The sequence below is a fragment of the Capricornis sumatraensis genome, chromosome 4 (assembly GCF_032405125.1).
Source record: "Capricornis sumatraensis isolate serow.1 chromosome 4, serow.2, whole genome shotgun sequence".
NCBI classification, from domain to species: domain Eukaryota; kingdom Metazoa; phylum Chordata; class Mammalia; order Artiodactyla; family Bovidae; genus Capricornis; species Capricornis sumatraensis.
In genome coordinates this window covers 101,635,545-101,688,530 of record NC_091072.1, presented here as the reverse complement: position 1 = coordinate 101,688,530, position 52,986 = coordinate 101,635,545, and the positions used below count along the sequence as shown (strand labels likewise).

The 52,986-nt window shown below is 47.2% G+C and overlaps 4 protein-coding genes across 7 annotated transcripts; all 4 read left to right on the top strand.

The window, feature by feature from the left end:
• The first annotated feature begins 5,457 nt into the window (after nucleotides 1-5,457).
• On the top strand, nucleotides 5,458-10,827 carry RAB5B (RAB5B, member RAS oncogene family). 3 transcript variants are annotated; one of them, XM_068970165.1, is made up of 5 exons: nucleotides 5,458-5,644; nucleotides 6,736-6,887; nucleotides 7,158-7,280; nucleotides 7,832-7,925; nucleotides 8,241-10,827. In XM_068970165.1, the coding sequence occupies exons 1-5, from the start codon at nucleotides 5,482-5,484 to the stop codon at nucleotides 8,354-8,356; spliced, it is 648 nt and encodes a 215-aa protein (XP_068826266.1). In that variant the 5' UTR covers nucleotides 5,458-5,481; the 3' UTR covers nucleotides 8,357-10,827. The 3 variants fall into 3 exon arrangements, with proteins under 3 accessions (XP_068826266.1, XP_068826264.1, XP_068826265.1); XM_068970163.1 differs by having other exon boundaries at nucleotides 5,481-5,644; nucleotides 6,778-6,887; XM_068970164.1 differs by lacking the exon at nucleotides 7,158-7,280 and having other exon boundaries at nucleotides 5,481-5,644.
• A 2,494-nt stretch (nucleotides 10,828-13,321) lies between these two features.
• On the top strand, nucleotides 13,322-17,552 carry SUOX (sulfite oxidase). Of its 2 annotated transcripts, none has more exons than XM_068971017.1 (4): nucleotides 13,322-13,364; nucleotides 14,752-14,811; nucleotides 15,064-15,241; nucleotides 15,673-17,552. In XM_068971017.1, exons 2-4 carry the CDS (start codon nucleotides 14,762-14,764, stop codon nucleotides 17,080-17,082), a joined length of 1,638 nt encoding a protein of 545 aa, XP_068827118.1. In that variant the 5' UTR covers nucleotides 13,322-13,364; nucleotides 14,752-14,761; the 3' UTR covers nucleotides 17,083-17,552. The 2 variants fall into 2 exon arrangements, with proteins under 2 accessions (XP_068827118.1, XP_068827119.1); XM_068971018.1 differs by lacking the exon at nucleotides 13,322-13,364 and adding an exon at nucleotides 13,893-14,026.
• A 9,613-nt stretch (nucleotides 17,553-27,165) lies between these two features.
• Nucleotides 27,166-40,830, top strand: IKZF4 (IKAROS family zinc finger 4). The gene is made up of 7 exons (XM_068971457.1): nucleotides 27,166-27,205; nucleotides 33,746-33,850; nucleotides 34,837-35,097; nucleotides 36,070-36,237; nucleotides 38,690-38,839; nucleotides 39,290-39,421; nucleotides 40,067-40,830. The coding sequence occupies exons 1-7, from the start codon at nucleotides 27,166-27,168 to the stop codon at nucleotides 40,828-40,830; spliced, it is 1,620 nt and encodes a 539-aa protein (XP_068827558.1).
• Nucleotides 40,831-49,253: 8,423 nt separating this feature from the next.
• Nucleotides 49,254-52,624, top strand: RPS26 (ribosomal protein S26). Its single transcript, XM_068971456.1, has 4 exons — nucleotides 49,254-49,284; nucleotides 49,821-50,096; nucleotides 50,881-51,011; nucleotides 51,723-52,624. The coding sequence occupies exons 1-4, from the start codon at nucleotides 49,254-49,256 to the stop codon at nucleotides 51,756-51,758; spliced, it is 474 nt and encodes a 157-aa protein (XP_068827557.1). The 3' UTR covers nucleotides 51,759-52,624.
• The last annotated feature ends 362 nt before the right edge of the window (nucleotides 52,625-52,986 follow it).

Genomic DNA, 52,986 nt, shown 5'->3' with positions numbered 1-52,986 from the left:
CTCAGTTTCCTCACTGTAAAGTACAGATTGGACTAGATGACTTCTAAACTGCCTCTCAGCTGCAAAACTGAATTTATAAGGCTAACATAAGGGAGGGAGCTAGACTCCAGTGGCTCTTTACCTGAAACTCAGTCTCTATTGATAGATGACAGACTTCTGGAGGCATCCATTATATGTAGTTGGGCTTCCCAGGTGGCTCAAACGGTAAAAAATCCGCCTGCAATACAGGAGACTCAGGTTCAATCACTGGGTTGGGAAGATCCCCTGGAAAAGGAAATGGCAACCTACTGCAGTATTCTTGCCTAGAGGATTCCATGGACATGGACAAAGGATCCTGGCAGGCTACAGTCCATGGGGTCACAAAGAGACACTACTGAGTGACTAACACACACATCATATGTAGTGACATAGGAACTCAAAGTTACCAAGTGGGAAGGGATCTGAGGAATGGAGTCCTGCCCTAGTAGGCATCAACAAGCTAAGCAACCTTTCCCTTTGTTTTGTTTTGTTTTTTTTTGCCACACTGCTTGTGGGATCTTGGTTCCCCAACCAGGGATCAAACTCTTGCCCCCGCCTTGCAGTGAAAGCTCAGAGTGTTAACCACTGGACCTCCAGGGAAGTCCCTTAGAAAGCTTTCCTATTCATATTTTCCTCTGCTGGGAGAGCTACCTACACTAAAGAACTTGCCCCTCATTCTCCACCTCCCCCTTCCCCAGTGGACTGATGACAGTTCAGTTCAGTTCAGTCGCTCAGTAGTGTCCAACTCTTTGCGACCCCATGAATCGCAGCATGCCCGGCCTCCCTGTCCATCACCAACTCCCAGAGTTCACTCAGACTCACCGTCCATTGAGTCAGTGATGCCATCGAGCCATCTCATCCTCTGTCGTCCCCTTCTCCTTCTGCACCCAATCCCTCCCAGCATCAGAGTCTTTTCCAATGAGTCCTCTTCATATGAGGTGGCCAAAGTACTGGAGTTTCAGCTTTAGCATCATTCCTTCCAAAGAAATCCCAGGGCTGATCTCCTTCAGAATGGATTGGTTGGATCTCCTTGCAGACTGATGACAGAGTCAAGCCTTAATCCTCCTTAGTCATTTGATAAGCCATTCTTGTGGAGCTGGAATTCTGAGGGAAGTCATTCTCATCTGAACTGAAAGGGCTGAAGGGAAGAAAAATCTCCTCCTCGCTTTCTTGCCTCAGGTTTGAAGGTAATAATCATCACACCACCTGACTGGCTGTGTTTTGTTTTTTGCCTTCGGATGGGTCGTTTGCCCACTGTCCATTGTCAGCGAAAAAAATCATCACCGGAATAGGGGAGAAATCAATTGAATCTTATGTGTATTATTCCATTTCTGTACCCCTGATCTTTCGAGAGTCTAGCTGTTTCATAGGAAACATGATACTCTTATTAACAAGCTGGGATTAAAGATGAAGGCACAGAGATGGGCAGCCAGTCAGTTACTGTGAACAGAGAAGATAGGACACAGTCTTGAGCTGAAACGCTGGAGTGGGAGATAGTCTTTCCTAACCCAGTAGTTACTAATCTCTGACAGTTCAAGAAAGTTTGCTCATTGACTGTGGCTTGACTTACCATCTGTTGGGGTTAGTGACGAAGGGCTTTTCAACCCAAGTGTCTGTGACTGTTTCCTACCTTTTTTTTTTTTCCTGCCCACGCCATGCAACTTGTAGGTCACTGACCAGGGATTGAACCCAGGCCACGGCAGTGAAAGCATGGAGTCCTAACCACTGGACCGCCAGGGAATTCCCAACTGTTTCCTATCTTCACACTTCCAACTCCTACTGTTTTCCCAGGCCTAGAAAGATGTGTCTGCCAATGAGAATTCAGTTCACTCTAACTTAGTGTTCTGCCCCTTGGATCACTTGCTTTGAAATGTGAGGAAGTAAGTCAAAGAATCTAGTCACTTTTCCTGTTGTTTCTTAAGAGTATAGTATATGTGTATCAACCTAAAGGAAACTTGATCAGTTTATCATCTGTAGGTTTTTTTCTCCCTATCATTTCATCTGTTTTCAAGTGTAGAGTTATAATGGCCTATCTTCTTTACCTATGAAACAATGTATATAAAGTATTACATAAATATATTTTTAAAAATAATCCTCACAGATGCTGAGAAACTGTATAAAGAAACATGTTTCTTAAATGTACCCAGAACTTTGAATTCAAATTCTGCCTTTTACTATTTTCCCCTATTATCCTTCCTACTCCACCCCCAGATCCTCATAGATAAGGAAGCTGAAGCTCAGAAAGGTAAAAGGAGTGAGTGGCCTAGGATCACAGTGGGTTAACTGACAAAGCAGAGACTAAAACTAAGGCTTGCCTGATTCCAGAGCCCTTAGCACTGCAGGACTGCCTGTGTCGACTTTAGCATTCTATTTTCATAATTGCTCCATAACTTCAGTAGGAGGATTAGAAAACCTCTGACCCCTAGAGAGCTATATTCAGCCCTCATCGTAATTTCACCTGGAAGTGCTTTTGTAGACCAGCCAGAGATTAGACTTCCTACTAACCCATCTTTCAGTGGCAGGCCTCTCGAAAGCAGTGTTTGATCATGGCTCAAAAAAAAAAAAAGTTGTTTTACATCAAAATTCAGTGTGTGTACATACAACCACAAGTGAAGCATTTTCACAAAATGATTCTCGTGCTTATTATTTGCATGCCACATGGTAATATTTTTCTTTTCTTTTTTTTAATATACTGATCATGATCCACCAAGCGATTTCAAGATTACTACTTGGCTTACAGCATAGAAACACTGCTCTAAAGGTTTGAGGATGAAAAGAGCTAAAGAACTGTGACTAGTAGTTAAGAAGCTAATTACTACTAATTCTTGCAGTTGCAGTATGGTTCCCAGAATTTTGGATTTAACAGACAAATTAAATTTAAGGGTTTTGGTTTTTCCACATAAGTATATTTAGAAAGCTTACTACTGACTAGCAACACCATTATTTATTTCAAAAAAAAGTTATGTAGGAAGCTTTAAATATATATGTGTATATTTCCTGTTAATAAAAAAAAGATTTATGTAGAATAAAAATATCTGAGTTCTTTACATACCATTTTCCTTAGTCTCATTCTCCCTAGAAGGAAGTAACCACTGTTAACAGATGAGCATGTATCTTTCCATACCATTTTATTTGTAGAATTTTGCTTTGTTTTTAGAAATAGAATCAGCCGAGTGTTTTGCTTTTTTTTAAATTGAACTGTAGGTCTTAGAGGCTTATCCATGCAATAAATACATATTTACCTTTGAGAGAAAATTGATACTAAGAAGTTAGAAATCGTGTTATAAAGGATACTCTTAAATTGAATAAATTTAGCTTTGTGAAAAACTTGCTGTATCATTTTTATTTTAATCATTTCATCATAAACCAGTGAAAAGTTCATCACAAAGTGGCACATGTATATCTGAATTCTTAGGACTCATTGACCTGGGGGACTACAGAATACCCAGTAGGATCAGTAATTTTATACAGTCCTCTGTCTTAATCTAGTCTAGCTGAGACTTTTCTGGGCTTTCTCATTTCTATCTCATTTCTCTGTTAATTTCTTCTACTTTGTTTTTTCTTTTTTTGCTCTACCTCCTTCATAAGATGGCTGCTCTTTAGGATTATATTGATAACAACTAATATTGAGATGTCCTTTAATATATTAAACTGATTATTTCTGTGAATCAGGGCCACTAAATAATACCTGTCTTACTATTTATTAGCTCTATATTAAACACATGTTTCACTTAATCCTTAGGGCTATTCTATGGGATAGGTATTTTTTCCATTTTATAAAGGTAGAAGGTAAGGCTCAGGAAGAGAAATTTTCTTGATGTCATATTAATAATGATGAGTCACTTAATATTTGTGGATATAGTACCTTCTGTTAAATATTTATGTTCTTTATATGTATTATTGCATTTAGTCCTCACAGCACCTTTTGAAGTAGGTGCTCATAGACTGTTATCCCATTTTATAGATGAGGAAACAAATGCACAGGTAAATTTAGGAGTTTGTCCAAAAGTTCATAGCTAGTAAGCAGAACTAAAATGAATCCAGTGAACTGGACTCCACAGCTTTTGTTCCTCTGTGCTTCTTCCTGTATGGCTTTTCTATCCTTTCCATGTTTACTAATATTGCAGATATTTTTAACCCTGATTTGATCCCGAAGTAATTATTTTTTCACTATATATGTCACAGAATATGATGTTTATGGAGTCACTAGAATCAGTCTTGGAGAAGGGAAACATCAATTTGAACCACCAAAGTACAATCCAAGCAGTGCTTAGTTTTGGGATGAGGTGGTTTTGCATGTTCTGATCATGCTAACGCTTCTTGGAATCTCATAGTTCTTTTCCCCTCAGAATCAGGATGATGAAATATAGTCAGGTTTGGATAATTGGACACTGAAAGTCCCAACTTCTCTCTGTGTCCTCTGCACCACCAGCTTTCCTAGCCACTTAGAAGGTAGAGAAGGTGGTTCAGTTATATTCTTTCATCAAGTATTTATTGCTTGAAGACTTATTCCTGTGCCATCTTCTGGAGATTCCTGCATGTGTTTAGAAGGTACACCTTCTTTCTCTGCTTTGGAGGGCTACAGCTGTTAGGCCTTTTCAGTGTGGAGAGTAGTCTTATCCCTAGGCATGAAGAAGAGAGCTGCAAGTTGAGAGTAAATCAAGCCTACTGACTCAGACTTAATAGATTTTCAGACTCAGAGGGGTGGCCAGAAGCAAAGGGAAAGAGTTAACAGTGAATGTAGTCTGTTTCTCTGTTACCTTTGAGCAAAAATGAGAAAGGATAGATTTTTCTGGTAGTTGGATCCTGGTTTGATTATCAGAAATGTCAGTTTTCAGAAATGGTCATGTATGAAGGATGTAGAACCAGAAGCTATCCCTTTGCTCTTTAGAGGGATGACTGTTACCTACACCCCTAGAGTGAATTTCTCATTTTGAAGGCTAGAAAAAAGGGGAGGGTAAAAAAGGGACAGCACCAGGACACCAAAGAGATAGTAGTGATCTGGGGTACTTTCTGGTGGACCTGGTGTTCTTTAGGCCAACTAAATGTTGATCGATTTGCTATTCCTTGAAGACCTGGTGGGGATGAGTGGGAGATTAGGGACTACTCTCACACGGTTTTCAGTCTCTCTGTTGCAGCACACTCTACTCTAAATGCTATTCTTATTTTCTTGATCCCCACTCTTAACCACCGAGTGCCAGGTGCATGGGACCCTCTCAGTGGTGTAAGCTTTTAATGGTGGATGATTATAAGACTTAAGTCCTGATTGGAGCAAAGAAATTAAGAGATTCTGTCCTTTCTTTTAAAACATGAATGCCGTTGTCATGGCCCTGTGTTTAATTTTACCCGCTTTTTTTCTTGCAGAATTGTTGAAGCCTGGACGTCCCCTCCCCTCCCCCTCCCCCCTCTGCCGCTTTGTGGCATCCCCCTCCCTCCACCCTTTCCCACTCTGATAATCTAGCCATGACTAGCAGAAGCACAGCCAGGCCCAATGGGCAGCCCCAGGCCAGCAAAATATGCCAGTTCAAACTGGTCCTGCTGGGTGAATCTGCAGTGGGGAAATCTAGCCTGGTATTACGTTTTGTCAAAGGGCAGTTCCATGAGTACCAGGAGAGCACCATTGGAGGTAAGTACTTCAGGGAGAGAAGAGATTAGTGTTTAGAAGGGCTACTGAAGGGAGATCTAGGGATCTGATTATGCCACTGGCCCTCTTAGCTCCCTGTAATGGAAATCTTTTATGAAACAAAAAAATTGCCAAAATGCCCCAAAACAGGTCTCTGTTCATCCTCTTCCTGGAAGAAAGTTAGAAAGGTTGGCCTTTGAGCACCAAAAAACCACTTTTTAAAAAAATCTCAGACTATTTTCCTCTTCCTGCTCTCATCTTAATGCCAGTGAAGTTCAGTTGAGGTTCATCTTGAGCAGGGTTGATTTGGGGCAGTGGCTCATAATCAGAGGTGTACATCTGAAACTGCTGGGGAGTATGCTGGGCCCTGCCTCAGACTGGCTGATTAGTTTCGGAAGGAGGGTGAGATTGGTGGCAGTATAGACGTGTATGTTTGGAAAAGCTCCTTAGATCTTTGATGCACACATCTGGTAAAGCAGAGGTTAGAACTAAATACAAAAGATAAATATGCCTTTCCTACCTTGGCTACCTTCTGTCTGCCACTATCCCGAAATAGGGTGCTAATTCAACATGAGAACTCCCCACATTTCTCCTTCTCCACTTTTATTACTTACCTTGGAAATACATTCTTAGACCAGAAGTGATATAAAAAAGTAACAGCCAAATAATGTAACGGTGGGGCCTCACATCAGGCTTTAAAATCTTCTAATCAGTTCTTGATGTGACTTTTATCTGAAGCTTATTGTCTCTCATTATTTCTTAATCTATTTTGGTTAGAAAAGTGTTGACTCTGGTATTAAAGCTGGTTCTTTCTAGCCCTCAGAGTTTACCATGGCGCCCCCATTCCTTAGCTGGAAAGACTTCTTGCAGGAAGGATTTAGCCAAGAGCAGGCTTAATTCTGGTGCCAGGACCCGAAGGAAAATGCTAAACCTTTCCAGGGTATAAGGAGGAGAACGCTAAACCTTTTCCTGTAGCTGAACGGCCTGGGTAGTGACTGGTCTTAGACTGACAGTGGAGATATTTTGAAGGAAGGTGGGATGTTCCAGTGCATTCTCCCACTTACACCAACTTTCCTCTGTTCTCTCATTCATAGCGGCCTTCCTTACCCAGTCTGTTTGTCTAGATGACACGACAGTCAAGTTTGAGATCTGGGACACAGCTGGGCAGGAGCGATACCATAGCTTGGCCCCCATGTACTACAGAGGTGCCCAAGCTGCCATTGTGGTTTATGACATTACTAATCAGGTAAGTGGGCTGAGAAGATTGTCCTTGCTTTTATTTATAGGAATTAAATTAGGTGGGGGAGAGAAAACCGGTTCTTGAAATAGCAAAATAAGAATACAAATTACGCTTCCAAGTGTTGAGAAGACAGAGGTAATGAATTACCAGAAACAGATGGTTTCAGTGAGTAATGGCTGCTTAGAAGAGGTGAGTTTTGAGATTGGACTTCGAAGGTGATAGCCCTAGATTGGCAGTCTTTCCAGCCTACCCATTCTCATCCTTTTGTTTTCCTAGGAAACCTTCGCCCGAGCGAAGACATGGGTAAAAGAACTACAGCGACAGGCCAGTCCTAGCATCGTTATTGCCCTGGCAGGGAACAAAGCCGACCTGGCCAACAAGCGCATGGTGGAGTATGAAGTAAGCTGGCCACCAAGTCCTTCCTGACACACTCCCTCTATGCTTGGGACCTCTTTTTTCCAAACCTGCCCTCTCTGAAAACCTCATCTGAGGACATTCATCATCTCATTCCCCAGTTCTTCACCAAGTTAAATACAGCAGCACTGTGACCCTAATGCCAGCCAGGAGATTTTAGAGGAGTCAGAAGAAAATTCCAGAGCAGAGGGGTAGGGGAGTACCAGTACCAGCTGTGGGGGTACCAGTGTGAAAAGAGGAAGGAGGGAGCAATTGAATTTGAGGTAAGGGACTCAAGTGTCAGAACCCAAAAGCCCCTAACCAACTTACCTTCTTCCCTGTAATTAAGTTTCCTGACATCTGTTTGTTGGATTAAGTGGTGGAGACCATGGGATATTCCTTGAGGGAGTCATCACCAAATTATGGGTCCAGGGGCAGCTGGCTCAGAGGGGAGGGAACCTAGGATGTTGCCTAGCTCCAGTGCTACATGGAAGTGGAAAGGCTGTACTTTGTCCCTGCCCTACAGTCTGAGTACCAGTATACCCCACCCCTTGCAGGAGGCCCAGGCGTATGCAGATGACAACAGCTTATTGTTTATGGAGACTTCAGCCAAGACAGCTATGAACGTGAACGATCTCTTCCTGGCAATAGGTAAGGTCAGAGCAGCCTGAGGTCTTCCTGTTGTTTTTCCCTTGCCTCTAGGCAAGATCACTAACCCAGGTCATAAGGATAAATGGGAGTGTCTCCCTTTATGAAAACTTTAGGTGTTAAAATACTGTAACTTTCCATCGTGACCTCCATCTCGTTGCAGCTTGAGCCCCCTCATCTTCAATGTTGTTTGCAATGAACCCTCCCCTCTTGAGAACATTCTTTTAGTCTCTCACATTTCCCCTTTCCCCCAATAGTCTTTTTTGGGGAGATGAGTAAAATCTACCATACTTTGTTCCCTTCTGTTTTTGTCTCTAGCTAAGAAGTTGCCAAAGAGTGAACCCCAGAATCTAGGGGGTGCAGCAGGCCGAAGCCGGGGTGTGGATCTTCACGAGCAGTCCCAGCAGAACAAGAGCCAGTGTTGTAGCAACTGAGGGGTTGGCTAGCAGCAAACAAGTATGGAGCTAGCACGAGAGCTAAGAAATAACCTCCATCCCCACCCCTCAGCACACAGCCCCTACGGTAACAGCACACTGAGCCCTGGCTCCCAAGGGCTGCCTCTTGACAGCTCCGTCATGGCACTTTTTAACGCTTCAGCAACAACACCAGGCAGCTGTTGCCACTGGCCTCCTACCCCTACTCTGGGGCTTGGGGGTCTGATCCCCCAGGACTTACCTTCCAAAACAAACTTTCTTCACTTCGTATTATAGGTGCAAGACAGTGACGTACTCATCTTTCCTCCTCCTCCTCCTGCCCATTTTTTCAGAAAATTTTTTTTTGGTCTCCTGCCCCTTCCCCTTCTGCTTTTGGTCAGTTTCTGTTCTTGATCTCCTTTTCCTCCTCTCCCCAGGATGGAGAAGGTGGTGAACCCAGGAACTGAGGAAGGTTTCCAGTTCAGTCACATTAAGGGCCTTGGGGGAAAGTAAGGCTCAGAGCAGGGGAGAGTAAGGAAACATTGCCTTTTTGTTTTTGTTTGGTTGGAGTTTCTCATATTTGAAAGCACTGCAGCATCCATGAGTTGGCCTTGTGCAGGGTTTCTCTAGGTAGAGGTGGGAATGGGACGGCCAGCTCCCGGGCACCAGGTTGGAGTCTTGCTATTGGCTGACTGGGCAGAAGTGGAAGGGGTGGAGAGGCAGTGTCATCTGTGGCTCACAGAACTCTTCCAAGGCCTATTTTCCCCTCACCCAGCTTCTTAGTAGCTTCTCCCCCATAATGGGGGAGATTCTGGACCCCAGAGTCCTCCAAAGAATCTCTACTGGTTGCCTGCCTCTTTGGCTCTGCTGTGATCTAAATGGAGGAGGGACCAGTTTCTGAGACCCATCCTCTGACTTAGGCATTTTTTTCTCTCTGGCCTTCAGATGGCCTCAGCCCCAGCCACCATATCCCCCTGCAGTTTGCACTTTAATTGATGGTAGTTCAGTTGTGATACTTGTTTAATGGGTGGTTTGGTTGATTTACTTGCCCTCTTGTTAATTAAGTGGAATCCAATGTGTATATGAGACTTGAGGAGGGGCTGCAGAGAACCATACCGGTGGCAGCTAGTCAAGCCCAGTCTCAACTGCTAGCTTCCTCTAATTCTTACTTCACCTATATTCTTGCCAACCTAACTCTTGGGTATAGGTTTACCTTTCCTGGGAAATTAACTGAGCAACTGGAGAGCAGTCTCAGGATAGCATAGGCCACTCACTGTAGGGGAGTGAAGAAGAGTCCAGCCAGAGGGAGGAGTTTTCTGTGCTTTTCCAGGGTTCCCAATGAATTTGATCCACCCATTACCGTGTCTTTTCTACTTCCCTGTAAATAGGTATGATCTTTATTCCCACTGTACAGTCTGTTCTGACCCCCTACCTCCCATCAGGCCCGATTTCTTTTCTCCTTTGTTAATATCTTCAGTTTGCCATGCTTACTGCCCCAAACTCATCCCCCATGCAGCCAGTGGTTTAATCCACATACCACTAGGGGATTGTACCACAGAGGTCTACCTGTGGCCCCCTCATAACACCTGTTCCTGTGGACAGGGAATGACTGGCACTCAAGGTCCCTCACGACTGTCTCACATCAACCGAGGACATTGGTCCTTTCTAAATCTCTAGCCTCTCTCCACGTCCCTCATCAAGTATTTTAGGATGTCTTTGGGAAGCCATTAAGGCAAGAGAGAACTCTAAATTCCTTCTTGTTCTACCTTAGAATTTTGGGGAAATTGGGGGAAACAAGATAGGAGAGGCCATAGTGAACTAGGATTGGAGCCGTTCTATCCTTTGGGCTTGTAGACTGCTTTCTGTCCCAGAGCAGCTGAGAAATCCATGACGCTGAGATTCTGAAGGACTGAGCTTAGGTTCTTCCACTTATGCCTCAATTCCCTTCCTTTCCCCGGGGCAGCCTTAGTTCCCACGGCCCTGAAACGCATATTCTCCCCCTCTTTTCCCAGCACCCATTAGCCCCCTAAAGCACCCAGTGTGTCCTTAGAAGTGGAAGAACTAGGATGGCTCTCATACGTTCCTTAGAAATGAAGTTCTTTGTGCAGTTTTCCCCATGGAGCAGGAGTGAAGACGTTTCATTGCCTTGGGGCTAGGAAACCATTTCTCCAGGCTTCTTCTCCCCTCCACTGCTCCCCTTAGGAACAGGATTGGCCTTAACTTAAGGGCCTGTCTGCTGCCTTCCGTCTACTTTCTAGCAGCTCTTCTGCTTTTCTTTGAGCTCTGGTGGGCTTGGGGAATCTGAGTTTTTATTTCCCAACTCTTCATTTTTTCTTCTGATCAGTTTGTTTGTTTTTTTAAGGGGGGGTTATCTTTTGTTTCTTTTTTTTTTTTTGCCTCTAAGAAAGCATTTGCCTTTTTCCCCTTTTCTTCCTCTCCCAACATAACAATCGTGGTAACAGAATGCGACTGCTGATTTACCGATGTATTTAATGTAAGTAAAAAAGGAGAAAAAAAGGTGTCTTGGAGTGTTGCTTCTTCTCTCTTTTTTTTTTTTTTTGCTATTTCTCTAATACTAGAAATTTGCAAGGGCAACCCAATAATGTTTTACTGAACCAGAAACACACCTTCCTTTGCATCTTGGTGCATGCGTGTGTATGTACATGCTAAGTTGTTTCAGTCGTGTCCAACTTTGTGACCCAGTGGACTGTAGCCTGCCAGGCTCCTCTGTCCATGGGATTCTGCAGGCAAGAATACTGGAGTGGGTTGCTATGCCCTCCTCCAGGGGATCTTTACCACCAGGGATTGAACCCATCTCTGTTATGTCTCTTGCATTGCAGGCAATTCTTTACTGCTAAGCCACCAAGGAAGCCCTGCATCTTGGTAACTCCTCATTACTCATCTTTCCTTGAATAGTGAGATAATCCAGTTTGTAAAATAGCCCCTTTACTGCTGTTTAATCACTGTTCCCAAGCCATTAGAGAGCTCATCAAATCTGTCCCTAGCTTAGTTTTTTAGGCTATCCTTACAGAATGTATATATGGAAGGGGGTGGTCATCTATGTTTGGACCTACGGGCAGACATTGATGAGACTGGAGGGAGAGGTGGTGTTTGTGAATACTTTTAAGTATTATGCAAAAATTTATGTGCACCTCTCTAGGGAGAGGGCCCACTGCCTTAATTAGTATCTCAAAGGGGTCCATGACCTAAAGAAATTTTTTTAAAAATCACTGAATTAACATTGTTGATTGATCATGTGACTTCTACCCCAACAGGAAAATTTCAGCAGGAAATTCTACTCCTTTTCTACTGTATTCTTGAAGCTCTGACCCTCACAGTGTAAGTGGAAGTGGTCGGGGAGACTGATACAGAGAAAAAATTAGGTGTGGTTGCAGGAGGAGTTTTACATTCCAAAGAATCTGAAGGACAGAAAAGACAGCCTGGAATTCAGTCCCACCTCTGACAGTTTATTAACTATGGCCTTAGTCAAGTTACTTAGCTGTTCTCTGCCTCAGTTTCCTCTGTAAAATGAAAATTTTTGAGATGTAAAAGGTCAATTCTATAAAGCCTGTGTGTAGCTTTATGTAGGGTGACAGTTACAAGGCAGAAATCTCATCCCATGCCTTCAGATAATCCTTAACTGATTCCTCTGTATCCTTGGACTGAGGCTGTTTTTTAAGACTGGAAGGATAGGTTGGGTATCAGGCCTGTCTGATGATTAAATTGTACAGTTAAATTGGGAATCTCTTTTTTTTCCAAAAACCTTAGAGCCAAATTACCTTTTCACTGTCAGTTCCCCTTTCTTTATATTTCTTAGTATTGCACACCACCCCCACACGACTTATTCATTTTTAGTAAAAGCTCTTCTAGTTCAGTTTTGGAAAGAAGAAAGGGAAGGAGGGGAAATGATCTTCCAAAGTTAAAGTTGGGGAAAAAAAGTGAAAGTGTTGGTCGCTCAGTCGACGTTTAAAGTAAGGTTGTAACTCAGCCTTCTCACCTCTAGAGGGCAGTGTTGGGTACGTTTGCCCCAGGTCCATAGCTCGCCAATGACAAGTTTTCCCTGTTGCTGCTGCTGCTAAGTCGCTTCAGTCGTGTCCGACTCTGTGTGACCCCATAGACGGCAGCCCGCCAGGCTCCCCCGTCCCTGGGATTCTCCAGGCAAGAACACTGGAGTGGGTTGCCATTTCCTTCTCCAATGCATGAAAGTGAAAAGTGAAAGTGAAGTCGCTCAGTCGTGCCCCACTCTTAGCGACCCCATGGACTGCAGCCCACCAGGAAGGGTAATAGCAAACAATTTATGTTAGTGTCCTTTACTCTGATATTATGAGCAACTATAATCTTCCTACTTTGGGATGTTAAAATGTCATTAAATAACGACCTTTTAAAATAAATTGACAACAAAGCAAAATATAAAATGTGGTTATTCAGTGTTGTTATTTCTATAATTTGAGGAGAAATTGTTAGACCAAGGAATCTCGAAGCCTTTGAACCAGTGTTTAGACTCCATTTCTGCCCTCATTCCTGAAAATAAAAGACTTGAGCTTTTGATCTTGTTTTCTCTAAAAGACAAACAGGGCTGTGGTTACAACAGACACGCTTGACAAGAGGCGGAGCTCACGACCGGGAGCCGACTGGATGCCGAGGCCTCTAGCGAAAGCACCTTGTGTCTCAGCGGGCGGGGAGGAGCAGGGCGGGAGCACCTCTCAGCCCAACCCTTGGGAGTCCTCATCATCTTACACTGCTCGGGTCCCGAACATCCTGAGGGTCCCACTCCTCGTCTGGCGCGGGTAGAAGGAAAGACAGCCCGTCCTATCTCCAAGCCGGGGTGGCGCCCGGCCTTCCTTGGCCTCCAGGAGGCGGGCACAGCAGCTGGGAGGCGGCCCGCCGCCCGCCAATGGCTGGGGGACGAGCCGAGGGGTGAGAGTGGTCCTTTACTCCGCAACAACGTCACGGCGCAGGCCCCGCCCCTTCGCCGATAGCCGCTGGGTGCGGAGCGGGTAAAACAGCCACCCAGCGTACGTTGAGCCGGGTAAGGAGCCTGGGGCCAGGAAAGGGAATAGGAGCGGGCAAGGCCAATAACCTAAGCGGTGGCCGGGCGGGGGCTTGGCACCCAGGGGTGCTCCGGATCCCAGGCACAGCAAAACTGCCGGTATCCGCCTCCACCCCCGCTAGCCGGGTGCTCCTGGGGCCGTGGGCCATTGCTACAAAATACTCTCGGGCCAGCTGTTAGGCAGTGACATGGAGCCAGCTGCTTGCTACCCGGTAAAATATCCATGTTCTGCCCAAAGTGACCCTGGGGAGTGACTGGTCACCACCCGCACACGGGGGTGTCATCTGTTCTGTAGCAGAAGACTGCTTCTCCCAAGACTGGGACCTTGGGCTGAGTCAGCTCTACCTCACCGCTCCAGCATAGAGTGGGCTGCTGGCACTGATGGGAAGTGGGAGGGAGAGTGAGGGTCCCAAGGCCCGGGGGTACAGTGCAGCCTCTGCTCCTACTCCTAGCTTTCTTGCATCACATCAGCAATTCTGACGCTTCTCATCCCACCCCACCCCCCACATTGGCCCTCCTGAGATCAGTAACCTGCTCAGTGCTATAAAGAAAAAACTGCTGCGAGCCAGAGCAGAAAAATTACCTTCTTCCTGGCCATTAACTACTGGATTTGCTGAGCTCACTGAAATGGCATAGACAAGGTAGGGGTGTGGACCCACGTTGGGATCCAGTTCCCAGCTGGGTTCAATTTTCATTTTTTTAGGGGTGGGCGGAGGGAGAGGAGGGAAAGTCCTTCAATGACAATATTATTACTTGTTTGCACATCACAGCAACTCTGCTAGGTAGATCTCATTTCACAGATGAGGACACAGATTCAGAGAGGCCTGGTATCTTGCCCAGGAACAGAACTGGTTAATGGCAGGACTGGTTTTTATAAACGCAAAGCAGTTTTTGACTCCAGAATCTGAGCTTCCTTTACCTCATTAGGCTGCCACTATCTATATTTTTACTTTTTTGTCTCCTTTTATGTGAGCATACCCCTCAGTTGTCCTCTGCTAGCTTCAGAAAGAATAAACTGGCAAACGGGACAACAGACTTTTGGCTCCCATTGTTCTCTGTAGTGGACAAAGTAGAGAGTAGAGGATGTAGAACAGGTGATTCTCAGAGGACTCTCTCCCACCCCCTTTTTCCTTTCCATCCTGTCAGCATATTCTGTCTCTGAACTCCTCCAGGTTTTCTCTAAGGGCCCATTTGGACCCCTACTCCCATTCTTTGGCCTCGTTACCACAGAAAAAGTTTCCCCATTTGTCCAGAGAGCTCCTAGCTGGTCTCTGTGTCATCCTCCTACCCATTGCCTCAAGCTGCCCTAATCTCATCACCTCCCAGAACTCCCTATCTTGATCCTGGAATCTTCCTCCTATCCTAGGTCTGCCATAATGCTGCTGCTGCACAGAGCTGTGGCCCCAGGGCTCCAACAGGCCTACAGGTAGGCCATCCAGTTCCTAGTCCATATCTCCTTTTAAGTAGTTTATGACACTTATCTTAACTGCCAGATAAGATGGTTGAGATAGTGGCCTGGGAGGAAAGGGAAAGCCACATCTCACTTGTCCCACCCATCCCTGAGAAACTAAGTCCCAACTGAAGGAACCAATGGCTAACCTGAGAAGGTACACCCCAGGCCTTCCCCAGCCCTTTCTTATGATCAGAAGTGTGCTACTAAGACTGCTCTCTCTTCCAGACTCAAGTCAACCCCGGCAAGGCTCTGCATTCGGGCCTGCTGTACAAATGATTCTTTTCAGCCCCAGCGCTCCAGCTTCACCTTCTCTGGTGGTAACTCCAGCACCAGGAGATGGAGAGTCATGGGCACGCTGCTAGGCCTCGGGGCAGTGTTGGCCTGTCATGACCAGCAGTGCAGGGTAAGTAGGGAAGGAAGGGACTTCACTATCAGAACTAAGGGGCCTGAGTGAGTTCCCCAGGCAACCCAGGCTTTACCACAGACCCCATGATTACACAGCCTTCATGGTCTTCATGCACAGCACACATGGAATCTTCTACCTTCCCAGTGGCCATAACTTTGTGGGTTGGGTCAGGGTGTTAGTCACTCAGTTGTGTCTGACTCTTTGCAACCCCAAGGACCTCATCCGGCTCCTCTGTCCATGAAATTCTCCAGGACAGATACTGGAGTGGGTTGCCATGCCTTTTTCCAGGGGATCTTCCTGAACCATGGATCAAACCCAGGTCTCTTGCATTGTGGGCAGATTCTTAACCATCTGAGCCATCAGGGAAGCACAGGGTCAGAGTGAGGTAGAGTGATTTCTTCTTAACATTCTGTTCCCTTTTGCCTCAGGCTTCTCAAGAGTCACCACGCAAATATACCAGGGAGGAAGTAAAATCCCACTGCAGCCCTGAGACTGGGGTCTGGGTGACTTTGGGCTGTGAGGTCTTTGATATCACAGAATTTGTGGACATACACCCAGGGGGGGCATCAAAGCTGATGCTAGCAGCCGGGGGTCCTTTAGAGCCCTTCTGGGCCCTCTATGCTGTTCACAACCAGCCGCACGTGCGAGAGATACTAGCTCAATACAAGATTGGGGAGCTGAGCCCTGACGACAAGGCACCCTCCATCTTGAAGACTTCTGATCCTTATATGGATGATCCTATACGTCACTCAGCCCTGAAGGTCAACACCCAGTGCCCCTTTAATGCAGAGCCCCCTGCTGAGCTGCTGACAGAAAACTACATCACACCCAACCCTATCTTCTTCACCCGGAATCATTTACCTGTACCTAACGTGGACCCAGACACCTATCGCCTGAATGTAGTAGGGCCACCAGGGGGTCAGTCACTGTGCCTGTCCCTGGATGACTTGTACCAGTTCCCTAAGCACGAGATCACGGTCACTCTGCAGTGTGCTGGCAACCGGCGCTCCGAGATGACTCAGTTCAAAGAAGTAAGAGGTCTGGAGTGGAGTTTAGGGGCCATTAGCACTGCGCGCTGGGCTGGGGCACGGCTTTGTGATGTGTTAGCCCAGGCTGGTCACCAGCTCTGTGAAACTGAGGCCCATGTCTGCTTTGAGGGACTGGACTCAGACCCCACAGGGACTGCCTATGGAGCATCCATCCCTCTCGCTCGGGCCATGGACCCTGAAGCTGAGGTCCTGCTGGCATATGAGATGAATGGGCAGCCTCTGCCTCGTGACCATGGCTTTCCTGTGCGAGTGGTGGTTCCTGGTGTGGTGGGTGCCCGCCATGTCAAATGGCTGGGCAAAGTGAGTGTGGAACCAGAGGAAAGTTTCAGCCACTGGCAGCGGCGGGATTACAAAGGCTTTTCTCCATCTGTGGACTGGGACACTGTAGATTTTGATTCGGCTCCATCTATCCAAGAACTTCCTATCCAGTCAGCCATCACACAACCCAAAGAAGGGGAGACAATAGGGTCAGGGGAGGTGACTGTCAAAGGCTATGCATGGAGTGGTGGAGGAAGAGCTGTGGTCAGGGTGGATGTGTCTCTGGATGGGGGCCTAACCTGGCAAGTGGCTGAGCTGGAAGGAGAGGAGCAGCGTCCCCGAAAGGCCTGGGCCTGGCGACTATGGCATCTGCAAGCCCCTTTGCCAGCTGGGATAAAGGAACTGAACATTGTCTGTAAGGCTGTAGATGAGAGCTACAATGTGCAGCCAGACACGGTGGCCCCAATCTGGAACCTGCGAGGGGTGCTCAACAATGCCTGGCACCGTGTCCATGTCCATGTCGCCCCATGAGAAAGTGAAACAGAACCACATTCTGAGCCTCTTTCCATACCCATTCTTTGGCCTCATTACCACAAAAAATCTTTTCCCTCCACCTCTTCTCCAGGTCTTGGATCACAATCCAGACTATGCATTCTGAAGCCACACACAAATACATTCCTCACACATTTCCACCTAGGCACTCATTCCTCCTTGGACACTATGTTATAGTCACAGGCCACTGACCCTGTGCCAGAAGGTAAGAGCTATTGGAGCAAAGGGCTAGAAACAGGAAAAGTAATTCTGGAAATAAGCACTGTTTTCTCTATCTACCCTATCTCCGTTTCTAATGACTGTCACCATTGAGGCCTTATTTTGCCTTTGTCCTTGGGATTCTTCAGAGAACATGTGTATATGTAACTTTTTACTGCCTCTAGGTTGCCAAGGGTTGTGAAGAGCACAACACAGCCCTCTCCCTTTATAGTTCCACTTTTCTAAATACATCAATAAAATATCTGTTTAAGACTACCACTCTGAAAAAATTTTTTAAGATTATTTGGGGGACTTCTTGAGGCGGGGAATGAGCAAATTGAAGGGAGGGAAATGCACTGGTACTGGGATACCTCTTGAGAAACCAAAACAAAAGATGAAGGGAAGTCATGCAGTGGGGTTTCCTTCTCTGAAGTCTGTCGGTGTCTGCAGGGCCACTTAGGTGAATGACCTCAAGATACCCCTCCAAGAGGAAATTTTTATAAATTTGGCATTCTTAAGTCCCTCCCCTACACAATTCCTACGCCCTTGCAGGAAAGGCAAAGAATGCTAGAGGTTAGAATCAATACTGTCGTAGATGGGGCAAAGGCAAAACTTGGCACTAGAGGCAGGCATGCCAGGGCAACTCGAGCGCCCATCGTGGACTTGTTTGCAAAGTAGATGCAGATGAAAGGTTAGTCCTTGAGTTTTCCTTTGCCTGCGACCGCGCCTTTAGGACTTGAATCTTTCGGCGCTCGGCTACTCTCCCCTAGCTCTCTTTCCCTTGTCTCCCCAGCTTGGAGGCGCTCGGTGTTCGGCCACACCGCCTGTCGCCTGGTAGTGGGACCGGAAGTTGTTCAGGGGAGGGGGACAGTCGTACTGGGGGGGTTTATGGGGGGGGCCTGTCCCTCCTCAGGTGAAGCCGCTGATGGAGATGGAGCCGCCGCCGCAGCTGAGCGCCCGGGTCCCGCCTCCGGCCCGGTTGTGGCCAGCTCAGTGACCCCACTCCCCCCGCACTGGGCCGTCCGGGCCAGAGTGGGGGAACCCCGCTGCCCCGCCTCCCTCTCTCCCAATTCCGTCCCCTCTCCCTCACCCCCCCAGCCTGCGCGCGCGCGGAGCTGCCTCAGGTGAGTGAGGGGCGGGGTTTGGGCGAAGCGCGAGAGGCGGGGCCTCGGCCTCCGGGGGCGGGGCCTGAGGGGCCTGGAAGTGAAGGGAGGGGGACACGTGGGCGGGGGCCTGGCGGGTAGAGGGTCCCTGGGTGGGCAGAGGCCCAAGGGAGTAAGCTGGCGGTGGGGGGCAGGGGTTGGCGCGAGGCCATAAGATTGACAGGGACGTAGCAGGGACCTAGGCGTCCTAAAAAGGCGGGAGATGGGTCAAGGCAGGGAACCGAGGACAGGCAAGACCTGGCGTGTGCGAGGCTCCTTCGTTGGGTGAGGTTGGGGTAGAACAGAAGGATAGAGTGGAGAAAGGATTAGACTGGGTACTTGGGCAAAGAAGCAAGAGGCTGCGGGTGGCTAGGGGGAGATGTCGGTCAAGAAGGTTAGCGCGAAAGACATAGGCCTAAGTGGGAAGACTGGGAGGCAATGAGCAGAGTGGGAGAAACAAGTGGTAGAGAAGAAACTTAGGGTGGAGCAAAAAGTGCTGTGTGTGGCACTATGCGGAGTGAAAAGTTCACGGAACCTGAGAAGCAAGGCTGGGAAGGAACAGAGTCATTGCATAGGAGCCTTAAGAAATGTAACAGGCAGAAGTCCTGGGGCAGACAACCAGAGAGAAAAACAGACTTGGGAAGCAAGTCTAAAATAAAACAGCCTTCCCTGTACCTCCTCACACAGCCCCATCACAGTTATTTTCTTCCCCCAGTTTGCTAGAGTTGTAGAACTCATTGTTTGATTTCTGTGCTTTTTTAAAAAAAACTATGAGTGGTCCTGTTTAGTGACAATGTTTAATGGGAACATGGGACTTTAGATAGGAGATATTTAGGAAATGTGGTACCCCATTTCCCCCTCCAACGTCATGAATTTACTGACTCTGCTTCCAGGAAGATTTGATATATCACCAACCACAGTGTGTCAACACTGAACAACTTCTTTCACCTCAGTCCCTTCTCTTATAAAGCAAAATTGTCTACTGTCGTGACTTAAACACCTCCATTTACATGTTTGAGAGCTCCAGCTATGCCCCAGACTCCCCAGTATGAGCCCTCAAAGCATCAGTGGTGAGCTTGGTATGGTTGTGACTTACAGGTCAACTCTAGGCCTTCCAATATTATGAGCAAACAGAAGACTATTGAGGCCTGGCTATTTCCCCTTACTGCTGTTTGTTCACTTTGCCTTTGTGAAGGTACATGTTCATATCCTTGGGGGAAAAAAAAGTGAAAGTCCCTCAGTTTTGTCTGACTCTGCTACCCCATGGATTGTAGCCTGCCAGATTCTTCTGTCCATGGGATTTTCCAGGCAGTAGTACTGCAGTGGTTTGCCATTTCTTTCTCCAAAACTGTCTACTGTTGTGACTTAAACACCCCCACTTACATGTTTGAGAGCTCCAGCTTACCCTAGTCTCTCCAGTCTGAGCCTTCAGAGCATCAGTGGTGAGCTTGGTGTGGTTGTGACTTGCTCACAGCTCAACTCTAGGCCTTCCAATATCATGACCAAACAGAAGACTATTGAGGCCTGACTGTTTCCTCTTACTGCTACTTTTCCTTGGGGGAAAAAAAAACAAAAAACTGTCATTTAGTCTTGTCTAGCTCTGTAGCTACATGGACTGTAGCTTGCCTGGCTCCTCTTCCCATGGAATTCTCCAGGCAAGAATACTGGAGTGTGTAGCCATTCCCTTCTCCAGGGGATCTTCCTGACCCAGGGATTGAACATGAGTCTCCTGCATTGCAGGCAGATCCTTTACTATCTGAGCCACTTTCAGTTCAGTTGAGTTCAGTCACTCAGTCGTGTCCAACTCTTTGGGACCCCATGAATCACAGCATGCCAAGCCTCCCTGTCCATCACCAACTCCCGGAGTTCACTCAGACTCATGTCCATCGAGTCAGTGATACCATCCAGCCATCTCATCCTCTGTCGTCCCCTTCTCCGCTGCCACCAATCCCTCCCAGCATCAGAGTCTTTTCCAATGAGTCAACTCTTCGCATGAGGTGGCCAAAGTACTGGAATTTCAGCTTTAGCATCATTCCCTCCAAAGCAATCCCAGGGTTGATCTCCTTCAGAACGGACTGGTTGGATCTCCTTGCAATCCAAAGGACTCTCAAGAGTCTTCTCCAACACCACAGTTCAAAAGCATCAGTTCTTCGGCGCTCAGCCTTCTTCACAGTCCAACTCTCACATCCATACATGACCACAGGAAGAACCATAGCCTTGACTAGACAGACCTTTGTTGGCAAAGTAATGTCTCTGCTTTTGAATATGCTATCTAGGTTGGTCATAACTTTTCTTCCAAAGGAAGCATTATAAACAGGTGTCTGACTACCTAGAATATTTCCACTTAAGATAACTCAAATTCTGAGGACAAGACCAGATAAAAGGCCAAATCAGACACTCTGGGTGTGGCATCTTATTTGGTAGGGTATGTGAAATGCCCAGCCAGGAATTCCTCATCTCTTCATGAGTCTGGCAGTAGGTCAGTGAATCTTTCTTTGCGGTATGCAGTATGCGGTATTTGGCCTTCCCCACTTACAGCCTAATTCAGAGAATCCAGACAGCTCCCTGGATCACAGGAACAGTCAAACTAGTGGCTCCTGAGATAAAAATAAAGCCCTTATAAAAGGAAATAACCTTACCATTGGGAATCAGGAGAGGTCTCACTGGAGCTTCTGGGGTGGGCCCCAGGATGGTGGGAGATGCCCTCAATTTGGCAGCTTCAGAATTATGTCTTGTTCTACTCAACAGATGTTGGTTTCTCAAGCACAAAACATAATGACCTTGTTGCCCACTGAGTGGATATATGTGTAAGAGATTCACTTTGCTGTACACCTGAAACTAACATAACATAACATAAATCAACTAAACCTCCATAAAAATTAAAATCATTATCATCATCATCATCACTGGGGAGGGACCTCCTGGGTGGTTCAGTGGCTATGACAATGCTCCCAAGGGGGCCCGGGTTTTACCCCTGGTCAGAGAACTATATCCCACATGCTGCAAGGAAGATCAAAGAACCAACATACCACAGCTAAGACCAGGTGCAGCCAAAGAAATAAGTATTTTAAAAATAGTAATGATCCCTGGGCTTCACTTCAGATCCTTAGTGAGACCAAAGAAAAAAATTCCCCTTCTCCCTACTGCAACCAAAAGGATGACATGGAGACGTAGCCCTCTCTCCACTTCCACCCGCATTTTCCAGCAACATCCTCTTCACTACCTTTCTACCCATGAAGCCACATGGAGTGTGTTTTAAATTCCAATTTTGGAGTATCACTGAGTCAAACAGAATTCTTTGGAAGATTTGAAGAGCTTTCATTACTTGTGATGTCCACCTTATTTCAGGCTTTCAGAGCCAGTACGTAGAGAAAACTTGACTTTCTGATATTTTCGTCACCAATAGTTAGAGCTGTGGGTATGTTTTTGTGGAGATGGGGATGGTAGCTGAAGCCTGACCTTGGAAATCAGACCTTGGACTGGTCTCACTTGCTGCTTGTCAGGAAGTGTGGTGGGAAATCTGTCTAGAAGGGAATACCTGTTCCTGCCCATTCCTGTTCAAATGCAACATTATGTTGGTGAGAGAAAGCCAGGGCCATGGAGGGCTCTTTTTAGGGTGCCAGGTGCATTCGAAAGAACAAGGAAGAAACTCTTTGTCTCAGGTTACAATGACCAACCTTTCCTCCCTCCTCACAGAGATACTTCCTTTTAAATTGGGAGGCTGGCTGTTTCTAGGTGCTTTGTATTCAGCTCACTGAACTGAATTTACAGTACATATATACCTACCTCCATCACTGAATGATGTCTGTGTTGCTATAAAGTCAGTTTCCTTTTGAGATCTTTGAACTAAGCCTATCTTGTGTCACTAATTTCTCTCACGTTATACCTCCTCCCCCTCTGGTGTGGCTCCAATCTGCACTGCCTAATTTGACCCAGTTCCTCTAAGGAGAGGCCTGGCAGGCCAGGGAAGGGAGGAGGTTCTTGGGGGACCGGGAATGGGAAGGTGGAGACGGATATGCTGCCTGGAGATTTGAGCAAACAGTGAAGTACGTCTCCTGATGTGCTCCTGGCTCTCAGAATACCAGAATCAGGAGCAGCAGAATCTCAATTCCATCCGACTCCCAGGGCTCCCGACTTGGCATTTAGACCAGTTGGAGGCAGCTAAAGACAGATTTTGCCCAAGATGTGTCATAGAGCACCTGTTGAGAACAATTAAGCAGAAGAGCTCAGTTTACTTCCAGGAACCAAGTTCAACTCAGAAAACAACTCCTTCAGACCCTTCTGGAAATTGGTTTAAGACCATTTGGACAAGTGTCCAAAAATGAGATGCACTTCCTGAGCCAGTACTAACTGAATGCTATGCTTCAACTGCTCTGCCCACCTACTGCCTTTCTAGCTCCGGGTTCATACAAACACACAATCCCATTAGGATGTTTCTCCCGATAGAGCCTGCTCAACTGGCTTTTTCTTTTAAGTAACAGACCCCACTCCCATGGGGATCACAGCAAAGGAAAAGATGTAAGAACCAGGGAAATTGATACTAGAACCAGGGAAAAGCAAGAAAATCCAAAGGCATTGAGTACCCTGGCTTAAGAAAGGAAGTAAGACGGTTTAATGGAAAAAGCACACCTCAGAGAGACAGGAAACTGGGGTTCCTTTTGTTGTTCCAGCTTCACTGTGAGCCCTGAGACAAGTCACTTAGCTGCTCTGAGCCTGTTTCTCCAAGCAGAAAATGGGGAAAAACCTTTCACTCTTGCTTCTCCTGCGTTGGGGTGTGTGTGTGTGTGAGGGAAATAACCTGTGGCATCTTGAGCTTTACAAAATCCCAAAGGGCAATTATGTAGCTAATGATTCAGAAATGAAAGGGATCCCATAAGTACGGGACTGCCCTCCCTCATATTTGCATCTCTAACCACTGAAATTCTAGGCTAATTCCAGAGAGTTCATTAGCCACTGTGGACTTGGGCTCTTCTTATCATTGCCCCTAAGGGACCCTTCAAGGAACCACTTATTATTGGCATGGTCTAGCAGTCTGGCCTGGAGAAGGCAATGGCACCCCACTCCAGTACTCTTGCCTGGAAAATCCCATGGATGGAGGAGCCTGGTAAGCTGCAGTCCATGGGGTCGCTAGGAGTCAGACATGACTGAGCGACTTCACTTTCACTTTTCACTTTCATGCATTGGAGAAGGAAATGGCAACCCACTCCCGTGTTTTTGCCTGGAGAATGCCAGGGACGGGGGAGCCTGGTGGGCTGCCGTCTATGGGGTTGCACAGAGTCGGACACGACTGACGTGACTTAGCAGCAGTCTGGCCCCAAAGCTCAGTCCATACCAGGGAGGATGTCAAGAAAAGAGGAGTTGGAAATAAACCTAGAGAATTTTTTTTTCTTCCACATCCAGGCTTCCTAGGTGAGACTAGAAATCTCTCTAATGAAATCTAGGGAGAACTGCTTTGTGAAGCGAAGCAAAGCCCCGTGTCTCGGGCTTTCTCGTGAGATGTTTTAGAGCATGATATCTCTCAGCACTAGACAAGAACTATGAGAGGTGTGGGGGTGGTGAGACAGGATAATAGATACTTTCCTGATGTGTGCCCTCCAGAACCCCCCACCCTCACCTTCAGTCAATATAGTAGTACACTCAAACCAAATTTTCACCCATTTGCTTCAGTGAGATCCTTCAAAGAGACCCAAGAATCCTGATAGCAGCTCAGGCTGTTCTGTTGCCCCACTCTGTTGTTGTTCAGTCACTAAGTTGTGTTCAACTCTTTGCACGCCCTCTGTCTTCCACCATCTCCCAGAATTTGTTCAATTCATGTCCATTGAGTCAGTGATGGTATCTGTCTCACCCTCTGATGCCCCCTTCTCCTTTTTCCCAGCATCAGGGTCTTTTCCAGTGAGTTGGCTCTTTGCATCAGGTGGCCGGCCGAGGTATCAGAACTTCAGCATCAGTCCTTTCAATGAATATTCAGGGTTGATTTCCTTTAGGATTGACTGGTTTGATCTCTTTGCAGTCCAGGGAACTCTTAAGAGTCTTCTCCAGCACCACAATACAAAAGCATCAACTCTTTGGTGCTCAGCCTTCTTTATGGTTCAAGTCTCAAATCCATATGTGACTACTAGAAAAAACGATAACTTTGACTATATAGACCTTTATTGGCAAAGTGATGTCTCTGCTTTTTAATACCCTGTCTAGGTTGGTCATAGCTTTCCTTCCAAGGAGCAAGTGTCTTTTAATTTCATGGCTGCAATCACTGTCCACAGTTATTTTAGAGCCCAAGAAAATAAAATCTGTCATTGCTTCCACTTTTTCCCCTTCTATTTGCCATGAAGTCTGGGACTGAATGCCATGATCTTAGTTTTGTGAATGTTGAGATTTTAAGCCAGTTTTTTCACTCTCTTCTTTCACTCCCATCAAGAGGCTCTTTAGTTCCTCTTCACTTTGTGCTGTTAGACTGATATATTTGCATATCTGATTTCCAGATATGATATTTCTCCTGGCAATCTTGATTCCGGCTTCTGAGTCATCCAGCCTGGCATTTCGCATGATGTACTTTGCATAGAAGTTAAATAAACAGGGTGACAATATATAGCCTTGACGTACTCCTTTCCCAATTTTGAACCAGTCAGTTGTTCCATGTAAGGTTCTAACTTTTGCTCTTGACTCACTTTCAGGTTTCTCAGGAGACAGTAAGGTGGTCTGATACTCCTGTCTCTTTAAGAATTTTCCACAGTTTGCTGTGATCCACACAGTCGAAGGCTTTAGGGTAGTCAATGAAGCGGAAGTTGATGTTTTTCTCAAATTCCCTTGCTTTCTCCATGATCCAACAAATGTTGGCAGTTTGATCTCTGATTCCTCTGCCTTTTCTAAACCCAGGTTGTTCACTTGCATGTTCTTGGTTCATGTACTGCTGAAGCCTAGCTTGATTTTGAGCATAACCTTGCTAGCATGTGAAATGAGTGCAATCGTACGGTAGTTTGAACATTTTTTGTCATTGTCCTTCTTTGGAATTAGGATGAAAACTGACCTTTTGCAGTCCTGTTGCCCTACTGAGTTTTCCAAATTTGCTGAGTGCAGCGCTTTAACAGCATCATCTTCAGGATTTTAAATAGCTCAGCTGGAATGCTGTCACCTCCACTAGCGCTTTGTTCGTAGTAATGCTTTCTAAGGCCCACTTGACTTCATACTCCAGGATGTTTGACTTTAGGTGAGTTACCATACCATCATGATTATCTAGGTCATTAAGACCTTTTTTGTATAGTTCTGTGTATTCTTGCCACCTCTTCTTAATCTTTTCTGCTTCTGTTAGGTCCTTCCCGTTTCTGTCCCTTATTGTGCCCATCCTTGCATGAAATGTTCCCTTGATATCTCCAATTTTCTTGGCGAGATCTCTAGTTTTTCCCATTATATTGTTTCCCTCTATTTCTTTGCATTGTTCATTTAGGAAGGCCTTCTTAGCTCTCCTTGCCCCACTCTAGCTCCCCAAAATCTGCCCCTGGGGTATATATTTTTCATTAGATGACTGGTGAAAGCAATTTTAGATGTATGTAGTGAAAGTCACTCAGTCGTGTCCAACTCTTTGTGACCCCATGAACTGTATGGTCCATGGAATTCTCAAGGCCAGAATACTGGAGTGGGTAGCCTTTCTTTTCTCCAGGGGATCTTCCCAGCCTAGGGATCAAACCCCGGTCTCCCACACCGCAGGCAGATTCTTTACCAGCTGAACCACCAGGGAAGCCCTATTTAGCCAATGCTACTACTATATTTGCTTATTTAATAAACTTTAAGTTCCATTCTTCTAGACTGTTGCTAGTATTCTCAAATACTTTTCTCAAAATTTTGCATTTTTGGTTTTCACTTTTTGGAAAATGTAAGGATGAATTCCACTGCTCTGAACATCTACTATTGTTCTAGATAGGAGATGGATGTATGTAAATTTCTACCAAATAGGGATTTTTTTTTTTCTCCTCCCACAGGCTCCTAAGGAGATAATTCATTGCAACAAATTATCACTTTTAATTGTCCTCACTTCTGGATTGTTTAATACTCTACTGCCAATTACTGTTTGCCTTCCCTCAAATAGACTAACCTGCATTTTAAATTCAGGTTCCCCTTCAACTCCCCTTTAAAAAAAATAAAGGTAGCAAAGTAATTGACAAAAAGTAAAAGAAACCACTTAAGGATTTAATGTCCCCTCTCTGAACCTGAGGTGGACCACTCTTCTCTATCTTCTGCTTTCCTGTCCCTCTTCCTCCCCCCACCCAAGCATGTTTGCCTTGAATGACTAAATCTAAACTTCTTAGATTACTACTCCCTTCTTAACAAAGTGTAGCAACTCTGTGGGGTTGTTTCTTTGCCTGGTGAGCGCTGAGCTGTAACATGTCTCCTTTCTTACACCATCCGCTTCACTTACAGAGAGAGGGTCTGCTCTCCAAACAACGCAATCAGGGACCAGTTCGGAATGAGACAGCGCTTCCACCTGAGAGACTGGGGAACCCTGCAGAAGTTGGGAGTTAGAGGAGACCCTGGGGTTTGGAAGTCAGGGTACATCGTCTTTGTCATCAGGACAAAGTCTGAGGTTTTGCTTTGTTAGAATAGGGTCAGAGCACACTTAAGTGGTCCTTTAGGGTTCTTGCTAACTCCAGGATGTTAGAGAGAGAAAAACTACTTCCTTTCCAGATCTAGCTTCTAATAGTAGCTGTTTTCTCTTCCAGCAGAGTCTAAGATGGACATAGAAGACTGCAATGGCCGCTCCTATATGTCTGGTATGACCTCTTGTGCTTTCTGTTTGTCAGGGGCTGGGAGCACGCTCTCCTGTGGAGCAGAGTGGAGAGCCTTCAGCTTAGCACATGACCTTCCAGTGCACCGCAGTCTTGAAACTGTCACTTTTGGCAGTGCTAGATAGAGTGGTTTGTTTTGTTAATTTTACATTCCCTAAAAAGTGATTCTCTTCCCAGACTTCTTGGAGGATAGGAGCAGGGGAAGGAAATAAGAGGGGTACTGTGAGTGGAGACTATTAGAGAGAAGAGATTTGAAACAAAGTAGTGAAAGCAAGATCTGGTTCCTTCTCCTGTGCTGAGGTCACTAACCAAACATGACACCCAGGGTTTCAAACCTCAGAGGCCTGCAGGGGCCAGGTAAGATGTAACAGAGTGAAGTAGGCTCAGATAATGAGCAGAAGAAGAGAGTAATGGGGACAGTCATGGACTGGAGAGTACATGTCCTTCCTCAAGGAGCAACAGCTCTGCAGGGTCCACTGGAATGTGTCTCCAATGTGGCCAAAGCTTCCAGTTTTTCAAAAGAAATCAGAAATCAGGATTTTATATGGAATGTCTCCCTTTAAAAATAATAACTTTGTATTTTAAGAAATGTTCCATGGGGTAAGCCAAATTTGTCTACAGTCTGAATTCAGCCAGTGGGCCAAGAGCTTACACATTTGAAGTAGAGAGAGAGGGAGACCAATTCTCCCCCTATCTTTTCCATGATCATAAAGCTTTTTATACCTGCCAAATACTCTTATGAGGCAGAAGAGGTCCCGGCTTGTAGTATGGATGGCTTTTAGGGATATGAAAGTAATCACGATCCTCTTAGTTTCACAAGATGAAAAGAAATGAGGAACCTCATTTGGCTCTCTCTCCGAGGGTGTAGAAAATGGCCTAAGACAGAATTTGTCTCTGGGATGGGAAGGAAGCATTTTGGGGACCATTAGAATTTTGAGGCAGGAAATGATTGTAAGAAATAACGGAATCCAGAATTGGGTTTTGACATAACACGTATCCCCATAAGTAATCCAAGCACCATTGTAGTAATGACCTATAGTTTATTTTTTTTTACTTCAAAAGTGGGACCAATGGAGGAATTATGGGCATGCACTAAGGGAGATAGCAAGATGGGCCAGACACACATATGAGAGTTATTGGCAGCACCCAAATAATGTCAAGATAAGTTGACTCTGACCCCTTTCTCTTTTAAGGAGGGAAGGAGTTGGAATTGGTACAGGCATTTGATACCTGCTACATGCTGGACAGAGTAACAGGGATCAAGTGGACTGATTCAGTTGAAAGAGACTTTATTGGAGCTAAAGTCATGTCTCTTCTAAGGAGCCAGCCAATCCTCCTGCCTCCTGCTGAGGTGGGCCTATTCAGAAAACCACTATTGAGCAACACCTGTTCTCAGGACCCTGCCTTGGAGCTTGAGAACACTCAGAGGAAAACTAGTCCCTACCCTAAGGCAGGCAAGTGAGAAACTGGGAACCTAGCTGAGGAAATAGCCCATGGAGCACTTTTCAGCCTATCTCTGGAGAACATTGGATATTAGAAGAAAACTGAGTGTATTGGCATCACTGTGCTACGAAACCAAGCTTTCCCGGCTTTCAGCAGGTTGGCACTTCCTAGATGAGAAGAGTCCTCAGCAAAGGATTGTTTTTGAATGAAAGTGGAGGCCAGAAACCACTCACCTGTGTTTTGAGAATTGTAGATGTCAGCAGCTACCATAGAGAGGGATGGGGACTAGGGGAGGGGGGCTGGGAGTCAAGGAAGGGCTCACATGAGCTCTGAAAAGCAGCCCCTGCAGGACCAGACATGGCTGAGACAGTCCATGTGAGGGTCTCCTGAGAGCTGCCCCCGTACCCCTGCCCCCACCACTCTTCTGCCTCTACACAGGGGACTTTCCCTTGCCTGGCCAACTGATGAAGGGGGAATCTCTCCTGTTCTCCAAAGAGGTTTTCGCCACACAGAACCAATTCCAGAAAGTCCACCTCTTCCTTCCTTATCTCTTTCTTTGGAAAGATCATTCCCTGGGGTGGGTCGAGGGCAGTGGGGTGGGGGGGCAGGAAGAGAGGGAAGAAAGGAGGAGTCCATTCATTTACCACACAGATGCTCTCCCTGCCCCCACTCCCTATCTTTCTAGGGAAACTGAGTTGCTCAAACCCAGCTCATACAATTAATTGACTGAGCAGTGCTTGTTCGAAGTTTTCTGGGACTGTGAAATGTTTAAGGGAACCTTGGAAGAAAGGGGTCCAGAGGTAGGCAGCCCAAAGTTTCCCAGCCCCTCCCACCCCCTAATTCTTGGAATCAGAAAATCTAGTCTTCCAAAGTAGGTCAGCACGGCGGCCGTGAGCAGCTCTTCTGGAAGGGAAGGGAGCCGAGGCCTTGTCTTGATGGAGGGCGGATTCATCCAGGGCTGTCGGCGGCTGGGGCCCCAGGGGCACAGGATGGGAGGGGAGGTGGGGAGACCGGAGCAGCACTTTGCTTGGGATCCAAAAGGGCTCCAGGCCACAGTGCAACACTAGCCCCGAGATCAGACTGTGCAGGGCCCTCTGGCTTCTAGGAAGGGGGAGGTTGTTAGTCCCGCCCACCCCAACCCCCCCAATCTGGAGAGCGACCTCCCTCCTGGAGGAGGAAGAAAAGGAGGGAAGACAAGGGCCTGAGTTTGGTGGGGGAGGGGCTTTCTGCTGATCTGGAGCCTTGAAGCTGCCCCTTGTCCTGGGCCCCATGACCTCTGAGGCCTTGTCTTCCCCAGCTGGCAAAGCATTGGGCCTTCCCTGGGGCCCCCCTCTTTCTCCCCCTACCCAGCGGGCCCATCCATCTCCCTCTCTCTCTTGCACACACTCTTGTGTCTCTCAGGCATTTGTTGTGCAGTTCCTCTTTGTCTGCTGGGCACGAGGGCAGCAGCATCTGCCTCCCTCCCAGTGCACCCCCCACCCCAAGCCCTTCACCGTCTTGAGAAAGGGATGCTGTAGCCTAGCGACCCCCCCCACCCCCCCACCAGAGGCACAGACACATTCTCTCCAGCCCCCTCCCCAGGCACATTCAAGCGTGTGCTGCTTGCGCTCTCCCTCTCTCTCTCTCCCCCCCACCTCTCGCACCCTCTCTCTCTCCCTCTCTCTCTCACACACTCACACACACACACACGCACACACACACTCATACACACACACACACACACACAGACACCCTGGGCTGAGTTCTTCTCGCTGGCTGCAGCCGTGGGCCTCTGCTCACCGAGCCGCTGCCGCTGCCTGCGAAATGACGGCGGTTCCCCTCACTTCCAGGAATCCACGCTTCCTGGAAGGTGAGTGGCTGGGCTCACCCCTGCCTGCCACCGAGACGCAGACATGCACACACCACCCGCACTCGCTCGCCGTTTCCAAGGCGGCGGCCGCGCTCGCACCCCAGGGTCTCACCGGCAAGGGAAGGATAATGTAAGTTCAGGCAGAAGGTGGCTAGTGGAGGGGGGCGGGGAGGGGGGGCTGCTGCTGGGGCTCGGGAGCCAATTCAGTAACAACTCCCCGAGCCTGAGGAGAGGGAGAGGACTGGGGGCTGTGTGTGGAGCGGGGGAGGGGGCGTTCCTCCTCACACTTGAGGAGGATGGGGAAGGGTGTTTGGTGTTGCTAAGCAAATGCTGCGACTTGGTCAGTGCAAGCTTGTGGTGACATCTTGATTAGGCCTTGGGGACAGATGTAGAGCTGCCTGGGATGAAATGCCGAGACAGGCTGGGGTGGGAATGGGTCATAAAAGAACCTAGGTAAAGAAGGGTCCCCCGACAGCAGATGCCTCTGCCTGGAACTGAGATGCGAGGGGCCTCAGCCTCCTCCCCACAATAGAGCTGGGGATGGGCGTCTTTCTCTGCTCCTGTCCCCACTCTTCCCTGCCAGCAGGCTAGCATCCCGCCCCCTGGAGCCCATGGTCAAGAAGGCAAAGCAGTTAGGACGAGGTCCCTTCAGAAAAGCGTGGAGGCTCTGGGACCCCACAGCTGGCTCCTCCCTCTGTTTGGAGGAATGGAGGAAGGGCAGCAGGACCCGAGGACTGGGCCCCCTCAACTGGGAAACACATCTAGCTGGTGGGACACTGCTCCAGTTCCTTTCTCTCCTTACTGCTTTTCCTTTACCCACCTCCTGGTTCCTCTGATGTGAACCTCATGATTTGGCTTTGCCCTCCAGGGGGTTTGGATTCAGCCAACCTAGGATGACTTTAACCAAGAAAATTTCTCTGAGACCTAAGGGCAACCCTAATTCTTGGCTTTGATAGTCTGGGATTTCTCGGGAGTCCCAGGCGTTTGAAATTCCCTCTCTGGGTTTTCTGGGGCCGAGAGAGGAACTGCTAAACTTCCTAAATTGGACTCTTGTTCTCTTCACCATCCGGCTAAAACTCAAAATCCCTGGAGCCCCCGAAGACTTTCTAACCCCTGAAATGGATTTATTTCAGGTATTAGTCCCGTAAAAGTTGACCTGAGCCTGTTTCACCTCTTACCTGTGTCCTAGGGAGGGCAATGGCATCAAAGAGCCTCTTGAACTACAGGTGTGACCCTGGAAGTAACTGTTCCTCCTGTACCCAGGCCTTAAGAGGGAGAGCCGAAGAGAATGTTTCCCCCTTACTGTCCCTAAATATCCCTTTAAGGATGTTTTCCCCATATATCAAGCCCCAGGCCCCAAGAGGCAGCCTCAGCCCAGTAGGCTGGGACCAGTGATGGATTTCCAGCAATCTCACTCATTCTTTTAGGGTCGGACTTAGCACCAGGCCCCGGAGCCCTGTTCTTCCCCCATTACTAACATCCAGTGATTTAGGACAAGTCAGCCCTTTCAGCCCTTCCAACCTTAGCAAACCCTACTCAGTTAAAAGGACATATTTTAAAAACTGGGTCTGAGTCTATAGGTCTCAACCCACAGCTCTGAGATGCTCACTTGGTGATATGTGTGTGGTATTTATAGGGGGCAACATTTTTTTTTTTTTTTTAGATAACCACGGCTCATCTAAAGAGCCACAGCTGGGGAACCTTGGTTTCAAGCCATAAAGCTTCTTCGATAGGTAGTGAATAAATGTCCTCAGGCTTTGATGGGCTAGAGTGGGGGAAATGGGACTTTTAGTAGAGGAGATGAATGGGAAATGGTCCCAAAGTCCTGAGTGGTTGTTTTCTTCCCACTGACCAAAGCTGGAGAGGGATCCCTCAGGAGGGTGTGTTCCGGATTTCTTGCCTCAGGCCCAAGACTCCAACCATTTTATAATGGAATCTTTATTTTGTGAAAGTAAGTATGTGCATAGCTGGGAAATTGGGTAAAGTGCTAATAGGTGGACTTTAGGGATGAATTTTAGGGTTTCTCTCTCTCTCTCTCTCTCTCTGTCTTCCATATTTAGACCTGTGTGCACACATCTATGCATGTTCATGTTAGCGAATAATGTAGATGGCTAGCCCAGTGTTTATCCCCATAGGTATGTTCTCTTTATGTCTATCTACCTATGTGATATATGTCCGTGTCTGTGTTTATCTACATGTGTTTTATTTCACATGTATATTTGTGCAGAAGATTGTGGGGAGGAGGGTTTTTTTTAAAGACATGATTCGTACCTTCAGGTATGTTATCTGATTTTTAAAAACATACGTGACACTCTTAGAAAGTATTTTTACAAAGCTATTTGTCAACAAATTAAAATGCATATATATTGAGAATACACTGATTATTTCACTGTCAAGGAAATGTCAAGTAGTAACTATGTGATTGGAATACTATCAGATGGAGGTTTTCTAGAATAGCTACATTTTTGCTGATTTTAGAGTGAGATGGACCCAGGTCTTGCCTTCTGAAACAGTGACTCCCAGTTAGCTCTACACAGATGAGGGTTAAGGACACGGGTACTTATTATTTGTGATCAGATCCGGGTTCCAACACTACCAGCTCTGTGACCTTGGACAAGTAACAGAGCTGTTTTTGTGCCTCAGTTTCCTCATCTGTAAAATTAAAGATCATACCAGCCCTTACTTCACAGGGTTGTTGTAAAGATTCAATGAGATAATTCTTTTAAAGTGTATAGAATGATGCCTGGCATGTAGTAAGCACTCAATTAATGTTAGCTGCTATCATTATGATTACTATTATTATCATTAGATTCAGGGACAATTCCAGCCGCCCTTCCTGCAGATCCCGAATCCGGTGTCGGGGGCTCCAGAGAGTAACAGTAGGGAAGAACGTCTGTCCTGAACTGCCTCCCTCGCAAGGCCCCCATTTTCCTCTCCACCCCGGCCCGCCTAGCCCCAGCCCTGCTTCCTGTGGACGTCAGGCAGTGATGCTCTTCCCCTCAGGCCTAGATGAAGGTAGGGTGGGCAAGGCACAGCCACTGAGCTCGCAGAAGTCAGCGCCGGGCACCCAGGCTGACGAGGGCATGAGGTATGGTGCCCTACATACAACGCTGCCTCATACATGGCTACAAGATAAATGTTTGTGAAATGTAACTGAACTTTAAAGAGATCAGGCGTAGACGGAAAATGGCTCGAGCTGCAGCTTCACCTTCCTTCTTGTTCTCTCCTCCAAGGTAGCGGGGACTCGTCTCTGGAGAAGGAATTCCTCGGGGCCCCAGTGGGGCCCTCAGTGAGCACCCCCAACAGCCAGCACTCTTCTCCCAGCCGCTCACTCAGTGGTAAGTGCAGCCTCCAGCCTCTGGGCCCTGGGCACCCAGTGTGTGTCTGGCCCTCAGTTCGCCTTCCATGGCAGCCATTTCCCGCTCACTGCCTCCGTCTGATTTCCGGCCCAGAGTACCTAACAGCACTAAGGAGCTCCATGTCTAGGGTTTCTGTGACTTCTGAGGAGGGGGTGAACCTTCACTGCCTATGACTAGGGTGGAATTGAAAGAGGCACGGGTGGGATTAAGGTAAAGGCTCCAAAGAAAAACTCTGGAACTGAGCAGATGGAAGTGGTCATGAGCTGGAGTTACATAGGAAATAGAGATGAGAAGAATCCCCTCCTCACCCCCGCCGGTCTCCTGCCAGACAGGGTCCCCATGACTGCCCCTCCTCGCTGGCCCTGGATCTGTGACATTCTCTAAATGGTTGGAATAGCCAGGAATGTAGGTCAGAGCCAGAGCCAAAGCTCTCTCCTCAATGGCTCCTCCCTCCTCCAGTTCCCCTCTCCAGATTTTCACAGAGGGGAATAGAGGTGTCAGGCCCTATGGGGTGGGAGGATAACGTGAGCTATGTCTGTCTTCCAGTTTTGCTCTCTTTTCAGCCCGCCGTCTCCGTCATCATAGGACCGTTTTCCCGCCAGTGTTACTCCCTGGCTTCCTGCCCGGGGCCAAGCCAGACATCTTCCTTAATGACAAGAGAGTGGAGGAAAAGGCTCCCCTTAGTCTCCTCCTCTCTCCAGTAACTGAAGACATCCCATGTACCCCAACTTTTTTCCTCTGGAAACCTGTTTACCTCGTGGGTGGGAGAGGAGGACAAAAGCTTGTCTCAAGTCCCAGCAGGACCCCATAGCACCACCCAGGATACTTAGGAGATTGGCTTCTCTTAAAGCCTGAATGTCTCAGGGCTTGGAGACAGCCTTTGGGACTTAAGGAGGGCCTCTCTGGCCCGCGGGCAGGCTCCCTCCTTGGTCTGTCTCTATCCTAAACACGCTCCCACCCTCCAGCCAACTCCATCAAGGTGGAGATGTACAGTGATGAGGAGTCGAGCAGACTGCTGGGGCCGGACGAGCGTCTCCTGGAGAAGGATGACAGTGTGATCGTGGAAGACTCCTTGTCGGAGCCACTGGGCTATTGTGATGGAAGCGGGCCAGAGCCTCACTCCCCTGGGGGCATCCGCCTGCCCAATGGCAAGCTCAAGTGTGACGTCTGCGGCATGGTCTGCATTGGACCCAACGTGCTCATGGTGCACAAGCGCAGCCACACGGGTGAGTACGGCAGGCGCCCCAGGCCCAGGCCAAGCGGGGTCATCTCAGGAAGGGGAGGTCTCTCCCAGCACTGTTTCTAGCTGCTAAAAAAAGGTGAGGGGTGAAATCTGGACTCCATCAACACCTGTACTTCCTGGCATTTTCCTCAACTATAGTTATAAAGGCAAGCTGGTGTTTGTCTCAGGAGGTGATGGAGGAGAAGACGTGTTGCCTCAAGAAATGTCCTATAGGGGACTTCCTTGGTGGTCTAGGGGTTAAGTCTCCAAACTTCCACTTCAGGGGGCATGGGTTCGATCCCTAATCAGGGAACTAGATCCCACATGCCACACTCAGAGGTGCCACAACTAAAGGTCCTACATGTTATAACGGAGAGCAAAGATCCAAGTGCTGAAACTAAGACCAGGCATAGCCAAATAAATAAATTTTTTTTACAAAAAAGAACAATCCTATAGTCCAGCAAGGTATTGTTTGGGCTTTTCTGTCTTATGGGTTTTTTTTTAACTATGCCAGTTGGCATGTGGAAACTTAGTGCCCCACCAGGGATCAAACCTGTGCCCCTTACCGTGGAAGCACTGAGTGTTAACCACTGGACCACTAGGGGAAGTCCCTGTCTCATGAGTTTTTAAATAAAGGAAAACAGAAGCCTCTTCACAGCTATCTTGGGCTCCAGGCTCCTGGGGCAGAGCAGGCCCTGCGGGGTTCAGTTCTTGCTAACAGTCTTAGGCCCAGCATTCCAGGCCTGGTACCCTTTGCCCTGCCACACACCTCTAGTCCAGTTCTCAGGGTGAGACTGTACCCAAGGGGTCCTTTTCAAGCAGCATTTGTGTGTGTGTGTGTGGTACTGCCCTGCCTTGCAAATGTGTTCTGAGCACCTTCCTTCCCTGGGCTGGGTAGAGCAGAGGGTAAGGGACTAGGTTCAACCTTCACAGTTCCTCACCCTCGCTCGTCTGTGATCTCTTCTTCCCCTCACAGGGGAAAGGCCCTTCCACTGCAACCAGTGCGGTGCCTCCTTCACCCAGAAGGGCAACCTGCTGCGTCACATCAAGCTGCACTCCGGGGAGAAGCCCTTCAAGTGCCCCTTCTGCAACTATGCCTGCCGCCGGCGCGACGCACTCACTGGCCACCTCCGCACACACTCGGGTAGGCCGCAAGTCCGGAACACCCAATAAATAGAACTCAGCCACTTCTCTAGTGTTGGAGGGTTACAGTGTCTACCACTGAGGGGGGCAGAGCACTCCCAGAACAGAGCAGCAGGCCCCGGGGCATTTGGGGCTCTTTGATGGGATATTTTACATCTGCCATGCTCTGCGACATGGAGCAAGAGGGGCATGGGTGATGTTCCTGGCTGTCAATAGTCACCCTCCCGAACTTGGCTTTTAACATTCATGATGATGCCAGAACCATCCGGGGCCCATCACCCTCCCTTCTGAGCACCAGGGACACCCCTCCTTCCACTCTCATGTACTCCAGCCCCACACCTGTCACCATCTTCACCACCCCGCACAAACACCAGAGGTCTCTGGCAACCTCTGTCTGTCCTCCCTGAGACTTCCGGCTGGTTCCTGTAAATTTCCGCAGGCCTCTCAAACTGGAAGAAAGGAAACCTAGGGAAAGAGTATCCCATTTCTGTTTCCCATCTCACGAGGTTGTTACCTTCCTAGAGGCAAGAGCAAATCCAGAGGGTGCCTGGAGGTCAGTGTTGGGAACACTGCCAGGGACCCTGGACTAACCAGGTTTCCTAGCCCCAACCAAGACAGGTTAAGTCAAGATCTTTCTGGATCAGCTGGACAGACAGCACTTTTGAAGCCTGTCACTAAGTTTTAAGCTTTTGACTTGGACTTGGGAAAAGGCCAGGAGCTGAGCTGGCAGGAAGGAGGGAGCTCAAGATTGGGAAAAGGAAGCAAGAAGGGCAGAGGGGAAACAATTAGTAGGGTCTGTCCTTGGAAACTTTCCTTGTTTTTTTTCTCTCTTCTTAAACTCTCCTGGGCCAGGATTTAAAGGGCCAGAACAGTCACCTCACCACCCTCTTGTTCCAGATTTCCCCAGCCACCTACCTTGTTCTAGATTCTCTTACTTTGGAATTGAGACCTTTCTCTCTATGTATGTGGAGAACTAGGGAGAAAGATCATTATTGATTCAGGCATTATAATCTACAAATATTTTACATGTGTCTCCTCCCTCATGTGATCTTCATAACAATTCCAAGGTAGATGTTATTATCACAGAGCTATTCCACAGCCTCGCTGGAATCCAGTTAATGGCAGGTGTGAGCGGTAGGTGCGAGCAAGTCAGACTCCTTTTCTGAGGAAAAGGGTGGCTCCCCCTGCTGGTTTGGAACAAGGATGGCTTGGCCCCCTAGAATTCTTACCAACCACAGCGAAGCCAGCTGGGAGGACACTGGATGTTGTTGTATAGGACGTTTTAGGGACACAGGTGGACAGAGATACACTGATCTAAGCGTTGGGTCTCATCTCTGTGAGATATTTTCTATCACAGCCTACACTATAGGAAAGAAAAGGGAGTTCCCCTCCCAGATGTTAGACCATCTCCCCAAGAGTCTTGGGTGGACGAGGACCACGGCATTCATCTTATCCCCCAACCGCTTGGGTTTACAGAAAAAGAGCAAAAAGGCAGTAGGTGACTTAGTCTAGGCCCAGGTTAGGCCTGTGTCAGTAGGGGCAGAGGCCGGTAGTAATTACCAGCCTCCTGAAGATACCCTCTCCTGTCTCCCTGCTCAGTAGTGGCAACATACTTTCACAAATATCCTCTCTCAAGTTGTTTTCAAAGGAAGTGTTGATCTCAGTTTTCCCAACCTTTTATTTTTATCACTGGAAACAAAATCTTTATAACCTCTTCTTTGTTTTTTTTTTTTAAAAAAAACGAAGACCCCCCAAATTGGTGTTTTCTTCCTTTACTTTTCTCTGGTTATTTTCTTTATTTTTCTCTTCTCAGAATTTCTCTATCAGTGATGGTTTTTCTGGGGCTCTCTTGGTATATCTCAGTGTAGCGAAAAAGAAAACTGAGCAGTTAAAACCAGGCCGGGCATGGAGGTAAAAATATAAGTAAAGGTCAGTGAACATGCCCCTCCCCACCCTGGCAGAGCTGAGGGCTCTCATTTCTGTCACCCCAGCCCACCAGTTTCCCCCAAACTCAAGCAGATAGTTCGTAAGCAAAAAAATCCCCTTGTCTGATAAACAGCCCTTACACCCGCCTGCCACATGGAAAGGTTAAACCACAGTCTGGGCCCCAGACTCTGAGATCCTGGGGTGGGGCCAGCCTGCCTGCCAAGGATGATCCCCTGCAAAGTCCCCGGGTCCTTCCTTCCTTTGAACAGCAACGTGGCCATCTTGAGGCCCACCAACAGTCCGAAGCCATGTGCCCTCTCTCCTCCCATCCCGGTGCGTTGTCTTTCTTCTTCAAGGTTCCACCGTCTGTTCACGCTGGCCGCTGAAGCTGGGGAAAGAAAGATGAGCCAGAGAACTCAACTGAGCCACGTCCCTTCCTCCTCACTCCCATGCATACCTGCTCCTGGATGATTCTGCAGCACCAGCGAGCAGTGACTCTGATGCCCTCTCTTCCCTCTCCTCTGCAGTCTCCTCCCCTACGGTGGGCAAGCCCTACAAGTGCAACTACTGCGGCCGGAGCTACAAACAGCAGAGCACCCTGGAGGAGCACAAGGAGCGGTGCCATAACTACCTGCAGAGTCTCAGCACTGAAGCCCAAGCTCTGGTTGGCCAATCAGGTGAGGCCGCAGGCAAGACCATCAGGGCGTGCAGGACAGGGACGACCCCAGCACCTACCCTCACAGAGGGATGGGATCTCCGGAATAAATAAATGTGCCGAGCACCCGAGTTGGTGCAGAGCCCTGTGGTGGGTGCTGCAGGGAGATCCAGAGGTAGGGAGGATTTCATCTATGTTGTCAGTCTAATGGGAGAGAGAGAGAGCACACAGGAGGTATGCAGTCAAGGGTCAGATGCATGTAATTGTCTCCACATCACCAGAAATGTGCTGTAGTGAGCTCTAGATGGGGTGCAGTAAGCAGAGTGCCATTTCCCAGGCATCCGATATGACCTTCCTCAGCTACTGACCTGCTGGTTTTCTCCAGGGAAAGGCAGCTGGGCCCCTGCTTCTCCTGCTCAGATGCTCCTGCCTGTTGTGCCCTCCCCACCCCACCCCTGCTCCCTCCCACCAGGTGATGAGATACGGGACCTGGAGATGGTGCCAGACTCCATGCTGCACTCATCCTCTGAGAGGCCAACTTTCATTGACCGTTTGGCCAACAGCCTCACCAAACGCAAGCGTTCCACCCCCCAGAAGTTTGTAGGTAAGAGTCCAATTGGAGAGGAGACATCAACTGGAAGCCACCACTTGTCTAAATCTTAGCACTGGCGGCTGTTAGACCAACTGGGTCTGGAGATTTGCTTGGGGTGGAAGAGACCAGCCTGATGGTCTCTTAGTGTTCAGAATGTATCCCCAGAATGGGGGGTGGGGCGGGGAGTAAAGAAGGAGAACATCCCTCACGAGGGGGAAGATGGGTCAGAGTTGAGGGCTCTCAGGATGGTTGTAAAAGGAGAGGGTTAGGGGTCAGGCTTTTCCAGTTTTTGAAAATGGTAAGGACTTCTGTTTATGGGGGCTGAGAGAAGGGCCCTTTGAGTCAGATTATGGGGACTGAGAGAAGGGCCCTTTGAATCAGAGAGAAAAGGTGTTTATGGGGGTCCACGGCCATTAGCTCTCTTTGTGGAGAGCAATGAAGGAAGTAAGTTTTCAAGACCAGTGGGTTGGGACCAAGTCCTTCTCTAAGATTATACCCCAGGGTTGGGGAGCAGCCCCGCAGAGGACCTGACCTTGTGGGAGGTAAATGAGGGGTGGTGAATAATGTTACATCCCCAGGGAAAGAAAACAAAGAAGGAATCCTAGGGGAGCTTGGACTTACCCAGAGTCAGCCCTCCTGAGACCCTTCTCTCCACAGGTGAGAAGCAGATGCGCTTCAGCCTCTCAGACCTCCCCTACGATGTGAACTCGGGCGGCTACGAGAAAGACGTGGAGCTGGTGGCACACCACAGCCTGGAGCCTGGCTTCGGAGGTTCTCTGGCCTTCGTGGGGGCCGAACATCTGCGTCCCCTCCGCCTCCCGCCCACCAATTGCATCTCAGAACTCACGCCCGTCATCAGCTCTGTCTACACTCAAATGCAGCCCCTCCCTGGCCGACTGGAGCTTCCGGGCTCCCGGGAAGCAGGTGAGGGGCCCGAGGATCTAGCTGATGGAGGTCCCCTCCTCTACCGGGCCCGAGGCCCCCTGACTGACCCTGGGGCCTCCCCCAGCAATGGCTGCCAGGACTCCACAGATACAGAGAGCAACCACGAAGATCGAGTTGGGGGGGTGGTGTCACTCCCTCAGGGCCCCCCACCCCAGCCTCCTCCCACCATCGTGGTGGGCCGGCCCAGTCCTGCCTACGCCAAAGAGGACCCCAAGCCACAGGAGGGGCTACTGCGGGGCACCCCAGGCCCGTCCAAGGAAGTGCTCCGGGTAGTGGGCGAGAGCGGCGAGCCAGTGAAGGCCTTCAAGTGCGAGCACTGCCGCGTCCTCTTCCTGGACCACGTCATGTTCACCATCCACATGGGCTGCCACGGCTTCCGAGACCCTTTCGAGTGCAACATCTGTGGCCACCACAGCCAGGACCGGTACGAGTTCTCTTCCCACATTGTCCGGGGGGAGCACAAGGTGGGCCAGTGACCTCCTGCCCCACCTCCGTCCACCACTCCACTGCCCTGCCTGCGGAGGCTAGCCCTGTCCTCACCATGTCTCTAGGGGTTGGGTTGTATAGCCCCCACCACTGGCTACCTGACTTCACCCTTGACCCTGACCCGTCCTCACCCGTGCTCCTCCTCCCCACTGACTGATCTAAGCGTTGTGATGAAACAGGTCTTTTGCTCATCTTTCTCCTTTTTCTCTTCTCCTTTCATCCCACCATACTCACTGAGTTATTTATTAATACAATTTGTTGAGTTTTTTCTTGCTTCTTTTTTTTTTAACTTATATCACTTACCACACCCCCACCTTCCTGCCCAGTCCCCTTCCACTTTAGGCCTAATTTGTCTCTTTGCGCTTTCTCCAACGGCCCCAGGAGTAGGAAGCTCCTCTTAGTGCTAAGAGGCCTTGGGCTTCCTGATTTAGGTCCTCATCTTTTGCCGTATCTGATTCTTCCGTTTTTGATGCTGATCGCTCTCTCTATTCCTACCTTAGCTCTGTGGCATTACCTCTGCTCTCTGGGACCCTTCAACCTGGTACTCCATACCTCTTGTGCCCTCTCACCTTAGGCAGCTTGCACAACTCCTGATCAAATGAAGAAATCCCTCATTTGGAAGTAGGAGAGGCTGAAGAAATTCTCCCCAGGCACCCTGGGACTGAGGGTCCTCTTGACATCCCACTAGGAATTAGAGTTCCCCAAAGCCCACATTCGGGATCCGCCTCTCCAGTGTGATCTCTCTCTCTTCTCTCCTCGAACAACCCCCAACACTGCTGTACTCTCTTCAAACTGCCTGTCTACTCAGTGGTGGTTTTTCTCTCCTTGGAATGCCCCAACTTTATATTCTCAGGGGCCAAGGCTAGGTCAGCAATCCTCTGTCTCTGACACGTGTGGAGCCACAGGTGCCTAACTGGGAACCAGGGAAGGGAATGGGTCAAAATTCCTCTCTTTCTCTCCCACCTCTCAAACTTCCTCACTCTAGTGACCTACTTGGGCTCTCAGGGGCTCCTAGGTCCCTGTCCTATGAGAAACTGGTGGGTTGCTGCCTGATAACAGGGGGTATCCTCAGCCCCCAAGTCATGCTGCCTTCTCCCCGCTAGCAGGATTCACCCTCTCATCCCCGGTCTCCTGGGCCCTGTTCTTAGGATCAGTGGCAGGGAGAAAAGGATGTCTCTTTTCTCTCTCCTAACTCTCAGTATAACCAAAAATTATCCCCAGGATGAGCAAGGGCATACGCCCCTCTCCCCATTCCACTCTTGTGCCAGCAAGAATGGGATGGACACAACTGAACTGGGAGAGTCATCCTTTACTACCCCCTCGACACTCAGCTCCCAGATGTAGGGCAGGAGGGGGCACTCTCCTGGCTGCTGCAGAGACTCCTGGCTATTTGGGTAACCTAGATAGTGAGACGGGGGCAGGAGGAGATTGCTCCACCACCAAGTGGAGGTCTCTTTCAACAAGAGTTCCCTGCCCAAGGCCACAGCCATCCCATTCTCTGCTTCCTTGAGATTCAAACCAAAGCCTGTTTTTCTATATTTAAAGATTAAAAAGTAAAAACCAAACAGAACACCTCACAAGTTGTAACACTTGGTCCTTCTCTCTCTCTCTCTCCCCTTTTCTCTTCCCTTCCATTTTTCTTTCCACATGTCCTTTCCTTATTGGCTCTTTTGCCTCCTACTTTTCTCACTCCCTATCAGGGATAATTCAGGGGGATGGTAAAGGGTTGGCTAAGGGACAGACCCTGGAATTGGGGCTCTTAAGGGCTCTAAGAGAGTCTACCTTATCCTATTATGGGAAGGGAGACCCTAAAAACTTCTTTCTCCTCTTCTCCCCCACTATGTGGTCTCCCCAAGAGAACCAGATTGTCAGGGAGGGACACTGTGGGTTGATTGTTTCTCCTTGACAATGTAGCAATAAACAGATGCTGCCAAGGGCAGGGGATCAGGGAGCCACTTGGGAGGAGAGTGGTCTCTGGAGAAGGGGAAAGTCTTCTTGAGAGCACCCCCAGGGAACTGGCTCCTTGTTTCAGAATGGCAGCAGAGTTGAGATTCATATCTGGGGTTCCCCTCAACTCTCCTGGTTATCGAGCCCCTTGCTATTAGACCTGCCTTCACCACCTCTTCTGCGTCTGCTGTGTATTTGGTGACACCTCATAAGGACTAGTCCCTTCTGGGGTATCAGAGCCTTGGGGTGCCTCATCCCCTCCCCGTCAGTTTTGGCACCTGTAACCTCCTGGAACATGAAGGACTATGCTCTGAGGCCATACTCTGAGCCCATGAGAGCAGAGACTGGAAGGGCAAGACCAGGTGCTAAGGAGGGGAGAGAAGGGCACTCTGTCTCTCTCCAGACCATCACTGCACTTTAACCAGGGTCTTAGGTACAAAATCCTACTTTCCAGAGCCTTCCAGCTCTGGAACCTCAAACATCCTCATGCTCTCTCCTAGCTCCTTTTGCATAAAAAAAAAAAAAGTAAGAAAAACAAAAAACACACATTGAAACCCACATGGAGAAAAGAGGTGTTTTCCTTTTATACTGATATTTAAAATCAACACCACACAAAAAAATTTCTAAATAGACACTTTTCCAGACCTTTGTTTTTTCGTGTCAGTGTCCAAGCTGCGGATGCGATTTTGTAATACTTCTGGCAGCTTCTTTCCTTGTGTACATAATATATATATATAATATATATTTTTAATCAGAAGTTATGAGAACAAAAAGAAAAAATAAAACACAGAAGTAAGTGCAATACCACCTCTCTTCTCTCTCTCCCAGGGTTTCATTTGTAGCCTATGCTTGGTGTCTCCTTGGATCTTACCCCTTCACCTCCTCCTCTTCCTCTGGGGCCCCCCTTCCTTTTTTTTTTTTTTTTAAAGAGTTTTTCTCCTTTCTCAAGAGGAGTTAAACTAGCTTTTGAGACTTATTGCAAAGCATTTTGTATATGTAATATATTGTAAGTAAATATTTGTGTAACGGAGATATACTACTGTAAGTTTTGTACTGTACTGGCTGAAGGTCTGTTATAAATAAACATGAGTAATTTAACACCCCTGGTTGTTTTTGCAGACTTCCTTTGCCTTGCTTTTCTGCTAGGAGGGAGGGGGACCTCCTTGTAGCATATTATACCAACTACTAAATGTTTTGAGGCTCAGCTGGTAAAGAATCAGCCTGCAATGCGGGAGACCTGGGTTGAGAAGATCCCTGGGAGAAGGGAAAGGCTACACACTCCAGTACTCTGGTCTGGAGAATTCCATGGACTGTATAGTCCATGGGGTTGCAAAGAGTCGGACACAACTTAGCGTTCACTTTCACTTTCACACGTTTTTTAAGATGAACAAGTCTTAAGACTGAGAGGAAACCAAACAAGAATGCTCAAGGTGTTACTACAGAACAGAAGAATTTTCAAACTAGAATGAGAAGTGGAGGAGATTATTCCACCAGGAGTACCTTCAGGATAGGAGAGAAACCCCAACCTGCCTATGCATACAAAGCAGAGATTCATCAAACATTTGTTGAGTACCTACTATATGTAAAACATACTATACACCGAGGGAGATACAAGACACATAACGTGAATAGTTATGTATGATACAGATATGATATGATAGTAAGTCTACCAGTTCTTGAGCATTCTATAAATGCAAAGCACTGTGCCAAGTATTCATTTAACTTAGGGAAATTAATAGGTAGAGACAACCTATAAAATAATTCATTACTAGTGAAGGATTAAAAACCAAGAGAGAATAAATAACTTGTCTAAGACTTATCAGTAAGTGACAGAACTCGTATTTGAACCCAAGGACATGGTGTCTTATTCCAATGTCTGTGTTTTTCCCTTAAACCCCAGAAATCCAGCGAGTAAAACTCAGGCTATGAAAATCCAAAGAAAAATCAACATAGGAACATTAACTTTGTTCTTAAATATTAACTATTTTCTGTCCCCATCCCTGAAGCTTTTTTCGGTCCTATTTACCTTTTTACCATTCCATACAATATTGTCTGCTTTGTGTTTTCCATGAGACTATGTTGAAGTGAAAACTGGAGACACTTCCATCTAGAGTCTATCATTTTCTAGCAAATTGACTAGCAAATTGAAACTAGAAAAGACCACAAGCATAATTGTTTTGAAGCCAAAACAAAAGTTGAGAAATAAATTTTAACTCCAATTACGTGGGTTACAAATTAGCAGAAACCACGATGGATTGTTAGATGGACAGTGAATCTGGTGTGTTTAGACTCCTGAAGGATTCACAAATGAAGGGTCCATCTCCATCTGTACTATCTTGGATCTGAATGCTGGGAGGTCACATTGATACCAAAGTTTCTTCAACTTTGGAGACAACTGTGTGGTTAGTTCTAGAAGGTCTTGTAGGTCTTCAAACAACCATTCAACTTCAGCTTCTTCAGCATTACTGGTTGAGGCATAGAATTGGATTACTGTAATATTGAATGGTTTGCCTTGGAAATAAACAGAGATAATTCTGTCATTTTTGAGACTGCATTCAAGTAAGGCATTTTGGACTCCTGTTGACTATGATGGCTACTCCATTTCTTCTAAGGGATTCTTATCCACAGTAGTAGAAATAATGGTCATCTGAGTTAAATTCACCCATTCCAGTTCATTTTAGTTCGCTGATTCCTAAAATGTCGATGTTCAATCTTGCCATCTCCTGTTTGACCACTTTCAATTTGCCTTGATTCATGGACCTAATATCCCAGTTTCCTATGCAATATTGCTCTTTACAGCATCAGACTTTACTTCCATCACCAGTCACATCCACAGCTGGTTGTTGTTTTTGCTTTGGCTCCATCTCTTCATTCTTTCTGGAGTTATTTCTCCACTGATCTCCAGTAGCATATTGGGCACCTACCGACATGGGGAGTTCATCTTTCAGTGTCCTATCTTTTTGTCTTTTCATACTGTTCATGGGGTTCTCAAGGCAAGAATACTGAAGTGGTTTGCCATTCCCTTCTCCAGTGGACCACGTTTTGTCAGACCTACAAGACCTTCTAGAACTAATACCCAAAAAGATGTCCTTTTCATTATAGGGGACTGGAATGCAAAAGTAGGAAGTCAAGAAACACCTAGAGTAACAGGCAAATCTGGCCTTGCAAAACAGAGCGAAGCAGGGCAAAAGCTAATAGAGTTTTGCCAAGAGAACGCACTGGTCATAGCAAACACCCTCTTTCAACAACACAAGAAAAGACTCTATACATAGACATCACCAGATGGTCAATACCAAAACCAGATTGATTATATTCTTTGCAGCCAAAGATGGAGAAGCTCTATACAGTCAGCAAAAACAAGAGCTGACTGTGGCTCAGATCATGAACTCCTTATTGCCAAATTCAGATTGAAGTTGAAGAAAGTAGGGAAAAGCACTAGACCATTCAGGTATGACCTAAATCAAATCCCTTATGATTATACAGTGGAATTGAGAAATAGATTCAGGGGATTAGATCTGATAGACAGAGTGCCTGAAGAACTATGGCAGAGGTTCATGACATTGTACTCCAAGGAAAAAAATGCAAAAAGGCAAAATGGCTGTCTGAGGAGGCCTTACAAATAGCTGTGAAAAGAAGAGAAGCTAAAGGCAAAGGAAAAAAGGAAAGATATAGCCATTTGAATGCAGAGTTCCAAAGAATAGCAAGGAGAGAGAAGAAAGCCTTCCTCAAGAATAAGTGCAAAGAAATAGAGGAAAACAATAGAATGGGAAAAATTAGAGATCTCTTCAAGAAAATTAGAGATACCAAGGGAACATTTCATGCAAACATGGGCACAATAAAGGACAGAAATGGTATGGACCTAACAGAAGCAGAAGATATTAAGAGGTGGCAAGAATACACGGAACTATACAAAAAAGATCTTCATGACCCAGATAATGACAATGATGTGATCACTCACCTAGAGCCAAACATCCTGGAATGCCAAGTCAAGTGGTCCTTAGGAAGCATCACTATGAACAAAGCTAGTGGAGGTGATGGAATTTCAGTTGAGCTATTTCAAATCCTAAAAGATGATGCTGTGAAAGTGCTGCACTCAATATGCCAGCAAATTTGGAAAACTCAGCAGTAGCCACAGGACTGGAAAATGTCAGTTTTCACTCCAATCCCAAAGAAAGGTGATGTCAGAGAATTTTCAAACTACCACACAATTATACTAATCTCACATGCTAGCAAAGTAATGCTCAAAATTCTCCAATGAAGACTTCAACAGTACAGGAACCAAGAACTTCCAGATGTTCAAGCTGGATTTAGAAAAGGCAGAGGAACCAGAGATCAAATTGCCAACATCCACTGGATCATCGAAAAAGCAAGAGAGTTTCAGAAAAACGTCTACTTCTGCTTTATTGACTATGCCAAAGCCTTTGACTGTGTGGATCATCACATACTGTGAAAAATTTTTAAAGAGATGGGAATACCAGACCACCTGACCTGCCTCCTGAGAAATCTGTATGCAGGTCAGGAAGCAACAGTTAGAACTGGACATGGAACAGACTGGTTCCAAATAGGAAAAGGAGTATGTCAAGGCTGTATATTGTCACCCTGCTTATTTAGCTTATATGCAGAGTACATCATGAAAAACGTCGGGCTGGAAGAAGCACAAGCTGGAATCAAGATTGCTGGGAGAAATATTAATAACCTCAGATTTGCAGATGACATCACCCTTATGGCAGAAAGTGAAGAAAAACTAAACAGCCTCTTGATGAAAGTGAAAAAGGAGAGTGAAAAAGTTGGCTTTAAGCTCAAAATTCAGAAAACTAAGATCATGACATCTGGTCCCATCACTTCATGGCAAATAGATAGGGAAACAATGGAAACAGTGACAGACTATTTTTTGGGGCTTCAAAATCACTGCAGATGGTGACTGCAGCCATGAAATTAAAAGATGCTTGCCCCTTGGAAGAAAAGCTATGACCTACCTAGACAGCATATTAAAAAGCAAGAGACATTACTTTGCCAACAAAGGTCCATCTAGTCAAAGCTATGGTTTTTCCAGTAGTCATGTATGGATGTGAGAGTTGGACTATAAAGAAAGCTGAGCACTGAAGAATTGATGTTTTTGAACTGTGGTGTTGCAGAAGACTCTTGAGAGTCCCTTGGACTGCAAGGAGATCCAACCAGTCAATCCTAAAGGAAATCAGTCCTGAATATTCATTGGAAGGGCCGATGTTGAAGCTGAAACTCCAATACTTTGGCCACCTGATGTGAAGAACTGACTCATTGGAAAACACCCCGATGCTGGGAAAGATTGAGGGCAGGAGGAGAAGGGGATGACAGAGGATGAGATGGTTGGATGGCATCACTGACTCAATGGACATGAGTTTGAGTAAACTCTAGGAGTTGGTGCTGGACAGAGAGGCCTGGCATGCTTCAGTCCGTGGGGTCACAAAGAATCAGACATGACTAAGCGACTGAACTGAACTGTGTGGTTGGCTACCCATGTATAGCCACTGTTGCTCAAGAACTTGGAAAAAACAAAGTATTTTCAGTAGGGGGTCAGATTCATCAGAGAGTGGTGCAATCACCTTGGTGTGGCTTGATCAACACTTATTAAAAGAAAATAAAACATAACAGTGCACCTTATGTTGTAAGGGCATGGTTTCATGAACTTTGTGTTTCACGTGTGTGTGTGTTTCACTTCTCTGTGTGTGTATTTGTATATGTACTGAGTACCAAAGTAAAATATATTTCTACTAGGATTCTGAGTCAAATCGTCTTAAGTCACTAGTCCAGGCTATTTCCCCATCCATCCGTTTGTTAGGTAAGAGGCAGCATAGTATAGGGAAGCCAGAACACCTCTTATTAGCACTATGTGACTTTGGCCAACCTCAATTTCAACCTGTCTACACGGTTCTTCAATCTGTAAATTAAGGACAGTAATATAACCTACTTTATAGGTTATAGGCTTTTGAGGTTTAAATGAGTTAATATTTACACAATGACTACCACAGCGCCTAGCATTGTGCTAGAAGGTTCCAGAAATTTTTTAAAAAGTGAATGAGAAACAGCCCTAGCACCAACGCACTCGTCCAGGGCTCCTCACTGGGTGGACGGTCGGGCGGGGGCGGGGTTAGGGGGGGCGCGGTTTCCTCCAGATTCATTGGAAGGTGGTTGTTCAATCGCTCAGTTGTGTCCGACTCTTTGCGACCCCATGTACTGCACCACGCCAGGCTTCCCTGTCCTTCACTATCTCCCAGAGTTTGTTCAGACTCATGTCCCTTGAGTGGATGATGTATTGAAAGGAGGAATTAAAATGTTTTATTCCCCTCCCACCACGCCCCACCTTGGGTTTCTCAATCTTGCGCCAACTGGAATGTCAGAGAAACAGCGTCTCCCAGTGGCGTGGTGCAGACTTCGGTCTAAGTGCTTGGGGCCCATGGCCTGCCAACCTCACACTACAACTCCCACCATGCATCTCTTCCCCTCAGGCCTCTTAATAGGTATGGTAACTTGCGTTCTCGTGGGGCAACTTCCGCGCCTAGCACCGCAAAAACGGATAGCTATAGTGGCCAGAATTACGTCCGGAGCAGGGCGTCGCAAGGTTTGCTGGGAAACATATAACTCTAATTTTCTTCCGCCAGTTGATTAAATAGTCCCATAGTCACCTTGCGCAACGGAAAATAAACACGAAGAGCACCTTCCTACCCTAGATTTAAGTGGGAACACTGAGTAATAAAGAAAGTTTGAGTAAAGTGGATTCCTGTTTTGGCGTGCGGCCTGGAGACATCTAGGGGGCGTGAGCGGAGGGATCTCACTCTATATAAGAGAGCCGGCCCGGTAGCCGGATCCTCTCTCGCCTCGGCGCTTCCAAGATGGTGAGTGCTAACGCGTGGAGAATAGCACGGGGCAGGGTGGAGACTGAGAGGGGCCGATTTTGAGATTGCGGGGAGGGTTGAAAGCCTGGACCGCGGTGGAAGAAAGGAGGGAGGGTATATTTCCGGCTTGGAGGACTCTACGGAGGGACTGGAGATCTGAGTCGCGCTTTCTTGGGGGTGGCCGGCAAGGAGTGTGGCCGGAAGGGGGCTAAGTCCTGGTAAGCTGCTTCTTCTTAATGGTATTTTCATCCTGAGGCAGACCAAGAAAAGAAGGAACAACGGTCGTGCCAAAAAGGGCCGCGGCCACGTGCAGCCTATTCGCTGCACCAACTGTGCCCGATGCGTGCCCAAGGATAAGGCCATTAAGAAGTTCGTCATTCGGAACATCGTAGAGGCGGCAGCCGTCAGGGACATTTCTGAAGCGAGTGTTTTCGACGGTGAGTTCGCAGCGCGATATGCGCGAGTATGCTGATATCTAAAACCACCTCCCGCCGCCACCCCCCATCCGTGGGATCTGTTCTTTGGAGCATCTCCAGCACTTTTGCCCTGTTTCGGTTGTTGTCGGTAGAGGAGAATGGTGTTTTTGCTGCGTTGTGTGCCCTTTTGAGCCCTGTCTGGACAGAGAGGGGTTTTTTTTTGTGGTCTTGCACAGTCTTTGAGTCTTATTTTGTGACTGTCTCTGTGGGGGATGAGATTCTAGAAGCACTTTAAGTGCTTATCCTGTATCAAAACTTGGGGAGCGCTGGCTGTAAAGGTGGTAAATATAAAAACCCTTTTGAATTGTTGGCAAACCTGTGGAAAGGAGTTTTTTTAAGAGTGGAAGGAGTCTTAGTTGGGTTGATAAGGGTGGTTTTTAGAGCGATATGGTGTCGTCGTTTTCTCTTTTTAAGACTTGTTAGATTTCTTAGGTAATTGGGAATGGGGACAGAAGTAGGCATTAGGGCTGGCACAATTACTGAAGGAACTGCATTCCATCCTATTGCATCTGTGGTGTGGATTTAGTCCCTGTGGTGACAGGATGAGTTGGTAGGGGAACATTCGTTTGTGAATTGTGTACCTGTGTTTAGGTATAAACTGAACAGTTGGATTTGGGAGTGAAATCTTGGAGGTATGCCGGACTTCTAAGTGCGTTTATTTTTGAGGGTTAGAAGGAACAAGGAAGAACAGGGCAAGGTGGGTACTGTATCTAATATCACAACTCTAATTATTTTTGTTTCGTAGCGTACGTGCTTCCCAAGCTGTATGTGAAACTACATTACTGCGTGAGTTGTGCCATTCACAGCAAGGTAGTCAGGAATCGCTCTCGGGAAGCCCGTAAGGACCGAACACCTCCACCCCGATTTAGACCTGCGGTGAGTACCTTAAAAGAGTTATGGAAACTAGAGGGGTAGTTCAGTTTAGTCGCTCAGGCGTGTCTGACTCTTTGCGACCCCATGGACTACAGCGAGACTTCTCCAGTACCACATTTCAAAAGCATGTAGAAAGGCCTTTTGTGAGTTTTCTGGCAGTCCAAAATCAGATTATCTTCTAGTAGATAGACAGCTACACCAATTCTTAGCCTTCAGATTCTTGAATCCTTGGAGATAGGACTGTACTTTGCACATTAATCCATTTTTAAACCCATGGGAGAGCCAAGGATAGGCTGTGCCTACCTATAAACATCTCAAGAGACATCCCACGAGACATCCCACAGGAGTTACATGGTCTGGATTTACTACTTGAATCTCGTTTTTATTTAGCAAAACCAGATCTGGGATTTAGTATCTGGGTCATGAAGATCTTTTTTGTTGGGGTAATAGAGGAAAGATAAATGAGGACAAGGAATAGCAAATTAAGATCTCTGCCTATGGGTGGGGTCAACTAAGTCTGGTAAGATACATGCCTGAAACATTTGCTTTCAAGTTAGTCTGTTTCAGATTGAGTAGTGTCATCTCCTTGCACATCTATCCATGCCTTTATGGACCAAATAATACACTGCTAGTGATGGGAGGGCAGTGGTCGGGTTTTTTGAGAAGGGGACATGTCCACTGATGGTTTTTTAATTCTTTGACTTTGTCTTTCAGGGTGCTGCCCCACGTCCTCCACCAAAGCCCATGTAAGGATCCAAGTCCTTAGAGACTGAAGAAATATTGGTGTCTCTGAAAAGACAATAAAATGGAAATTATACTTTATGTAGCATGTTGAATATATGTTGCCAGATGGAGTGGGGGTTGTGTACATTTGGTCTCCCCAGTTTGCGTAGCTTAGGGGTGGGGTGAGGAATTAGGGCACCTGTGTTTGATTAATTCAGCCTGGCAAATGGTTTAAGTTGGTGTCTTTAAAATGGGGAGGAAACTAGCAGTGAGGAGTGCATCAGGAAGTCACTTAGGCTAAGGTGTGCATTCCTCTTGTGGCAACATGAAGACTTTAATAAACATCCACAACTTGCATAAGGGGATCTGTATTCAGGTCCTTAACCTCAGGTCAAGTTTACATGCCTACCTTGGTCTGCTGCTAAGCTAATCACCCAGCCTTCATCTTTCTGTGGTACATTGCTTTATGGGGTGACAGTGCCCTGAATGCCAGGCATTCGTAGAAATTTGTGGAAGTCCCATACGAGGGGGGTTTTGCAAAAAGTCTGGGAAAAGGCTGTAGTCTGTGTGACAACGGCTCTTTTGTCTCAGAGTTCAGAGTTCCCAGCTAGCAATACACGGTTGACCCTTTAACAGCATGGGTTTAACTGCAGGGGGCGGGGGTGGTTTTGTTTTTAGTAAATACTACGCGATTCACAGTTGGTTGGAACGTTAAGTGTGAAAGTACAGACAGATTCAAAAGGCTAACTCTAAAATATATGGATTTTTGAAGAGATGGTGCCCCTAACCAGTGCTTTGTTCAAGGGTCAAATGTACACGTATATTTGAGAAATTTATATGTAAATGTTTGCTAAGGCCTTTGCTGGTTAGGTTATATGATTTTTTTCCTTAAGCTAAACTAGTAGCTTGGAAGTTTTGATTAAAGTACACATTGTTCTGGGAAACAAGTTTTTGCAATGTTTATATTCAAGGGATATGATAACAAAGAAGGGGTGAAGTGTTCTGGAGCATAATGGTGGTCCTATTAATGGGAGAACCTTTAACTAAAGAAACCCAGTTGGAAATTGTTGATCCTGTCTTGTGGTCCGCATACCCATGCATGTGCTGAAACAGCTGTGGCAAGTCCTGGATTTGTTAGAACACTGTAGGTGTGGGTTTCCATCCTGTCGGGAGACTCCCCCCAGTATCTGTGCTCCTTCATTCCTCTATATTTGTGACTCCCTTAACACCAAGGATAAAACATTGGATAGAAGGA

What these genes read in the sequence shown, in the direction of transcription:
- IKZF4 (XM_068971457.1), top strand. Translation starts at nt 27,166, where the DNA reads ATGGACATAGAAGACTGCAATGGCCGCTCCTATATGTCTG. An exon ending in CCACCTCCGCACACACTCGG is followed by an intron (nt 36,238 to 38,689) that starts GTAGGCCGCAAG and finishes TCTCCTCTGCAG; the next exon opens with TCTCCTCCCCTACGGTGGGC. An exon ending in CACCCCCCAGAAGTTTGTAG is followed by an intron (nt 39,422 to 40,066) that starts GTAAGAGTCCAA and finishes TTCTCTCCACAG; the next exon opens with GTGAGAAGCAGATGCGCTTC.
- SUOX (XM_068971017.1), top strand. Translation starts at nt 14,762, where the DNA reads ATGCTGCTGCTGCACAGAGCTGTGGCCCCAGGGCTCCAACAGGCCTAC. An exon ending in GGGCTCCAACAGGCCTACAG is followed by an intron (nt 14,812 to 15,063) that starts GTAGGCCATCCA and finishes TCTCTCTTCCAG; the next exon opens with ACTCAAGTCAACCCCGGCAA. An exon ending in GTCATGACCAGCAGTGCAGG is followed by an intron (nt 15,242 to 15,672) that starts GTAAGTAGGGAA and finishes CTTTTGCCTCAG; the next exon opens with GCTTCTCAAGAGTCACCACG.
- RAB5B (XM_068970165.1), top strand. Translation starts at nt 5,482, where the DNA reads ATGACTAGCAGAAGCACAGCCAGGCCCAATGGGCAGCCCCAGGCCAGC. An exon ending in CCAGGAGAGCACCATTGGAG is followed by an intron (nt 5,645 to 6,735) that starts GTAAGTACTTCA and finishes TCTCATTCATAG; the next exon opens with CGGCCTTCCTTACCCAGTCT. An exon ending in AGCGCATGGTGGAGTATGAA is followed by an intron (nt 7,281 to 7,831) that starts GTAAGCTGGCCA and finishes CACCCCTTGCAG; the next exon opens with GAGGCCCAGGCGTATGCAGA.
- RPS26 (XM_068971456.1), top strand. Translation starts at nt 49,254, where the DNA reads ATGCATCTCTTCCCCTCAGGCCTCTTAATAG. An exon ending in TGAAGCGAGTGTTTTCGACG is followed by an intron (nt 50,097 to 50,880) that starts GTGAGTTCGCAG and finishes TTTGTTTCGTAG; the next exon opens with CGTACGTGCTTCCCAAGCTG. An exon ending in CACCCCGATTTAGACCTGCG is followed by an intron (nt 51,012 to 51,722) that starts GTGAGTACCTTA and finishes TTTGTCTTTCAG; the next exon opens with GGTGCTGCCCCACGTCCTCC.